The 72,089-nt window shown below is 33.9% G+C and overlaps 1 protein-coding gene and 1 long non-coding RNA gene across 2 annotated transcripts; one reads left to right on the plus strand and one right to left on the minus strand.

Annotated features, from left to right (window-relative positions):
- The first annotated feature begins 20,892 nt into the window (after positions 1-20,892).
- LOC112746897 (uncharacterized) lies at positions 20,893-24,001 on the plus strand. The gene is made up of 3 exons (XR_011869472.1): positions 20,893-20,974; positions 21,784-21,987; positions 22,468-24,001. It is a non-coding gene; the product is annotated as an uncharacterized lncRNA (long non-coding RNA).
- A 16,807-nt stretch (positions 24,002-40,808) lies between these two features.
- LOC112726517 (uncharacterized) lies at positions 40,809-41,627 on the minus strand. Its single transcript, XM_025775933.1, has one exon. It carries the CDS (start codon positions 41,625-41,627, stop codon positions 40,809-40,811), a length of 819 nt encoding a protein of 272 aa, XP_025631718.1.
- Between the last annotated feature and the right edge of the window lie 30,462 nt (positions 41,628-72,089).

Genomic DNA, 72,089 nt, shown 5'->3' on the forward strand with positions numbered 1-72,089 from the left:
TGTTAAGGGCGATTCTGGACTATTTTTGGCCTAATTCTAAACCCGAAAACACAGATTAAAGGCTGCAAAGTGGGGGAATCAGGGTGTCACTTCTCATTCACATAATTTTAGGTTTTAGATGTAGTTTCTAGAAAGAGAGGCTCTCTCCTCTCTCTAGGTTTTAGGATTCTCTTTTCAATTTCTTCTCAAATTCAGGTTCAATGTTCTTTTAATTTAGTTTCTCTTCTACTTTTATGTGTTCTAACATTCTAGTTTATTTGTAAAACCCGGTTAATTAATGGCTAATTAACCCATAAATGAGAATTTATTCTAGAAAGCCTAAAATGTGATTTTTATGGCTAAATGTGATAGAGGAGACTGAGACGAGAATTTTGGTACCAATTTTATAGAATTCGGACCAAGATTGGACCGAACGGGCCAAACCGGGCTAATTGGACCCAAAGTGGGCCCTTGGCCCAACATAACTTAACCAAAACCCTAGTTTTCAGCACTCTCTCTCCTCATTTGTTACACACACAAGCTGAAATTAGAGAGAAAGGGAGGAAGAACACTCTCTCAAGTTCTCTCCCTTGCTTGATCTTCAAACCACCATAACTTTTGATCTAGAGCTCCGATTGCCGCTCCGTTTGCGACCACGCATTCACCGCGGAGAGCTCTACAAAACCCATACAACCAATCTTGAGGTAAGCCACGTGTTTCTATTCGAAATCTCAGCCCTTATTTTCGAGTTTCATGGGTGAAATGTTGAGATTTTGGGTTCTTTGATGTTATAGGACCCAACTCTCTTTAAGGAGAAGGTTAATCTTGTCTCCTTGGACCTTGGGTGCGGTAAGATTCTCAACCCTAGTGTATTTTGTTGTTTTATGATGTTTGGGTTTTGAGATGTTGTGTATGGGTATGATGGTTGTGGCTTAGGTTGTGTATATGTGAATATTGGAGCTTGATTGGTGACTTTGAAAAGCTTGGAAAGGGTTTGGTGGTGAAAAATCTGTTCTTGGAGGTGTTGAGGCCTTGAGAGCTTGTGGATAAGTGGTTTGGAAGTGCTCCGGTGGAGCTTGGGAAAGTCGGCTAAGGTATGGTTTCGGTTTTCCGTATCTAATATGTAATGTGGTAGGAAATACCTAGGCTAGAGGCCCTAAGATAGGCATTGAATGGTTGATGTTGTTGAATTATTGAGATATATGATGTGGTCATATATGTGATGATGTTTAATGATGCCTTGATGGTATGATGTATGAGAAATATGCATGTTGTAATATATGCTTGATGATTGGTTATGGTTGAATTGTGGGTTGAACCATGTTGATGGTGAGTATGATGTTGATTGTGTACAATAATGATTTATTGGAATTGGTGTTGTTGAGGATTATCATGAGGAATAGTATATGATATGTCAATATGTTTGAGTTTGAGCCACTTGGGTGAAGTGGGTTAAAATGATGAGATAGTGATTTTGGTAATTTGTGGTAATGTGTCAATGTGTGAGTTGAGGAGGCTTGATGTTGAATTTGATATATCTTGATTGATTTCAAAGAAAAGGGATGAACTTGGCATGTTTTGATTGGTTTTGAAAAAGAGTTGGAAATGGCTTGTTTTGAAAATGGCACTTTGTGGTTTTTATGAAAAACATAGTTTTTGGGCATACTTTGGTGGGACATAACTTGGACTACGGATCTCTGTTTTGTGCCAAATTTGTTTAGAAATGAAATTGGATCCGGGATGTCTATGCCGTTCGAAGAACGGGTGAAAAACGATTTAAAATGAGAAAGTTATGTCCGTTGGAAGATTGGGGTCTAAATTGGTGAATTCTGCAGCTTTTAACTTAGAAAATTTTTAGCAGAATGACCCCTTGCGCGTGAGCGCACTTGGCGCGTGCGCGCCGTTCTTCCCGAAAATGCCATCCACGCGTGAGCGTGATGTGCGCGGGCGCGCCGATGGTGCTGCACCCAATGCCCAGCCATTTTCCAGAGAGTCATGCCAGAACTGTGCCAGTGTTGTGCCTGGGGCACGAGAACACCCACGCGTACGCGTGGTTAACGCTTACGCGTCGATTGGCAAATGTTTAATCCACGCGTTAGCATGCATGACGCTTGCGCGTAGATGAAGTTTTGAGGCCATTCACGCGTGCGCGTGGAGTGCGCGTACGCGTGGACCTGTTTTCATCCCAAAGTTGATTTTTGAGTTTTAAAAGCCAAATTTCATACTTCTAAGCCTCCGATCTCACCACTTATATCTTAAATCATTATGATATGCCTAGCTATGGGAGAAGGAGCTAGTGGATGTGGTAACTTGCGAGTGAAGCAAGGGAAAATGAATAATCAATGAGGATCATTGGTGATTATGTGAGATGCGGAGGATGGTGGTGGAAGTGCTGGTTATGCCATTGGCCGAAGGGCCGTAATTATTTATATATTGGCTGGTTCTGGATTGAACCGTGAGCCGGAATAGCTGTGTATGCTATGAATATTGGCTGGTTATGGATTTAACCGTGAGCCGGAATGGCTGATATGGATGTTGATCCATGGATGAGAATTCATGCATGTTTATGCTGAATTATTGATAATTGTGATTTGCACTTCCACTATCGGAGTTACGAGTTTCCCTGGGTAGTAGCAGTGGCTAGCCACCACGTGCTCCAGGTTGAGACTTGATACTCTTTTGACCCTATGTCATAAGTGTGGCCGGGCACTGTGAAAGACCCGGATGAGCTCGCCCCCGTATATATTCACCAGTGAGGGTGATGGATATAGATCATGATTATGATCAAGTTTATGACGAGTATAACTCGAGTTGGGGATGCATGACAGAGGGACAGTCCAATGGTTAGCTACCAGGACTTGTCGGGTTGGCTCTATAACCGACAGATGATATCATCGGCCACTAGGGACAGGCATTCATCATATGCATACTATGTGAATTGTTTGAGATTGCCTATTTGACTGCATATTACTTGCTAATTGTCTAAATGCCTTAACTGCTCCTATCTGTATATTCCTTGCTTGATATAACTGTGTTTGCTATATTATACTCCTGCTGGTGGTTGGGAGGTCTGAAGGAATTGGAAAGGGAAGTATTAGTTAGACTGAAGAATCTTTAGTCAGATACCCTTATATGGTTTAGCTTGTTTATAAGCTTTGATTTATCTGGAGGAAGCTCTAGGATTGCCTTCGGCTTTCCTCTATTATTATGTATTATATATGTGGAAGCTGTTACCATGCTGGGGACTTCTGGTTCTCACCCATGCGGATTTTGTGGTTTTCAGATGCAGGACGTGAGGTTTCCCGCTGAGGCAAGCTGGAGACTTCTATACTTGCGAAGATCCTTTGTTCTCGGGGCTATGTTTTGGTTTATATGTTTTGCTTAGATACTTTTATCTCCATTAAATAGTACAAACTGTGATAACTCCTCTTAAGGGAGATTTTTGGAGAATAGGTTTTATGTATTTGTGTCCCTTTGGGTTTCCTTTGGGGTTTTCCTTATTTTATCATATGTATATATTGTTATGCTCGGACCGGTTATCTTCGCAGCCGGATCTTGAGTCTTGATATTCCTGTTTTTGACACTCCTTTGTATATATATAATCTCGCGTTGGTTATCCTTGTTCGTTACGTTATCGATCGGAGTGTTGCGCTTTAAGGTTGCGGTTTTTGTTTACCCCTTTTTCTACAAAGGCTCCTAGTTATAATCAAATATTCATACTACTATACGTACTAAATTTTTATTTTAGAGGTCGTAATACCTTGCCATCTCTGAATTATGACTTAAGCATAAGACTCTGTATGGTAGGGTGTTACATTATGGTATCAGAGCAGTTCGTTCCTGTAGAGCCTGAGGGATGGACTGATTATGCTTCTGTGCATTCTCTGTGTGTGTGTTATGTGCTATTAGTATATCTGCTTGATATAATTAGCATAAACGTTCATGAGCATGCATTTGGGACTTTGAAGCACTAGACTTCCGATATTGAGACTGATCAACTTAATATCGATTATGTGGTGTGTATAGGAACCAGATGGCGCCTCGTGGACGCGGTAGAGGTAGTGCGAGAGGTCGTACGAATACTCGTGCACCGGAGAATAACCCTCATGACCCGGTGAACTTTATGACTGCGTTGGAGAACATGGCTGCTGCTATGCAAGCCACTGCTGAGGCTCTTGGCCAACAGATGAACAACCATGGTAATGATGGTGGTGGAGTTCAGGGCCCGATGACACTGGCAAACTTTTTGAAGGTTAATCCACCTAAGTTCAAGGGAACTACTAGTCCGACTGAGGCTGATACATGGTTTCAGGCTATAGAGCGAGCACTGCAAGCACAAGTGGTACCTGAAGGGCAGCGTGTCGAGTTTGCTACCTATATGCTTGTCGGTGAAGCGTCGCATTGGTGGCAAAGTATCCGACATCTTCTGCAGCAGGGTGATGATTATATCACTTGGAATGTCTTCCAAGAGGAGTTCTATAAGAAGTACTTTCCGACTTCTGCTAGGACGGCTAAGGAACTTGAATTGTTACAGCTGAAGCAGGGTACTATGTCCATATCAGAGTATACTGACAAGTTTGAGGAGCTGTTCAGGTTCTCTCGTATGTGCCAAGGGACTCCGGTGGAATAGGAGGAATGGAAGTGTGTTAAGTATGAAGGAGGACTCCGGAGTGATATCTTCAGTTCAGTGGGACCAATGGAGATTAGGACTTTCTCCGAGTTGGTAAACAAGTGTAGGGTTGCTGAAGAGTGTGTGAAGAGGGCAACCGCTGAGAAAGGGAGTCAAAAGGTATCATTCCCACAAAACCGAGGGAAGAGCTTTGCACCTAGAGGTCCGTCTTTCAAGAGGGGAAGCTCTTTTAGGAGGCCCAACAACAATAACAACTCCCAAGGGAAGAAGTTTGGGAAGCAGCCTCAGAATGATCAAGCTTGTACTAGATGTAGGAGTCACCATCCGGGAGCTCCATGCAAGGCCGGATGGGGTTTGTGCTACACTAGTGGAAAGGCAGGGCATAAAGCTGTAAATTGTCCTGAGAAGCAGAAACAAGGTGCTGGAAAGGCACAACAGACTAGTCGGGTGTTCACCACTTCAGCTGTAGGAGTTGAGGGATCCGAGACACTTATTCGAGGTAACTGTGAATTAGCTGGTCAAACTTTAAATGCTTTATTTGATTCGGGAGCATCACATTCATTCATTGCATTTGAGAAAGCCCATGAGTTAGGGTTGAAGATTGTAACTTTAGGTTATGATCTAAGAGTGTACAATGCTACCCATGAAGCCATGGTAACTAGGCTAGGATGCCCGGAAGTTTCCTTTAGGTTCAAGCAGCGTGATTTTGTTCATAATTTAATCTGCTTACCGATGATCGGTCTTGATCTTATCTTGGGATTGGACTGGTTATCTAAGAACCATGTTCTGCTTGATTGTTCTACAAAGTCGGTGTACTTTATGCCGGAAGATACAAAAGGACCGGTCGTGGTAAATAATTATTACTTGAATTCGATGATGGTGAATTGTTCTGGAACCGAATGTCAGGGTATCATGTTGTTAACAGCGGGTGTTTCGGGAGATGATCAAAGGTTGGAACAGATTCCGGTTGTGTGTGAGTTTCCAGAAGTGTTTCCCGATGATATTGATGAGTTTCCACCTAACCGAGAGGTTGAGTTTGATATTGAGTTGGTGCCCGGGGCGGGACCAATCTCAAGTGCTCCTTATAGGATGTCACCGTTAGAGATGAACGAGCTAAAGTCTCAGTTAGAGGATTTGTTGGGAAAGAATTTTATACGACCAAGTGTTTCTCCATGGGGTGCTCCAGTGTTACTGGTGAAGAAGAAAGATGGGAGTATGCGACTCTGTGTGGATTACAGGCAGTTGAACAAGGTTACAATAAAGAATAAGTACCCATTGCCGAGAATTGATGATCTCATGGATCAGTTACAAGGAGCTGGAGTTTTCTCTAAGATTGATTTGCGATCCGGGTATCACCAGATAAGGGTGAGGGGTGAGGATATCCCTAAGACCGCTTTCAGAACTCGTTATGGTCATTACGAGTACACTGTGATGTCCTTTGGGTTGACGAACGCTCCTGCGGTATTCATGGATTACATGAATAGAGTCTTCCGTCCGTTTCTGGATAAATTCGTTGTTGTCTTCATTGATGACATATTGATTTATTCCAAGACTGAAGAAGAGCATGCGGAACACTTGAGGACCGTGTTGCAGATTCTAAAGGAGAAGAAACTCTATGCAAAACTGTCTAAGTGTGAGTTTTGGAAGAGTGAGGTGAAGTTTTTGGGCCATGTGGTGAGTAAGAAGGGAATAGCCGTAGATCCAACTAAGGTGGAGGCTGTGATGGATTGGAAGCAACCAACCACCGTGACGGAGATAAGGAGTTTTCTGGGTTTAGCTGGCTATTACCGAAGGTTTATCAAGGGCTTTTCACAGCTAGCTTTGCCAATGACAAAGTTAACCCGCAAAGACACTCCATTTGTTTGGACTCCTGAATGCGAGGAGAGCTTTCAGACATTGAAGAAAAAGTTGACTACTGCACCTGTGTTAGTGTTACCCGAGCCGAATGAGCCATTTGAGGTGTATTGTGATGCCTCATTGAAGGGTCTAGGGTGCGTGCTGATGCAGCATCGTAATGTGGTGGCGTATGCCTCACGACAGTTGAGACCTCATGAAGTTAGTTACCCTACGCACGATTTGGAACTCGCTGCGGTTGTGTTTGCCTTGAAGGTGTGGAGGCATTATCTCTATGGGGTTAAGTTCCAAGTTTTCTCTGATCATAAGAGCTTGAAGTATCTCTTTGATCAGAAAGAGCTTAATATGAGGCAGAGAAGGTGGATGGAATTGTTGAAGGACTACGACTTTGAGTTGCATTACCATCCGGGAAAGGCGAACGAAGTGGCGGATGCGTTAAGTCGGAAGTCGTTATATGCGGCTTGGATGATGCTTCAAGAGGAGAAGTTGCTCAAGGGATTCGAGAGTCTGAAAATTGGTGCTCGAGAAGTATCCGGAACCTTGTGCTTGAGCCGATTAGAGATCTCAAGTGATTTTAAGTTCGAACTCCTAAAGGCTCATCAAAATGATGAAGCGTTATGGAAGGTGTTACCGGCTATTGAGCAAGGAAAACGGTGGAGAGTGTCGGAAGAAAAAGATGGGTTATGGAGATTCAAGGGTAGGATCATTGTGCCGGATGTTGGCACTTTGAGGCAAGATATTTTAAAGGAGGCACACAAAGGCGGATTCTCCATTCACCCGGGAAGTACTAAGATGTACCATGATTTAAAGGCGATGTTTTGGTGGCCGGGTATGAAGAATGATGTGGCGGAATATGTTTCAAAGTGCTTAACTTGTCAGAAGGTAAAGATTGAACATCAAAGACCTTCTGGGATGTTGCAACCTTTAGAGATTCCACAATGGAAGTGGGAAAGTATTGCAATGGACTTTGTGTCGGGATTGCCAAGGACTAGGGCTGGTTTTGATGCTATCTGGGTGATTGTGGACCGACTGACGAAGTCAGCTCACTTTTTGCCCATTCGGATGACTTACACCCTTGAGGAGCTAGCACGGTTATATATAAAGGAAATTGTGAGACTTCATGGTGTACCTGCTACTATAATCTCTGATAGAGATCCTCGTTTCACTTCAAGGTTTTGGGGTGCATTTCAGAAAGCTTTTGGAACCCGATTAAGCTTGAGCACGGCTTACCATCCTCAAACAGATGGTCAATCTGAGAGGACGATCCAAACACTAGAAGACATGTTGAGAGCTTGTGTTTTGGACCAACCGGTGAGTTGGGATCGGTATATGCCATTAGTGGAGTTTGCATACAATAATAGTTATCATGCGAGCATCGGAATGGCTCCGTATGAGGCCCTGTATGGGAGAAAATGTCAATCTCCGCTATGTTGGTATGAAGCTGGAGAGAAAAGCTTGTTGGGACCGGAAATGATAGCTGAGACTACTGAACAAGTCAAGAAAATCCGTGATAGGATGCTTACGGCGCAGAGTCGTCAAAAGAGTTACGCCGATCAGAGGCGAAAGCCCTTAGAATTTGAGGAGGGAGAACATGTTTTCCTTAAGGTTACTCCGACCACGGGAGTAGGTAGGGCGATTAAAGCAAAGAAGTTGAATCTTCGATACATTGGTCCATTTCAAATCCTAGAGAGGGTTGGACCGGTGGCGTATCGGATGGCTCTACCACCTCATCTTTCGAACCTGCACGACGTGTTTCACGTGTCGCAGCTTCGGAAGTACACTCCTGATGCTAGTCATGTGTTGGAACCTGAGTCGGTTCAGTTGAGGGAAGATTTGACGCTTCCAGTGGCTCCGGTCAGAATTGAAGACACTAGTATCAAACGGTTGCGTGGAAAAGAGGTTTCATTGGTCAAAGTGGCATGGAGTCGAGGCGGTGTTGAGGAACACACTTGGGAACTTGAGTCGGAGATGCGAATGGACTATCCGCATTTATTCTCAGGTAATTGCATTTGAATTTTGTGGGCAAAATTCCCAATTAGGTGGGTAGAATGTAAAACCCGGTTAATTAATGGCTAATTAACCCATAAATGAGAATTTATTCTAGAAAGCCTAAAATGTGATTTTTATGGCTAAATGTGATAGAGGAGACTGAGACGAGAATTTTGGTACCAATTTTATAGAATTCGGACCAAGATTGGACCGAACGGGCCAAACCGGGCCAATTGGACCCAAAGTGGGCCCTTGGCCCAATATAACTTAACCAAAACCCTAGTTTTCAGCACTCTCTCTCCTCATTTGTTACACACACAAGCTGAAATTAGAGAGAAAGGGAGGAAGAACACTCTCTCAAGTTCTCTCCCTTGCTTGATCTTCAAACCACCATAACTTTTGATCTAGAGCTCCGATTGCCGCTCCGTTTGCGGCCACGCGTTTACCGCGGAGAGCTCTACAAAACCCATACAACCAATCTTGAGGTAAGCCACGTGTTGCTGTTCGAAATCTCAGCCCTTATTTTCGAGTTTCATGGGTGAAATGTTGAGATTTTGGGTTCTTTGATGTTATAGGACCCAACTCTCTTGAAGGAGAAGGTTAATCTTGTCTCCTTGGACCTTTGGTGTGGTAAGATTCTCAACCCTAGTGTATTTTGTTGTTTTATGATGTTTGGGTTTTGAGATGTTGTGTATGGGTATGATGGTTGTGGCTTAGGTTGTGTATATGTGAATATTGGAGCTTGATTGGTGACTTTGAAAAGCTTGGAAAGGGTTTGGTGGTGAAAAATCTGTTCTTGGAGGTGTTGAGGCCTTGAGAGCTTGTGGATAAGTGGTTTGGAAGTGCTCCGGTGGAGCTTGGGAAAGTCGGCTAAGGTATGGTTTCGGTTTCCCGTATCTAATATGTAATGTGGTAGGAAATACCTAGGCTAGAGGCCCTAAGATAGGCATTGAATGGTTGATGTTGTTGAATGATTGAGATATATGATGTGGTCATATATGTGATGATGTTTAATGATGCCTTGATGGTATGATGTATGAGAAATATGCATGTTGTAATATATGCTTGATGATTGGTTATGGTTGAATTGTGGGTTGAACCATGTTGATGGTGAGTATGATGTTGATTGTGTACAATAATGATTTATTGGAATTGGTGTTGTTGAGGATTATCATGAGGAATAGTATATGATATGTCAATATGTTTGAGTTTGAGCCACTTGGGTGAAGTGGGTTAAAATGATGAGATAGTGATTTTGGTAATTTGTGGTAATGTGTCAATGTGTGAGTTGAGGAGGCTTGATGTTGAATTTGATATATCTTGATTGATTTCAAAGAAAAGGGATGAACTTGGCATGTTTTGATTGGTTTTGAAAAAGAGTTGGAAATGGCTTGTTTTGAAAATGGCACTTTGTGGTTTTTATGAAAAACATGGTTTTTGGGTATACTTTGGTGGGACATAACTTGGACTACGGATCTCTGTTTTGTGCCAAATTTGTTTAGAAATGAAATTGGATCTGGGATGTCTATGCCGTTCGAAGAACGGGTGAAAAACGATTTAAAATGAGAAAGTTATGTCCGTTGGAAGATTGGGGTCTAAATTGGTGAATTCTGCAGCTTTTAACTTAGAAAATTTTTAGCAGAATGACCCCTTGCGCGTGAGCGCACTTGGCGCGTACGCGCCGTTCTTCCCGAAAATGCCATCCACGCGTGAGCGTGATGTGCGCGGGCGCGCCGATGGTGCTGCACCCAATGCCCAGCCATTTTCCAGAGAGTCATGCCAGAACTGTGCCAGTGTTGTGCCTGGGGCACGAGAACACCCATGCGTACGCGTGGTTGACGCTTACGCGTCGATTGGCAAATGTTTAATCCACGCGTTAGCGTGCATGACGCTTGCGCGTAGATGACGTTTTGAGGCCATTCACGCGTGCGCGTGGAGTGCGCGTACGCGTGGACCTGTTTTCATCCCAAAGTTGATTTTTGAGTTTTAAAAGCCAAATTTCATACTTCTAAGCCTCCGATCTCACCACTTATATCTTAAATCATTATGATATGCCTAGCTATGGGAGAAGGAGCTAGTGGATGTGGTAACTTGCGAGTGAAGCAAGGGAAAATGAATAATCAATGAGGATCATTGGTGATTATGTGAGATGCGGAGGATGGTGGTGGAAGTGCTGGTTATGCCATTGGTCGAAGGGCCGTAATTATTTATATATTGGCTGGTTCTGGATTGAACCGTGAGCCGGAATAGCTGTGTATGCTATGAATATTGGCTGGTTATGGATTTAACCGTGAGCCGGAATGGCTGATATGGATGTTGATCCATGGATGAGAATTTATGCATGTTTATGCTGAATTATTGATAATTGTGATTTGCACTTCCACTATCGGAGTTACGAGTTTCCCTGGGTAGTAGCAGTGGCTAGCCACCACGTGCTCCAGGTTGAGACTTGATACTCTTTTGATCCTATGTCATAAGTGTGGCCGGGCACTGTGAAAGACCCGGATGAGCTCGCCCCCGTATATATTCACCAGTGAGGGTGATGGATATAGATCATGATTATGATCAAGTTTATGACGAGTATAACTCGAGTTGGGGATGCATGACAGAGGGACAGTCCAATGGTTAGCTACCAGGACTTGTCGGGTTGGCTCTATAACCGACAGATGATATCATCGGCCACTAGGGACAGGCATTCATCATATGCATACTATGTGAATTGTTTGAGATTGCCTATTTAACTGCATATTACTTGCTAATTGTCTAAATGCCTTAACTGCTCCTATCTGTATATTCCTTGCTTGATATAGCTGTGTTTGCTATATTATACTCCTGCTGGTGGTTGGGAGGTCTGAAGGAATTGGAAAGGGAAGTATTAGTTAGACTGAAGAATCTTTAGTCAGATACCCTTATATGGTTTAACTTGTTTATAAGCTTTGATTTATCTGGAGGAAGCTCTAGGATTGCCTTCGGCTTTCCTCTATTATTATGTATTATATATGTGGAAGCTGTTACCATGCTGGGGACCTCTGGTTCTCACCCATGCGGATTTTGTGGTTTTCAGATGCAGGACGTGAGGTTTCCCGCTGAGGCAAGCTGGAGACTTCTATACTTGCGAAGATCCTTTGTTCTCGGGGCTATGTTTTGGTTTATATGTTTTGCTTAGATACTTTTATCTCCATTAAATAGTACAAACTGTGATAACTCATCTTAAGGGAGATTTTTGGAGAATAGGTTTTATGTATTTGTGTCCCTTTGGGTTTCCTTTGGGGTTTTCCTTATTTTATCATATGTATATATTGTTATGCTCGGACCGGTTATCTTCGCAGCCGGATCTTGAGTCTTGATATTCCTGTTTTTGACACTCCTTTGTATATATATAATCTCGCGTTGGTTATCCTTGTTCGTTACGTTATCGATCGAAGTGTTGCGCTTTAAGGTTGCGGTTTTTGTTTACCCCTTTTTCTACAAAGGCTCCTAGTTATAATCAAATATTCATACTACTAGACGTACTAAATTTTTATTTTAGAGGTCGTAATACCTTGCCATCTCTGAATTATGACTTAAGCATAAGACTCTGTATGGTAGGGTGTTACATTATTTATTTTCCTTGTTGATTACTTTGCGTTGCCAATTTAGTTTATGAATGTTTCATGTTAGATTCAATTTCCATATTAATGCAATTTATGTTTTCTATGGTTATTGTTGCTTTCTTTAATTTGTGTTATTGATGCTTGCAATTGGTTGTTTAAATTTAATATTCCTTGTTACTCTTTTATGTTTTTATGTTATGCCTTCCAAGTGTTTGATAAAATATTTGGTTGGATTTTAAATTAGCTTTTTATATTCTTGACTTGGATTGATTAGTTGAGACTATAGAGTTATCAAATTCTCTTATTGAAGGATAATTGAAAATAGCTGATTGGTTTAGACTTCACTAAATCTAATCTTTGATTAAGAAACTAATTCTTAATCTAATCTTATCTTTAGGAATGATAAGATAACTACCTACTTGAATTTAAATTAAATCTCAAAACAATAATTCAAATCTAATCTAGAAATAAATCCTAACAACCAAATCTTAGCTATCTAGAAGGAGTTAATGCTAACTAATCAATTGAATCTTGAATCTTGAATCTTGAGTTGAGATTAGAGCTTCTGAGGAGTGCATATTAGAATTGAGCCTTAACAAATATGTATTCTGGGAGTTGGAGATTGGGGGGCGCTGGGCACTGCTCCTTGGTTTTAGGCATTGGCCTAAATTGGCTCCAGGGGTAGCAAGGGAGCTGGGCACAGGTGGTTGGATGCGGGCACCTAACTTGATGTTTTGGGCACCATTCTTGGTGTTTTGGATTTTGGTTGGGTCTTTTTTGGATTGTACTTATATTTCTTTGTTAAAATACTTTAATTCTTGATTACTTTGAGAAAAAAAATTCCTGAAAATATAATGATATTAAAACGACTCCAAATACTTTATTAGTTTTAAAACTCCACTAGAAAATATAAGAATTTTGATTAAAATATAAGAAAATTAATTAAAAAGAAACCTAAAAACTATTAAAGATGTCTAGGCATCAACAGTAATTCAACAAACTATCACATTCATAAATTTATTCCTTGAATAATTACCTAAATCAGTTTATGAGATTTTTGAAATTAACACTTTAGTCCTCGAGGTTTTGAAATACAGAAAATGGTCTTCAATATTTATCTCTATTAAACAATATAGTTTTTTTCTAATTTTATCTATTAGTCACTAACAATATGAAACATTAATTCTTACACCTAATCGTTAAGTGTCTATATATATGTGAACTAGAGACTAGACAAATCAGCTAGTTTTAGAATGAAATACAAATCAGTCTCCAAAAAGTTTAAAAATTTTAAATAGTTCTTTAAATTTTAAAAAATTTCAAATCAAACACTCATTTCAATGAATAACACAATCCCTCACAGATTAAAATAGTTTATTTTTTTCAAAATGTTGATGCTTGCTTCTTGTTTTATTTAGATAGGAAAAAAAAAAGAAAAGAATAAGACCCTACATATTCGAATAGCCACCCACTTAGTGAATATAATATACCATGTTTATCATGGTTTAGGTTAGTTCATATTTTGTTTTGTGTTTAGGGTTCAGAGCAATTTGCAACATGAAATTTATCATTTTTTGGTCTTGTTTAGAATGAACACACGCACTTCATATGACTCTCGTTATTATAAGAACAACATCATTTGACTTAGAAATTAGAATACTACTAACTTACATTTATGTCAAACTTACATTTTGTTGTGTTTGCAATAGAGCACAATGTGGATATTTGGAATGAGAAAGTATAGGAAAACAACGTTTTCTTTTTTAACAACGTAAATAATAAATAAAAAAAGTTATTTTTAATTTTAAAAATCAAATTTTGAATTAATCAAATATAACTAGTAGAATTATTTGATATTAAAACTTGTCAAAATTGGTGATTGTGACAATTGTTCACTATATCAGCATTTGTGATGACTAATTTAAAGTTGGAATCAAATTGGCAATGTTAAGGTGTGATTATTGTTCGCTGATTTACTAATTAAAAATTGACAATGCAAATAAAAAAAATTAAATACTTAGTGCTTGTTTGGACGTCATTATTTTGTTAAAAAAAATTTTTTCAATGAAAAAAGATCTTTTTTTTATTTTTTAGCGTGTTTGACAAATTTCTAGTAATAAAAGTAAAAGCACTAGAAAAATAAAAAAAGATCTTTTTTTAGAAGCTGTAATTTACATCTTTTTTTAGAAGATCTTTTTCTTTTAAAAAAAATATTTTTTATGTAATAAATAAACAAAAAAAGTACTTTTATATTATTATACCCAAACATAATTGATAGATAAAAAGATCTTTTTGCATGAGATATCTAAACATAAAATTACTTTTACTTCTTCATAAGATCTTTTAAAAAAATATAACTCAAAAAAGATCTTTTTTTAGAAGTTCACACAAACAAACTCTTAATCAAATGTTTAGAACTTTCAATCAATCGGCTCCCCAACCATAGATATAACTTTCACACTTTGGATATTTTGTTCATAAAAACACTGTTTTAAGATATTTTAAATTTTTTAGGATTGTTTTGTATTTCATTTTGAAGACTGATTCGACTATTTTGTATATCTTACACTTAATAATTATATGTGCGAGTTAATATTTTATATAGTAGTCAATGTTAATGACAAACCGAGTAAATTAAAAGAAATTGTACTATCTAACCAAATAAAAATTAAAAATTATTTTGTATATTTTAAAATTTAAAAAATAAAGTATATAATTTTAAAAATTTTAGAGATTAATTTAAATAATTACTCTAATTCGCTTATTTATAGATTTGCAATGGTGGTATCCCAAAACTGATTCTGCCCAAGTACCTACATTAATTATTCCTCAATTCATCACAAACCGTAACTAATTAATTTCCATCTGTATTCTAGACCAAGTTGACTTGCTTTAAGATGAGGACCCATTTGGGAAACAAACTCAAGTTACAATTATATTCTTGGTGTCCCCAGCGCAAAAGAAAATTAGAGAACTGGGATATCGAAGTTAGTTGGCTAATTGGCTTTTCAAAGTTTTGGCCAAGGGCAATGATGAGTGGATTTTTGACGGTTTAGAATTTTACAAATAAAATTTTGTTGCAAGTATAGTTTTTAGACCAACAACAATCCTTTTATATAAAAGATTGTTTGTCATAAGTAACAAACCCCTAAAATTATAAACCGAAGTATTTAAACTTCGGGTCATTCTCCTTAGGAATTACAATAAAGTGTCTTGTTATTGGTTATGGAGTATGTTTTGGGGTTTTGATAAGAGACATGAAAGATAAATGGCAAGAAAGTAAACTAATAGTTAAAAAGGTCTTGACAAGGTTTGGTGGTCAAGGATCTCTATCCCTATCACTAACCACAACTTGAGAATTGGTAAGGATCAATCCCATTAAGTTATCCTCTAACTAGTAGTAAAGGAAAGTCAAATGAGCTATATCAATCTAAGTCCATAAGTCTTAACTCTGCACTAATTCAATTAGTGAGAACTAGAGTCAATGGATCCCAATCATCAATTACTTGGACATTAGTAACTCAAGAGTTCCTAAGTTACCTTCCCAAGCCAAGAACATAAAATTCTACTCTAAAATTCTACCAAGCATTTTAGCAAACACTTGGAAGGCACAAAACATAAACAACATGAATTGCAAGAATTAAAGAGAACTACAACTACAAAAGTAAGAGATCAATAATAGGAAATCAAAACAATTATGAAACAACAAAGAACTTACCAATTGCATTGAAGAAGAAATGTAGATCTACAAAAGAAAGTTCATAAACTACAACTAACAATACAAAGGAATTACAAGAGAAGAAGAATTCTACAACTACAAGAGAACAATTAAGAAAGAAAGAGAAAAATTAAGAGAGAAGAAGAAGAAGTAGATCTAGATCTAAACCTAATCCTAATTCTAGAGAGAAGAGAGAGCTTCTCTCTCTAGAAAACTAACTATAACTACTTCTAAAACTAAACTAAAGCTAATGATGAAAAGTCTCTAAGTTGGTTCATTCCCTCTTCAATCCTTGGCTTAAATAGCATTAGAAATGAGTTGGATTGGGCCCACAAAGCTTCTAAAATCGCTGGCCACGAGTTGCATTAAGTGAATCATGTGCAACCATCGGCACGTACACGTACAGTGCACATACGCGCTCCTATACGAGATGAAACTATGGCAAATCTTATATTATTTCGAAATCTCGGATATTAGCTTTCCAACTCAACTAGAACCGCCTCATTTGGACCTCTGTAGCTCAAGTTATGGTCGATTAAGTGCGAAGAGGTCGGGCTTGACAGCTTTTGCGATTCCTTCATTTCTTCATGAGTTCTCCATTTTTACATGCTTTTTCTTCATTCCCTTGATCCAATCATTGCCTCCTAAACCTGAAATCACTTAGCAAACACATCAAGGCATCTAATGGAATCAAGGTGAATTAAAGTTAGCTATTTTAAGTCCTAAAAAGTATGTTTTCACTCTTAAGTATAATTAAAGGAAAATTTACAAAACTATGTTATTTTATTGGATAAATAGGAGAAAAGTTGACAAAACCCTCTAATTCCAACACGAGATAAACCCTAAAAATGGGGTTTATCAGGCATTGCAACCGGTTGATAAAGCTGTTACAATATCTGTTCATGAGAAAAAAACAACTTGAAATATTTCATGTGCTTACCTTAATACATTTGTTTTTATTTTCTAGAGTAAAAGAATGATCAAGAAATTTCTTCTATATGAGCAACTCAAAAGAATGGTGCTATTACCATTTTAGTACAAATTTGAAAAATATTATTAGCGTTATTTAAATATTTAAAAGTGACTGTCCTAAATAAGATTTAAAGAGAAAAAAGAAGACAGTATAGTTATTAATTATAGTGAGACTATCAAATTTCAAGAATAATGAAGTCAATTGCAACACAAAATATTACGATGGTTTACATATTTTAAAAGAAAATAATTTTTTTAGGATTGAATACTTCTTTAAAATTCTATCATCTTATAATTTTATTTTGCTATTATTCCATATATTTTCTTTTCAAATATACTATAACAAATTTTAGATCTATAATTTCATTCATATCAGTCACTACTAGAAAATAGTAGATTACAGACAAATTTTTTCAATAGAATTTTATTGTCGAAAATACCAACAAATTTTCCATCGGTAAAAAATCACTACAATATTTTTGAGCTATTGCAACATGTGTGATAAATAACCCTTAAAAAGTGTTGTCTAAAGTGGTTAAAATTATCACTTAAAATTTATTGCAAAAAATAAAGCTAATACAACACCTTGTTAATAAGTGTTATTTTTTATCAATTTAAAAAATATATAAAAAACGTTGCTTTAATAAATTAAACAAACAACATTTATAATATTTATATATTACACGTATCAATGTTGCTATATTAAATATATAAAACAACTATTATAAAAATAATATATTACTTTTTTTAAAAGTTGCCTTTAGATTTATTTTAAACTTCACGTTTCAAGTGTTGCTTAAAATTTTTTAATATTTTTTAAAAAACAAAAATAAACTATATTGTGCAGAAAAAGAGAAAAAGAGGAAGAAGAAAACCCCAATTCATTCCAAAATGTTTCGTTCCTAAAATCACAACCCTAGCAAAATTCCTAAAATATTTCAATTAATAAAATCATAAAATCCTCAATCCATTCCAAATGTTTCATTTCTCTATTGTTCTTCAGTCCATTCGATGATGACGCGCATTTCTTTATTGAGCTTCGATCTCAATCTCTGCTCACTAATGAGCTTCAATTTTTTCTTCTCGTGAATGTGCTTCGATCTTCTCTGCTTGTCAATGTGCTTCGATCCTCTGCTCCTCTCCTCGTTGAGCTTTGATTCTCTACTCATTGAGATTCGATCATCTGCTTGTTGAGCTTCGATCCTCTACTTCTCTTTTCGTCGAGCTTCGATCCTCTCTACTTGCGTTCGTCACCGCCAGTCACTGTTTGATTATCACCGCTCGTGTTTTTGGTGAGATTCTCATTTTTGGCATTCTTCTGCAGGTATTGATGATTCTACCATTCTTTTTTCTGCTCTATTTTAGCACCTGTTTACATATCCTTCCCATTGACAAGTTTAGGTCATGCAAATAGCATTCCTGTTGTTACTTTGGAGGGTTTGGGTGGTGATGGTGTTTTTGAAGGGTTTGGGTGATGGTTGTTGCGGGTAGCAGGCAAAGGAGCTTGAGAAGTTGGTGATGGAACAAATGGAGGATTAGGTGATGGTTGTTATGAGCAGGGGAAGGAGCCTGTGGTGGAGTTGGAGTATGATAAGGTGGTTGAGAAATTGGTGTTGGTACATATGGAGAAGGTGATGATCTTGGTGTTCCTGGTGGAACAATTGGAGTGTATGGAGGGTTAGGATGATGATTGTTATGGCCAGGGGAAGGAGCAGTTTTTGGTGGAACTATTGGAGTGTATGGAGGGTTTTGGCCAGGGGAAGGAGTAACTTGCAGTGGAGTTGGAGTAACATATGGTGGAATAATTGGAGTGTGGCCAGGGGAAGGAGCTTGTGGTAGTGTGGGAGTAACATACGGTGGTGATGGAATTTTTGGTGGGACTATTGGAGTATATGGAGGGTTATGGCTAGGGGAGGGAGCTTGTGAAGGGGGGATAATGATTAACTTAAATAACATTTACTACTTTTCTGCCAGTATTGAATTGCCTATGTGCTTCACAAAATAATTTCTTTTGAATCTCTATTTTACTGTGTAACGTGTCTTATTCAAATTTGCAGGCTGCTTTTCTGTTAGCTTTGGTTGGATCAGAGGTTGCATATTTTGCTGCACAAGCTACAGTGGCAACTCTCTCGGAGGCTTACAAAACAACTAAAAATCATCTATCATTCCCAAGAAACACATCACTACAAGGTGAGAATGGTGAATATCTTTGGCTTAAGATTACGAGCTTCTGAATCAATTAAGGTAATGGTCATAATGGAGGTTATCTTGAAATGGATGGATCAATCTTCATCATGTACTTATTGGACTAGTTTTTGAAACATGTTTTTCTAAATTATGTGAATCTATACACTGTGCTGCAATTTTTTCCGTTTGTTTTTCTTCCTCCCCTCTTCTTCTGGAGCTGATATAGTATGTTCATGTGATTCTCAACAGAAAGTGAAGAATTTAACTTATTAACTCATTTTTCTCAGTATAATGCTGGCTTTGTTTCTGATGCAGAAGCTGGTATTAAACCTTAACTTGTTAATAAACATTTCTGCAACTGATATTTTCTTGAAAATAACAAGACCCGCCGCTTTGATGCTTGTGAAGATCCAGAACATGAAATTTTAAATTTTAATGATGTCACTTAATTTGAATTTGTGAGTTTTAATCAACTATATATACATCTAATAAACAATGTAATCGGTAAAGGGAAAGTAATCAATGATTATATAAAACAACTAAGATCTCGTATAGTATAGTAAAAGATTTAGATTCGTTCAATGCTGAGAGCTTAAGATAACAAGATCAAGTATATTTTATGATCTTGCTTCCAAATGAACAAGCAGCTATATTGATTAAAATTTTTAGTGCAATTTGGTTTTCTTTGTTTCCAATTTCGGTAAAACAATTAACAGTGATGCATGTATATATATCTGATTTGATTTATGCGAAGAGGAGGAGTAATAAAATGAATGATAGGAATAAGTAGGTTGAAATTGAGTAAGTGATGGGATAATTAGGTAGGTGCCTTCTTCAAGCCATTAATAGTGGTCGCTGTCTTCTTTTTCTCTTAGCCATGATACAGACATGAGATATAATTTTAAAATTACTCTAATGTTTATTAACAAGCTAAGGTTTAATATAATTTTGAAAAGATATGAATGAATGAATGCTATCTTCAAATCTCATCCATGTGACATGAAATTAAACCCTCTGGCAAGTATAAAGTGTTTGACACATATATGCTTCTAATAATTTCCTCAATCATCAAAGAGAGAATATATATATATAAAAGTCGTTGTGGTCATTTTATTGTGTGTTTTTTTATTTAGTTTTGTTACACCAATCTCTGGTTTTTTTTTCTTGAAGGAGATTGATAAAAAAATATTTACGGATCTTTGGTGAACACTAAGTGCAAATTTTACATATATAGCAAATTGTTGTGGCATGACCTCGTAAGATATTTCTATCTTATACTTATTTGCTTTTATAAGTTTATGTTATTCTTTTGCACTTTTTTATGTAACAAAATACTGATTGTTTAATTAAAAAATTAAAATATAAAAACATTTTTATTTTAAAATATATCTTTTCAAAAGTAATTATTAATATTTCTTTTAGAATAATAAAAGAATTATGATTAGTTTGTATTTAGTTAGCTTTTTAAAATAATAAAAGAATTATTAATATTTCTTTTAAAATATAAAAGCATTTTTTTAATATTTCTTTTTATATATTTTATATTGAGCAATCGTGCATATATAGCAAGTTTCAGATTTCATTTTGATAAAAGAAAATTATTTTAGCTGGTGTTTAAGACCATAACCGTTTTTAGTTTAATAGTAATATCACTATAAACAATTAGGTTTTTCCATGACTCATCCAAGAACTGGATGAGTTTACCAAGACATAGCCAAGAGTTTAGGGACGGCGTCAATAGATTCTTGGACTATGCTTACTCCGTTGGAAATCCTCAAAGAGAGGAAATTATATGTCCTTGTGCAAAATGTTGCAACTTTAAGAAGAGTGAAGGACTTAACTTACTTTATTGGAACAATGGGAAGGAATAGTGATTTCATAACATTGATATATACTAATTAGAAAGTTGTGCCCCTCAAAGTCAAAAAGCGCATATGGAAATATATTAACGTAAGTGTTTTATTTCTCATATATTTTTTATGATCTGAAATTTTCCTTTTTTAATGCCTTCATATTTTCCGTCTTTCTTCCCTCTCTCTCAGATCTAATAAGGTACCTTGTTTTTCTCTCTCTTCATTTCTTTTTTCTTCCCTTTTTGTTTTCACTGTGCTTCGAATGCAGCTTCATTCAATACATTCTCATTCTTCTATTTGTTAATTTATGGGTAAAGACTGTTATTGTCTTTACTGGGGATGCATGTTCTATTTTGTGATTCCGACAATTTCTTTCGGGTAATGTAATATCAGGTTCAAGGGAATTTCTTTGTTTCTTGTATTGTATTATTGTCTTTATAATTTAAGAAGATATCACATTAACCCTGCTTGTGAACTGCATTTCACTTAATATGGTTGCTACTATGCCTGGTATTTTATTGAGTCAACGCGATAATTTAAGGTTCATAGATTACATACTTTAGTCCAATTAGGGGGATATCACCAATCAGGGTTCATGTGTAGAAGTTGTTTAGTGAATTAGCTTATGAAAATATTTAGTTATAGGTTATTTACTTATAGATCTTATAGCACTAGGCAATAGCAGATAAATATTGTCAATTGATGAAGACTTTCTTTTGTTTAGTGGTTATCAAATAAAATTCAACATTGTACAAAGCAATTTAACCAGGATGTGTTAATTGCATGCATTGATGGATGATGAAACCTGATTGGAGAGTCTGTTTTCTTAAAATGCTATTTAGTCATGTCACCTTTGAAGTAAATAAAAAGGTTTGATTGTTCAATATTAAAAAAGGAATGAACTAGTTTTTTGAAAATATATAGCTACTATTTTATGCTGCAGTTTTGTCTTTGTTTTTAGTATTCTTGAATTATCATTTACAATTTTTGTTTTATACTTTTTCGTAGTCAAAGTTCATTCTTCCAAAAGAGGGAAAAGAGTGGGTGATGACTGGTGTTCAAGAAGCTTGGAAAGGTTACAAAACAAGAATCAAGGGAAAGCATTTTGAGATATATAATAACATTGAAGTTATATTGAAAAATCGCCCTTTAGATATTCCAGAAGTTCAATTTCGAAAATTAATTACATATTGGAGTATTCCTTCTGTTAAGGTGAGTTGTAGAATAAATAATTTTGTTTCTTTGTCTTTTTTATACTTTTGGTTTATTACATATAACTCCCTTTAATTTTGTTGGGTATAGGCTCTATCTCGTTTAAATTCTGAAAATCGTAAAAAGCAACAACATCAACATCGAATGGGACCTAAAAGTTTTGCAAGAACACGTAATGAAATGATAATAATTTTAATTTTTATAAGTTTTTTCTTGTTGTATAATGACCATCTTAAAACTAGATAAATATTATTTTTGGCCATTTTTAATACTCTTTCCCCTTACTTGCAACATGAAATGAATGAGAACAAAGAAGACCCATCACAAGTTGATGTGTTTGTTGCAACTTGAACTGGATGAAAAGGAAAAGAGCTTGATTCAGGAACACAAGTTGTTATTGAAAGTCATAATAAGTTGAAGTAGAACTGCCTTAATTTACAAATTGATCTGAAGTAGAACTGCCTTAATTTTTTTTAATAGGATAAACTTAAGAGCCGCCAAGAAGCTAGAGACACTACCGAGAAAGCATTTACTATAGTATTTAGCAAAAAACAACCAGGAAGAGTTCGATGTTATGGGAGGACAATCACAAAAACATCTCTGCAGAAAGAACGGGAGATTGCTAAAATTAAGCAATAACATGCAGAGACTATAAGTTCAATAAAAACTGAACTTCATGAGACAAAAGACAGAGTCCAAAGTTTGGAGGATCTTGTGAAGCTTCTCTTGCAACAGAGTTCTCTTGGCACAAATATTGATGAAGCAGTGTCTTTATTACGAGCCAAGGAATCAACACATGATATAAATAGTAAGCAATGTCCGAATGGCAACGATCGTCCTTCCTCATCAACTCGTGATCCAAAATGATGACCAGGTATATAACCAAAAAATTTACAATAATTTTTGTGATTTATCATTTATTGGGAATGGACTATCAACATTTTTGGCCTTTTCTTTGTCTTCTGCCATCTTTTTTTCTTTTTCCTTTTTAATTACTTATTTTTGTAGAGTTGTGCTACTGTGAGGAAGAACATTTTTTTCTCATTACTGAAATAATGTGGATATGTTGGGGAGTGATGCATGTTGTCACTGCAACAGACTCTAGTAACTGCTGTTTCATTCGCAGGAATGGCAGAAATTGTCAAGGGAGTTGTTTCATATCTTTATCTTTTCATTTTTTTTCCCTTTAAATTTATGTTTCAGTCATTTATTTCTCTATTGCTTTCTTGCAAACATAAATTAATTAATTTTATATGATAGTGATAATAAAAGAATAATCATTAAAAAAAAGAGAAAAATCTAATATAGTAGCAACGCTATTTCCTTCCACACCAACAGTTATGTGAGTGAAGTCTCTTCCTGTGAGCTTGTTCCTTCCGATTCTATGATTCTAAATAAGAACTAGTAAGCTAATACCTTTTTGGAGCAATCATCATTCTCTGAATTGCATTTCTCTTTCTCAGTTTACTTAGGTACTTCATCAAACACATACCATGCATCATTTTCTGTTATTGCACCTTTTATGTTTCAATTTTTTTTAATGCAACTTTAACTAAACCCCAATTCATTTATGTGTTTGTTTTTCATTTGGGAACGTCTGCTTTTATATGCTGTAACTTTATAAGTTGTTTCAATAGATTCTACACTAAAAAATTGAAGTATATGGATCCTGAATTATTTTGTTCCTTTGATTTTATTCTATTAGCGTTTTTTTTTTTTTTGCTATTTTATGGATAATCATATGGTTAGAACTTAGAACAATTTGGGAGTTTTCTGACACCTGTATTTTCAGCTGACACAGGTTAAGAATTATTGACTTAATAGGGAAGTTTGATGTTACTCGCACATAGTTATTAGGGGAGTACAACAATGGCTACTGGAGCAGTTATTGGACTCAGTGGAGGCAAGAGGATTTTGAGTTTATCATACCATTACTCTGATGTTACCGAAAAGCTTTCATTTGGCACTGATTTTGTTACGACAATTATTGTTAGACAAGAATTTTATTATTTTGTTGAGAATTATTGATGAACATGTATTTGAAATACTAATTGAACTTCGTAATATCTATTTTAATTAGAATTTTATTATTAGTTATTTTGTCTCTTTTATATTTTTTCTATTGTGCACAAATTTATTTATTAATTAAAATAATTACACATGTTTGAACAAAAAATTTATTTTTTTGTATTTCTATTACAAAAGTAATTTTTATTTTTATCAAAAAGGCAACTCTTGTATGGTTGCATATCCAAAAGAAAAAGCAACACTTGTATAGGTTGCATAAAAGAAAAGGCAATGCTTTAAAAGGTTGCATATTCAAAACTAATAGGCAACACTTTGAAGTATTACAAATTCCAACTTATAAGTAACACGTAAAAGAGTTGCATTTTATTGCAAATAGGCAATACTTTTTAGTAGTGACCGAAATACGAGAGAAGAGACAACACTGCAAAAGTGTTGTTTCAAACACACCTTTGAAGTGTTGTTGTTTTTCAATCAAAGGCAACACTTACCAAATGTTGTTTTCAAAAGCGTTGCTTTTGAAACAAAAAAGTGTTGCCTTGATCTAAGGCAATGGCTGCATATGCAATGCCACCCAAAAACGTTGCCTTAGGTCCAAAAGTGTTGCCATAGATTAAAAGCAACTTTTTGTCAGCCTTTAGGGAACACTTTTTAAATGTTGCCTCAACCTGAAAATGTTGTAGTGAATGAAAAATTTTTCACAAAATTTACCGACAGATTTTAATATCCCTCGGTAACTTTGTCGATAAAATTGAAATTGAAATTTGAAACTATCACCGATAACAAAATCCCTTTGTAACATCTAATAAATCCCTCGCAAATTTAAAATAAGTTAAACCCTGATGAAACACACCATGATGAAACTTCATTCAACACAAATCACCGTTCATCTTCTCCTAACCTTCCTTTAAGCTTGCTCTTCTCCTCTCTCTTTGATTCGAGTTGAAAATAGGGCAAGTGTGACTTTTCCATCGGTTCTGCTTTGTCGCCACACGCGTCACATGAGCTCCATCTGTCACTGCTCGCTTGCACGAGCTCCCTCCTCTGCTGCTCGCGTTGCACGAGCTCCCTCTGCCGCCTCTCAGCTTATGTCTCTCTCTGTCTCGCAGCATCCATCCTCGCTGTTCATAGCCTCGTCGAGTCATTGTGTCACCAGATCTGAAACCTACATGTACGTCTTTATCTATTTTAGATTCTGGAATTGCTATTAATCTATATTTTTTGTTGAATTCAAATGTTCATACGTTATTGTTTCATCTAAAACTCGATCTGTTCCACTTTTGTTTTATGGTTTAGATTTTTGTTCTTGAATCTTCTTCAAGGTTCAAATTTGGTTTTGAAAGTAGCTCCATTAATTGTTATGGCTAAAAGTTTTGCGTTGAAGATAATGTTATGTGTTGTAAGTGGAGTCATTGCCCACGATTCAAAGCGTGAACATCAAAGACCAAAGTAACTTTTAGGCGGGAAATAGACTACATGACAGAGGTTAGTGTTTTTGTTCTGTGTATGTTAATATCCAACACGATCGTAATTTTCTAATAACATGTTGCAGTTTGTCTAGCGACCGTATGAAGGACGGATCATACTCGACGAGCGACATGGACACCTTGAAGTATGTTACACATCGGCGTCATTATTTTTGTTTGAGTGTGTCGAATGGGTTCCTGTGCACCGACTAATGCACCAATTCGGGTAAGCACAACCCAACACTGAGCCTGCAAAAGTCATTAGAATGGAAGACCATTGCATCACTCTTCGCGAAGTGCAACTTCATGACTGGAGAGTGGTACATGCGGGATGGATAAAGGATTGGGGCAACTGTTGTGACATTCAGTTGCAGGAATAACACCTCCTTCCAATTTGGGACTTTAGACCGTCTGCTGATTACCATAATTAGTACTTGCATTTATTTGGAGTATGGTTGCGATTGTAAGAGCAAGTTTCTCAGCAACCCCCTCAGCCACCACCACCTTAGCAACAATAATTTCCTCAATATGTTGTATTTCAAACATTTTCTTATTACCACCCATAGTCACCACAGCCAATACAACCACCATAGCCAGCACAACTATCATAGTCACCACAATCACCACAGCCAACACAGTCAAAATAATCACATTCACCACAGCCACCACAAGCCACCATTACCACCACCTACTACATTAGACAAGAGGTTGATCTACAGTCCACTATACGCAGGCTTTTTGTCAATCCCACCGAGATGCCTTTTAATGGGAAAGATTATATCCAGCAATGGGTTGCCGCAAATGTAGGTAGTTTTCAGATTGGAACACATTTGAGTCGCAGTAAGAGTTGTCTCCACCACATCAGGTGTCGGTAGATGTGGCCTCTTGTCAAAGGGAGGATACTTCTGACTGCACTTCAGATCATATGTCAGTTGATATCCGAGGGAGTAGTAGCATTGCTTTGTATATTTTACTCAATACAGCCCGTGTCGATCTACAACTAATTATGTCGAGCGGTCTTGACTTGAACGTGGCACAACAGGAGGTTGTTGACGAGTACGATCCTAGTGCATATGCTCCGGGAGAGGAAGGTGGGTCAGCCATGCCCAACGTCGGTGTTTCAGATAGGGTCATCCATATAATCTAGGGATGAAGAGAAATCCACCTGATATGTTTACTCTATTGGGGTTTGGTAAGGACTTGATGGGCAAGGGGATGAAGTGGATGCTTAGAAGAAGTAAGCAGGTATTTAGTAAAAAGTTTTGTAAGTTTATTTGATTAGATTTCTGTGTAAGTTATTTGTATTTTTAAGTTAATTTTTGTAAGTTTATTATATCATATTTTAGTTTATTGTATCAGATTTTTGTATTAATTTACGATTTACTAATATCCGGATTGACTTATGTTGATGAGAGATTATATCTACGTTGTCTCTTCTAACAACATGCCTTCTTATATTATCGAGAAAAAGTACCACGCATAAGCAGTCTTCCTCTCCACGATAGCAAAAGTAATTGGCACAATATTTTAGTTCTCATCTTGTGCAACTTAACCAAAAGGGCACATATGTATCTTTCGTAAAGGTGTGTGTCATCAACTTGAACCAAAGGCTTGCAATGTTGGAATTCTCTAATGCGTGGATTGAAACTCCAGAATATGTGGTGAAGTATCTTGACATCGTCCACCTCTTCACTCCCCTTATACAAAGCCAGGCATCTTATGAACCATTATCGAGAAGTACAATTGCAAAGTTTGGTAAAACTCTTCACAAGCACTGAAAACTGTAGCTATCAACTTTTGCTTTGGTAGCCAAGCCTTTTGATAATTGATAGTGTAGTTGAACTTTGACTGAACTTCCACAATTATAGATTTTACCTTCATAGATGGGTCGGTCTCAACTATAGCCTCAGCTACTGTTTCTAAATCTAACTTGGAATGATCCTGTGAAATCGTTCCCATGGTGCTGGGGTGTTATCAGTTTAGTTTGGTTCGATTTTGGACCAAAAATCAACCGAACCGATTGGATAAGTTCTGTTCTAACATCAACCAATCAGTTTGTTTTTTTACACCAACCAAACGAAAGATAGCTTAGTTTGGTCAATTTTTTTCAGTTTTTAAATCCTAATTAAATAGGTCATTAATCACATTAAAATAAAGATCAAAATAGTTAATAAACTTGAAATAACAAGAGTACATCACATTGAAAATCAATAGAATTTCAATCCATCTCAATAATTAAACATAAAACAAGCACACATAACTAAACATAAAACAAATTATTGACAAACCACACCATAGACTCAACATTTTCACCTCCAATTTCAGGTGTGAGTTCATTGCTTGCTGGCTGCATACATATAAACCTAACAAATGAACAAGAACATACATCAAATTATTATCAAATTACAACAAATCTGGTCTCAAACAGTAATAACAAATTATAGTAACAACGTTTTACAGCACCGGCCACCAAAAATAAGGACCAACAACAAATTATTATCTACTCAAAAGTTAGGACCAACAAATCAGCAACAGCAGCAACATATTTAACTTAAGTGAAGTTTAGAACTAGCAACAACAACAAATTATTATCTAATTAAAAATTAGGACCAGCAAATTAGTAATAAATATAACTCAAGTGAAGTTCAGAACCAGCAACAACAAATTTTATTCTATTTAAAAATTAAGACCAGCAAATTAGCAACAACAGTAACAAATTTAACTCAAGTGAAGTTTAGAACAAGCAACAACATCAAATTTCATTCTAATTTAAAATTCGGACCAACAATCAGCAACAACAACAATAAATTTCACTCAAGTGAAGTTCAAAACAAGAAACAACAACAAATTATTATCTAATTAAAAGTTAAGACCAGCAAATCAACATCAACTAGGAAAAGTAAAGTTCAGAACTAGTAACAACAACAAATTTTATTCTAAAAATTGGTGAATATATTGACCTCCGAAGAAGACATTGTTGAGTTGCAGGAGAGGGTTTGATGACAGCGCGGGGCTCTCAGTGACGGAGAGGGCTGCTTAGTGATGACGCAGGCTTCTTGGGAACAAAGAGGTGCTTGGTGCCATACGTCTTACATTTTACATAGAATGTTTGTGGCTCAGACTCATAAACATTGTAGTCGACTCCTCTAAAGATAGTATAACTCCTAATTGTCGTGACGACCGACTTTCTAGAACTGTATTCTATTCTGATCATGAACTCTCCATTCTCAGGATCAGCAACACCTACCCAAAAAAGAAATTGTCACTCATTGATCTATCTAAAATATAAATTAAGAAAAACATATTACTCACTCCACGTACCTAGGCTTGCATATTTGGAGAATTTCGGTGCATGCATAGCATCAAGAACCAAGCTACGTATAAAAGGTGGAACATCCATCGATTGACTAACTACAGGTAAAACTACTAAATTTTCTGCTAATGCTTCACCTCCCACATTACCATTCTCGTCCTCCTTATCAGCTTCATAGGTAGCTTCGAAGTCCTCTTTACCATCACTGTTCATTCCTTTATACACTTCAACTCTATCACCTTCCATGTCTGAATCATGTTAAATTCCATTTGCATCTACATTTTCAAACTCATCATATAACTCAACCTTTAGCTATTGCACTTGAGTCTGTCAGTGAATATGGAACACACGCTGCATACTTGGTTTGTCAATGATCGGCATAATATCAAACTGTATTAGGTTACCTAATATGATAATAGGATTCCAGTATAGAATATTGCTTACCCTCTTTAAGATATCGCTTTCTATGTTTTGATAGAGACTGTACTATAGCTACACGAACGTCATGGTGCATGGAATCACAAACAAAAACGAATTCTTACACGCAAAGCTCATCCCTTCATGAGTATTTTGTATAATCCCATCGTTGTGATACACCACCATATTTGTGGTACCCTTGATCACACCACCAACACACTCAAACAACTCTCCTTTTCGTAATGAAATGGGAACGAGCTTTGGCTTATATAGGTAGAGCAACCAACACGCAGGTCACATGTTAAAATAGCAACGAATCAACACTTGACACATGTGTAGCACGACCCATGTGTTAGCCAGGATGTCGCCATGTGGCCAACACGCCCCCACGTGTTGCATCAAATTTCGCCACGTAGCCAACATGTGTCCTGCATGCTAAGTCATTACGCTCCTATATATTGTTCCTGCCTTACCTGTAACATCCATCCATCTGTAATTACACCAAATGTTTTCATTTTCAACAAAAATATCAATATTATATTATATAAAAAAACAACCATTTTTGTTTATGTATTTTTAAAATTTACATTAAGATATTTTTATATTTTAATTATTTATTTAAAATTTTATATATTATTTTATTATAATTTAATTAAACCACCATTGAATCGAATAAATTTCGATAAATCAAAAAATAAAACTGTTCAATAAATGGTTCGATTTCCAGAAACTTGACAAGGGGGCCAGTTGTCATTGTCTAGATCAAATTCCATTTAGTACTTCTGCTCTTTATGTGTAGAGAAAATTACAAAATTGGCCCAGCACTGAGTAAATGTTACTAAATCAACAGCCAACTCAGACTCACGGTACTTTCACAGAAAGTAGCTTCGTTCGGCTATAGGATTCTACTCTCTACTACTAGTGGTGGTACCACTCCCCTCTGGAATTGTACACATGCAGTAAATTTGTAATTTATATGCGCTACTACTACTACATGCAATAAGCTGCAGCCCAGTACAAATTCGGGACCAGTTAAAGCAATTCAAAGCTCTGATCTGATATATTTGTTAGCTCTTCATGCTTTGGATTTAATGCTCATGGCCTATGTCCCTACCATATTAAATTGATGTACTGTCAACATTAGTATATTTTAATATAAAAATATATAAAAAATAAAAAATCAGTTTAGAACAATTGAAAATGATTTCATTTCATATTTTTAATTATTTTATTTTATTTTATATTTATTAATTATTGTTAGAATATTAAATAATATTAAATACAAAAATATATAACTATAAATATTGTATAAATAAAGTTATGAATATTAAATTAAATAAAATAATTTTATACTATTTTTTACTAATATTAGAATTTGTGTTATTATTAAATCAGTTTTTTTATTATTCTCTCATTATTAAATATATAATAAATTATTTTTTGAATTTTTTCATGTTCTAAAATAAAATTATATTTAAATTTTTTACTTTCTTTTGACAGAAATTTTTTTACTTAACCGTTATAAGTATAATAAAAATTTAAATTAAAATTTCTATTCATTACTCTTATTTTCGTATTTATTAAACTTCAATTTTATTCTCAATAAATCAATTGTAGCTCTTACTCAGTTTCTATCCATCTACTTTTTCTTCCTGTCAATTGAAAGATGTTTTTTTTTTTTTTTTGTCGACAATTAAAAGTGTTTAAATAAATAGACACTATTTTAAGGGCAAATCACGTAAAAAAAATGACATGAAATTAAATTCACGTAAATCTCTTAAATAAAAAATTGTTATGTGAGGAGCCTATTTTTATGTAAATCAAATTCAACGAAACCGATTTATAGTTTTAGATTTAAATCGAATTAATTTCATTCGATTTAAGGGATTTTTCGGTAAATCGAATTAAGATCATTCGATTTATAGGCATTTCTAGTAAATCGATCTTACTAGGTTTAATTTACATAGACGAATGGTGCAATAAGATAAATCGAATTATATGAATTCGATTTACCTAGAAACATGATTATAGGGTAAATTGTAACAAATAAATTTGATTTACGTATTAGTAACACCCTTATTAGATCGAATTAATATAATTCGATTTATTGAACGTACGTGCCCAACCTATATAAATGCCAACAATGTTGAATCCTCATTAGAGTAACACTTAATATAGCTACGGAAAATAGTTTTCTAGTTCTTGTGCACTACAAAGGCACGAATAAGAAGAAAACGCGATCAGGAATAAAGTTTACTAATAAGGATCCGTTGAGCGTCTTTATTAGACTTTAGTTTCTATGAGCCTTATTGATTTTCACAATACCGTATTGCAGAAATTGGGACTGCATGGAATGAAACGGATCGAGAAGTTATATTATCGAATTCTGATTTCTGTTGTCTTTGGTGGGATAAAGTATGACTTGTTTGTAATAGTCAGTGATGAAGATTTGCAAGTTTTATTTCACTATCATCGCTATTTTCTGGAAAACTTTGCTGGTCGCAATAGCTCGGGATGAAATTTCTAACACCGTTCCTATTGCTTTTGCCTTAGTGGACATGGTCCTTTTTCTTGTCTCACTTACAGCAGTACGTGACTCCTTAGTCGGACATCCTCAAGATCTCCAATAGATACAATGAGATCAAGGTCGCCTTGGAAGCACTTAATGGTGGATGGTGAGCTCCACCTGCTGTTTATCATGCATTCTGTATTAAGCACGTTGCAGCGAATTTCGTGTTGAATTTCAAAGAAAAGGATGCCAGAGACTCTAGTCAATGCTGCTTATGCGAAGATTGAGGTCGAGTTTGATTATTGGTCACCTAAAACCGTCACTTCTTATAAAAACATACTTTAATGCAACGTATATTACAGACCTGAACATCGATAATGTAATCTACTCAATTTAAATTAAATTAAATTAAACCTAATTAACCTTAATTAACTTAAATTCTAATATAACATACTTAATCTAATATTTAAGATTACAATTAAAAACTTAAACTATAACCTGTCTCGTATTGTCTCGTGAATCTAATTTTTACAAATTAAATTAAACTTAAATAAATTAAATTAAATTGATTTTTTCATAACCTTTTAATGCCTAATTAATCTAACATTTGAAACTTAAACTAAATTAATCAAACATTTGAAACATAAATCTAATATTTCAAAATCTAACTGATTTAATATTACTAACAATTCTTTACTTTCTAACGAAATGAATTTCATTCATTAACCTCTTCATCGACACTACCAATAATGTGGGCAACTCCATCCAACCAATAAATACGATTCGGGTCATCTTTCATTTTTGCAATTGAAATGTTGTAGTTTTTTTTTCTTAAGTTTTCTTTAGGACTGGCGTTTTGGGGGTGAAGTTTGGTTAAATGTAATTGGAAATAAGTAAATTCGAATTCTTTGTATAACCATATATATACGTACTAAATCGAACCCATATAATTCGATTTACCACAAACCAATCTTCCTACTAAATCGAAGCCAATAAATTTAAATTACTAAGAACATAAACCACGGTTGTAATTCGAAGCATATATTGTTTCGATTTACTATGGATAAAAAAAATATAATGTATAACCCATAATAAATCTAATCTACTATAATCAATTTAAATAAAATCTTAGTAATTCGAATCCTATTAATTCGATTTACTATTACTATATGTAAATCGAATTGAATCAATTTGATTCATATATAAATGTGATCGAAGACATAAACATTACGTATTTTAGTTTAGAAAATTCATGTAAATTTTATTATGTGATCCAATTGATTTTATTATGTGATTTGTTCTTATTTTAATATAAGAATATTTTGTCACAATTCTTGATTTAAGAAAATTCCTTAAATGTAAAGAGTTATTAAAAGAACTTTGAACGTATACTAATCAAATTAATCATATAATATGTATATTAAAAATTAATTATTGTGTAAGAATATATATTTAATATCTATGAAAAGTTTGCTAATATTACAATAAAAATAATTTAGCTATTCTACTAAAAAAATTAATTATTTATTATGTATAAATATATACTAATATATAATAATTTAATGACCATTTTATTTAATTTGTAAAACACAAACCATACATATTCATATCTTATGTTTGTTTTGAAAATGAAGATTTTTTTAATTGTTTTTTAAGTGTAATTTTTTATTATTTAATATCTTTTTTAACGTATTTTTTTTTAGTTTCATTAAAAATATATATGATAAAAGATCATACTTAATAAAATAATTAATAAAAAAAGTTTAGTTAATGTGTGTTTTTAGATCATGTTTATTTTTGAAGACAAGATATAAAAACATAGACACAGATATACATATTCATTGTTTCGTTGTTAAGACACAAAATTAAGAAAGACGTACACATAAGTACCCATAAAATATATGTAATATGTGTCTCTTCAAAATGACAAAACACAAATTTTTTAGTTAAAACACAAATAAAATTATATTTTTAAATTATTTTATTCTTGACATTTTTTTTTAAATCTTCCTAATGCCATTAGCCTCATCTTTTTCTCTTTTTCTTAGCACATCTTCTTCCTCCAAAAACAAAGACTCCCTTCTCTCTTCTTCTTTATCTTTGTTACTGGTCACCTTCATCCTTCAAGAATAAAGTAGTTCTTTTCTTTCTTCCCTCCCTCTTCCTCTCTTTCAGTTTGATACACTATCAACACTATAGGTATGAAGAAAGTTGTGTATGTATACTTGTTTTAGTATTTATATCTTTGTGTTTATGTCTTAATCTTTGTGAAATAGGATTTTTGTCAAAAATAAAAAAATTCATATTTTCTCAAAAATTATTTTTGAACTTTAATTCTTTAAATACGATTTTTTTAGAGTAAGTTCGTCGCACCCTCGGCGAATTATAATTTTTATAGAGTTCGCACGGAGTGCGGCGAACTTGCTCTAAACAAAAAAAATCGTATTTAAAGAATTAAAGTTTGAAAATGGTTTTTAAAAAATATAATTTTTTTATTTTTGAAAAAAATCCTTGTGAAATATGAACCAAACAGAATTTTAGGATACATGTTAAAATTATCATTTTTAAAAAGTTTTAAATATTTTTGTTTTAATGAATGTACAATAATTACATAGAAAAATAAATTTTACACATTTTTTTATAATAAATTCTTTTACTAATAATTCTATGTATTCTTAAAGCACATGTTAGTTAAACCTATATAATTTGCTTGGTTAAAGCAATTAACCTCATATACCTAATCAAACCCCTCAAAGACTCAAACATACAGTGTGTAATAAACTACCTTTAATGTTATTATTCAATTTGGCTAATTTAACCAAAGTTAGTGTTATCTTGTCCCAAGCGGGCAAAATTTTTTTTGACACAATTGGAAATTGGAGTCAACCCCAAAAACAATTTAGTAACGAAACCGGTCAAAAACCAAAAACTAATCAATCAAATTGGTGTAGTTTTTTCAATGGTTAATTGATTTAAAATATTAAATCACAAAAAGAATTTATTTAAAATATATTATATATTTTATTTTATTTTATTTTATTTTAATTAAATTTTTAAATTTTTAACTCTATTAATTGTTTGACCACATTGATTTTTAGAACTTTACTTATTAGTAAAGTTGTGAGAATCAGACCGATTATAGAATCGGGCCGATTATTAAATCGGTCGAGTAACTAATTTAATGGTTTAATAATCTAATCGGGATTGAATTGTGGTTGAACTGGTTTAATTAAATATACACTAAAATTATAAAAAAATTAATATATAATTTTAAATATTTAAATTCAATAATTTCTATGCTAATAAAATTTAAAATTTGATAATTTTACGCAATAAATTATCCATAATTTATCATTAAAAGTTTATAAAAAATTTCAAATATCAAAGTTTATAACTAAAGAAAATCAAAACACACATAAATGACAAACACAAAATATTTTACCATCAAAAGAAATAACATTGAACAAACAAATTTTTTAAACAAATTGATTTACACAAATTCAAACAAATCAACCTCCATAATCAATTAGTCTCAATTCTCACAACAGCATGAAACACAAAATTACCCAAACTCTTTGCTAACGCTGTTGGCGACAGCATTAGCACCGGCCTTATCGGAGGCACCGTATTTGAAAACAAAATCATCCTTCACTTGCTCCAAAAACGCAATAGGAATCTGCCTTCCAGCAGATTCATCCGCAACAACATAGTAAGCTGAAAAATAACAATGCAGCATTTCAAATTACTCAAACACAATGAGAATTCTCTTTAACAATCATCTGAGCAAAACTGCATACATATATACACAAAATTGAATCAGAGAAAAAAGTTCTAGAGAAAAAAAGAGAGGAACCGACTGAAGCCATTGTCGACGAGGAAGTTGAAGGTGTGGTTGTCGTAGTTGTAGGTGAACTTGTTGGAGGAAGGAAATTTATGGAGGCACTGGAAAGGCAATGGTGTTGAAGTTTGAATTCATATATTTCTAGCCCATTTTCCTTCTTCTTTCTTCAGATTCAAGATCATATCTGAGTAGTAATACAAAGAAACCAGTGGTTTTGCTTCTTCTGATTTTGTCTAATCGAATTGCTTATTAACTAACGAACATTTCTTTTTACTTTTTCTTTTGAAAGGGAAGATGATAGAGACAATAAAAAAGCAAATAGCAAATTCATATTTAAGATGACCAGACGATGCCAATAGAAGATTTGAACCGTGAGGGTGGCAAAGGAGAGGGACTGAGGGAGGTGGAGTTCCTTCTGCTCGTTGGAGGAAAATAGGAAATTAGGGTTGGAAGGAAAAGGAATTGAGGGAAGTGTTTGTAGGGGACTGGGTTAGTGGGTTTCATGTTTCTTTTTTTTCTAGTGTCAAAATGATGTCATTTCTGGGGCAGATGACAAAATTGGAACTTGAAAAAATCTGGTCAGTTTGCCAGTTAACTGTCGATTCAACTAGTTTTTTAACTGATTTTTGCAAAATAGTTTTAAAAGTCAACTAGACCAGCTAGATGACCAATTTTTGGTTAACTCGGTCAAACTAGCCGATTCGGTCTAATTTTCAAAATCTTGCATATTAGACAATTTAAAATTTTTTTATAATAAAATAAAAAAATATTTATTTTCAAATAAAAATTATTATAACTTTAATTTCACCAATATTATTATTTCACTTTAATCGAAATAATTCATATATTCACTAATATTATATGTGGTAGTATACATATACAAATGAGAGAAATATTTAGTTGTTGTTGCTTTATCTTATTTTTCATATCAAACTTCTTTATATATGGACATACAAAAATTAAAATTTCAAATATAATTAACTTTAATTTTATCTTAATAAACTGAACTTTTCTCTTAAAAAAATTAACCACCTAAATATTAATGGATTTGTCACAACAATATGTTACATTTGTTTACACTTTTTTAATTTTAATATGAGGGTAGCTTTGGTGTATTCCATCGATATTGGGATGTGGCGTGCATTACAGGAGTGTGGGGGCTGCAAAGGTGAAATCGGACGGTACGATTTGGGGGTATGAAATCGGACGGATCCGATTTCTGGCGTGGATGGTGAACAAATCGGACCGTCCGATTTGCGCACCATGGCCACGCGTCGAGCATGCACGAACCCAGGGAGTGGACCCCTTCTCACATTGGAGTAAAACCCCAGCCTTCCATCCAGTGCCCCACTTCGTTCCTCTCTCACTCTCAGACCGTTCTATCTCTTTCAAAACCCATTTTCTTTCTTCTACTGAAGAAGCTTCAGCAGCAAAAAAATTCAAGGAGGGGGAGTTGAAAAATGCTAAGGAGACGAAGAACAAAAGATGTGAATTGTCCAGAATTACACATTGTTAATTATCTTAATCAACCTAATTATGTAAGTTTATTTTATTAAATTAATTTTTTTTAATTTAAATAATAATAATAATTAGATTACATGCAATTTTTATAATTAGTAAATGTATGCTGTTAGTTAGTTATTTCAAGTGTTAGAGTCGTGTAAGTATAATTAGTGAACTAAGTGACATTAATTTATTTATCCTGCACGAGGTATTATTATTATTATTATTATTATTATTATTATTATTATTATTATTATTATTATTATTCTAGTGACCGTTAGTTTAGGTTTAGTTTAGTAAGTTAAACTAGTTTAGATAGTTAATTACTGTAAGAATAATAATAATGTGGTTAGTTAGTAGAATAATGTAATGTATGGTTGTTAATTTAATTTCCATATGTGCCCGTACAATAATAATAATAATAATAATAATAATAATAATAATAATAATAATAATAATAATAATAATAATAATAATAATAATAATATACAAGAAAATAGTGGGGAATCAGTTATATAAATATAAATTAGATATTATTAATAGTTATTACTATAAACCAAATAGGATTTAGTTTAGATATTGGAGTTAGAATTAACAAATATAATTTTATATTGCTGTCGAGTAATAATAATAATTAGATTTAATTTTAAATTTATTTGAGTTTAACATTCATTCTATCTATTTATATTAAACAAATGGAAATCGTTAGTAAGAAAAGATTAGGATGTAGATATCAGAAAATATAGCTTTCATGGAAATAATAGTAATAAATAGATGTTAATTTTAGTTTCATTTAAGGTTTATTAATTATGTTATGTTGCTTATATGATAATGAGAATGCAAGAATGTTAAATATGGTATGTTAATTAAGCATGGTTATATTTGATTAATGTGATATATGGCTATGTTTTGTAGGCTTCACGAATGTTAATATGCGATCATTATATGCCACCGGATCCATATAATCCAATTGTGGAGGGGCATTTGCGGGAGACTGGATTTTATTACGTTTCGCAGATTGGAGTTGTCCAATGTCAATCGGCATTGGTTAATGCTCTGATCGAGAGATGGCGGCCCGAGACGCATACTTTTCATTTTCCAATTGGCGAGTGTTCCGTGACGTTGGAGGATGTGGCAGTAATTTTTGGGCTTCCGACAAATGGTCTTCCAGTTACAGGACCGACTATGAGTAGTTATGAGGCGTTAGAGGTCGAATGCCTCCATCATTTTGGTGTTGCACCCAGGAAGACAGAATGTAGAGGAAGTTTTGTAAAGTTAACTTGGTTTCGGAGACTAAAAGAACATATAGTCTTAGATAATGATATTCAGGTTCAGAGGTATGTAAAGTGTCACATAATGTTATTATTTGGGACCATTATGTTTGGGGACAAGTCTGCGGCAGGAGTGCACTGAAAATTTCTGCCGTTGCTCCGTAACTTCGGCGGGATTAGAGAATTTAGTTGGGGTTCGGCATGTTTGGCTCACTTGTATAGAGCATTGTGTAGGGCTACTCGTGTCAACTGCAAGGAGATTGATGGACCGCTGACCCTTCTGCTTACCTGGGCTTGGATTCGTTTACCCTTTCCGCTTGCTAATAGGTAAGTTCAAACATCATCTGCTTTGAATAAGTGCATCACCTTTTAATTGAGAGTTTTATCATAAGTTGTTTATAATGGACTGTTTGATGTCAGATGGCGTAATTGGGACCGTGATGAACGGGCTTATAGATATCATTCTCTGGCGCACTATAAGAGGGTATTGGACGATCTGCAGGAAGGACAAGTATGTGATATTCAGTTGTCTTTATATTTTTCATTAGAAGTATTATTATCTGGTGTGTAATACTCTATTATCTTCAATGTATTCAGTTTGTTTGGGAGGCTTATGCAGTTGAGCGCATTAAGGCGGGTCTGATTCCGGTTGAACCGGTCATAATTAAATCAAATTATTAAATTATAAGAATAAAATTAATCTGAACAAAAAAATAAATAATAACAAAATCAATATCAATATACCAATGTCGGAATCGGTTTCGTTTGAGCCGGACCGGTTTGATCGAACCGGTCCGGTTTGGTTTGCTCCGGTCCGGTTTGAACCGATCCGATTTGAACCAAACCTACCATGTTCGTCATGCTAACTAATAAATTTGTCATATTATTCTATCATACATTGTATCAAAACTGCATACCTGCATTCATATACTCAGGAAATTCTGGTGTATGCATGGCCTCCAAGTCCAGTGAGCGCATAAAAGTAGGCTCCACAAACGGATGCTGGTTTACTAGTGCATTTGCCACATCGGCCACATCTGCCTGCATTGTGTCCTCGGCCTGATCTCCATCTCCACCCGGATCAAGGCATTCATAATTACTTTCGAACTCCTCCTCACTATCATTATTATAATTTTCCATCTCAATATTCCGGTCTGCTTCTGACTGCTCAAACTCAATATACAGCTCGATGAATGATATCTGTGAGCGAGTTTCCATGTACACTGAAAACATATCTTGCATGCTCGCTTCATCGGTTACATATTTGATTTGAAACTGAACGAACCCACCAAATACAGATACTGGGTTCCTGTACAAAATGCACGATATTCTCCTACATATTTGAGAATCCATCTTCTCACAAATTACACCTTTTAATTCTTCAAACGACAATGTAAATGGAATAATAATATCCAATGAATTTTCACACACAAATTTTACACCTTCAGCTGTTTGTAATAAAATCTGCCCATGATAATAAATCTTTAACAATACTCTATCATCCATTATGATGTACTCACAGAAAATACTCTCAAACTTGCTGCAAATAGGATCTTCAAACAATAAACATGAAAGCTGCTGCCGAAACAATGAAGAAGAAGAAGAAAGAACTAAAGGGGTTTCAGGAGAGAAATTTCACAGACTAACAAAAAATGGAGACTTCGGGTAATGTCGAGGTATATATAAAACCATAAATCGGACGGTCCGACCGCATGCCAATTTTACTACGCCCTGAAATCGGACCGTCCGATTTTCATCACTTTCAAATTCAGAATTTCTATCATTCAGCAAATCGGACCATCCGATTTCAGTTAACTTAACCAAAAATATCGCAGCCCCATGTAATCAGATGGTCCGATTACTATGCTCGAAATTTTCTCTGAACCACAAATCGGACCGTCCGATTTGTGCACCCCCTTCTCCAACAAAGAAATCAGACGGTCCGATTACTAGCCCCTGCTCAGCTAACTAACGCCGTCACATTACTGTATTATCTCCTCAAACCATCATAACGTTGAGTAACACACGTTACTTTCTCATATGAAAATTAATGAGCCCATTTGTTTACTTGAAGCAATCAATCAACCTCTTATACCTAATCAAACTCCTCAAAGGCTCAAACATACATTCTGTAATAAACTACATTTAATGTTATTATTCCATTTGGATAGTTTAACTAAAGTTAATGCTATCTTTATCCAAAATTCCAAATAAGAGCAAAATGTTCTTAAACACAATTGGAACAACACAATCAAACTTGGTGAGAGTGAGACTCGTAACCTTCAGAAAGATTTCAGCTCCGATTCATGAAAAGATCATATGTACAAGTAAGATCATCCACACTCTTAATCACACATCATAAAAGAGGAGGGAATAAAAAAAAATAACCCATTTATCTTTTCTAAAAATTTAGAACAGAAATAAAAGCAAACTGAAAAAATAAAAATAAAAATAAAAATGAGAACTATAACGATGATCAGAAAATATCAAGAATTTCCAAAATGAAATTATTGCAGAGAGGGCAGTTCCCTCTGTTGACCCAAACCTCCCTGGAGCACAGCCTGCAGAACGTGTGCCCGCAGGGTATAAAAGCCGCACCTCTATGCCTCACCATGCACACGCAGCAGTTACGTTCCACGATACTCGCCCCTTCTTCTTCGCACTTTTCTTCTACACATTCAATCACATCTTCAAAATCAGCATTGCTCATTCTGTAACTCGAAACTTCGAATCCCGTTTCCATGTCCGTTTCCTCCAACAAATCCATTAGCGACACGCCAACCGGTCCCACCACCGCGACTTCCGCCGGGATTTCAGTGTCTGCGGCGGCGGCAGTAGCAATGGCGACGTTTTGCTGTCGGTGAGTCGTGGCGTCTTGCTGAGTCAACTCGTCCGGATCGATGCGCGCTTGCAACTCGGACAGGTTGGTATCAATATGATTGTTGCTGCTGCTGCTGTTGTTGTTGTTGTCGTTGTTACTGGAATTGTTTTCATTACTGTAATTTGATCTTGAATTGAGTGCGAGCTTGAATCTAAGCTTGTCCATGAAACTGAAGGATTTTCTAGATTTGCGGTCCGCTGTGGTGATGTTGTTGTGTTTATCTTCGCGGAGGATATCTACGAGGGTTCGGCTTTGGCTCAACTCGCAGCTTTCAGAATCGGCAGTGGCGGCGGTGGTGTCTGCGGCGGCGGCAGAGACGGCGGTGACACTGTCGTGAAGGATCAAATCTGCTAGGGAGGTGGTTTTGCCAGCGGTTATTTGATCATAAAGTGTTATCCTCCGGCGACCTTCCATTTTCCCAGGAAAATTGGTTGTTAGTTTCCCGGGAAAATCAAAGAATGAATTTTCACGAAAAATGAACAGATTATGCCAATAGCGGATATTTTTGATGTTTTTTTTTAAAAAAAAAATTAACGAGTGAGAATGGGTTTCTGAGAATGGAATGGGGATTATTTTCTTCAATGAAGAGAAACTTATGGGCTGAAATTTTTGTCAGGAAAGTTCGGAAGGTTTGCAAATTTTGGAGTAATTGAAGAATTGAGAGGAGCGATGAGTCAACGTTAATGTTGGGAGAAGTTTCTTTTTCTGAGTAGACAGGAAAAGAGAAAGAGAACTAATCAAATAAAGGAAAACGATGCAGGGAGGAAAGGGAAATTAACAACTGGTGTAGTAGAAAACGTTTCTGAAAAGAAAATTAAAGGTAAATAAATAAATAAATGAATGAAATAATGAATAAAGGAAACTTACTATTAAATTTTTTATTTGGTGTGGGACCATTCAATCATAAAGAGAAGCAAAGCAAAGACAAAAATAAAAGCGAGATTAGCATTTTCTTGGATACCTAGGGTCAGGAATGGATAGAGAGATCACAAAGATGCCATACCCCATGTTTTATATAATTTAATTAAGAATAAACAATCATTCCGACAGAAATTAATTTATTAATGGATGAAAAAATAGTGATATGCAGTTTTATTGGTGTATGGTGTGTAATTTACATATGTGAATCTATTATAGTCAGTCTAAAAAATGTAGGTTACGTTTTGGCTAAAATAGAAAAAACAAAAGTTGCAATAGCTAAAAACTCAGGTTACCTATGATGCATGGACACTAACACCAATACGGGACACGATACGGGACACGCTGACACGCGAATTTTAAAATTTTAGATGATACGGGGACACGCATACATATAAAATATAAAGTATTTTTTAGATAAATCAAAATGATATTTTGATATTTTATTGATATTAAAATATAAATTAAAATTTTTAATTATTTTTAATGTCTTATTTTAATTATATTAAGTATTTAAAATATTTTTTATTTTAATAATTAATAATATATACTATATCTAAATTTATTTTAAGAGTATATGTTAAGAATAAGACTAGACACGCTGACACGTGATGATATTTAGATGTGTCTAGACGTGTCCGGAGAAAATTTTTTTGTTTTTTATTAAGACACAATTGGATACGGCAGACACTCGTGTCGGACGAGTGTCCGTGAGTGTCGTGTCTGAAATGTGTCCGACACGCGGACACGATAACTCAGCAAAGTGTCCGTACTTTATAGCAGGTTACGTTTGTCATGGAGGGATATCTAAGTCTCGAAATGTGTCGTAACTCTCTACATGCAGACATGACCTGTTGTGTTGACCGCCTTAAAACTCAACAAACACAGGTTGCGTTTGTCAACCAGCAGACATAAATCGCAGGTTGCGATTGTCAGGTGTCCTAGCTACATAGACAACACGTATTGGAGAAGGGTTCAAAACAAATTTTTATAATGAAAATGCAGGTGAAATAGCAACAAAGAAGATAAAAGAAAGGTGAGGATGGATTCCAGTGGAACATTGCATTGCAAGAAAGGAGGGTTATGCACTGAGGAGTTGGAAAAAGCGTAGGAGAAAGAAGAAGAATAGAAGGTTTAGAATTTAAGATAGTTTATAAGAAAAAATAGTTCGTGATTTTATGTTACCTGAAAAATACATTATTGAATATTTATATCATTCTTAATAAATATTTTTTTTTTAATTTTATAATAAATAAATATATTTATTTATATTTTATTTATTTGTGTTTGAACTAGTAATTTTATTATTATTATTATTATTATTATTATTATTATTATTATTATTATTATTATTAAACTGTTATTATTATTATAATATTATTGTTATTATTATTAGTCACGTTGTTATTAATAATAATAATAATAATTTATTTGTTTTTAATATTTTATTATTATCTTTTAATAATTTATTATTATTTTTCATAATAATAATATTGTTTAATAAATTGTCATTATTTTGTTTTTATTAATAAAATATGTTAATAATTGTTATTATTATTTATTAATATTTTATTAACAAAGTATTTTTTTAAAAAACAAAAAATGATACGGACCATATCATTATTGTTGTTGTTGTTTTCGGTTTATCGGAGTAGTTATTATGATTAGTATAGTGTTAAATGTTTATAACAATGTCTATAATAACATTTTATCACCACTAGAAAATTGCTTAATATAGATAGATTTACAGATAGAATTAGTTTTTTTTATAGACGAATTTTTGGTTATCGACGAAATTATCGACGGATTTTATTCCTCTGTAAAAGCCTCGTCGAAAATTATTTACTGACGGATTTTTACTAGTTACCGACAGATTTTTTTTCGGTAAATTCTCCCCTCCATTTCCCTGAAACGTCAAACTTTCTGACCGATTTTTCGTCGGTAATTAGAGATGGATTTTGCGACAGATTTTTCGTCGGTAATTACAGACAGATTTTTCGACAGATTTTCTGTCGGTAATTACAGACAGATTTTTCGAGGAATTTTCGTCGGTAATTGGCAACAGATTTTTAACAGATTTTCCGTCTATAATTTGAACCTTGGAAAATCATCTCACGCTCTGAATACAGACAGAAAATTCATCTGTAAATCCGTCAATAAGGTAAAATAGATTTTTTTTTTAGATTTTTCCATTGCAAAATAAACTTATTTTCATACAAAATAAATATAAATTTAATACAAATTTTTATCTAATTTGTATTCAAATATGTATAACATTTCAAAAAATAAACAAATTCATCGTATTATCAAACTAAAAGAAAAGTACTATAAACAAGCAAGTCAATATAATTCAAAACATAAACAAAGTGTTTTGATATATCAACTATAATAATAAGTAACAAACATACATCAACAACGTGTATTGAGTAAATTAAAAGTTGTTAATGGGTATCAAAGGGCTCTAAATGATTTTCTTCATACTAGTAAATTAAAAGACCTATGTTGCAAGCAACTTCTATTCAATTTCCTAATTCATTTGAACAATTTTTGCTGCTCTAATAATTAATAGATAAAGTTGGTGAAGGAGGTCCTGTGTTAATTTCACTTATCTCATTTGCAAAATTCACTTTACTTACTCTTTCTGTTGCTTCTTCTTCTTCATCATTACTGCTTTCCTCAAAAGAAAACTTTGCCTTCTTGTTCCTTCACTTATCCTTCTTCAGATATATTTTGTAGCCAGCCCATGATGACACTATTTGTTTCAAAAACCACATGTTATAAAACACCATATAATAATTTAATGAAATATACACAAAAATAATTATTCAGATAAGATAATGTGGCACACAAAAGTATTCAAAAAAAGAAAAGATTTGATTATTATTCGTATATGGCAACATGATCTTTCATTTTGCATTTAGATTCTATCTTTTAAATAATGAACACAAAAGTTTTGTATCTTATTCCTATAACTAAATGAATTGTTATTATGTCTACTATTTCTACATTTCTGACATCGTAGTGGTAATATAAATTGTGATCATTATTCTGAGATAAGGAACAGAATTACCTGAGAGAGGTTGAAAGTTGTGGTGGGGACAACCAACATAATTTTGAGATAAAGAACAGAATTTCCACACCATTTGAAGATCCCTGAATCAATGACACAAATCAAGTGTATGGCTTATAGCTAGTTATGCACAATAAGGTATGTGTGTCATATGGTATGGAATGGGAGTCTAAGTTTTCTTACCTCTACATCTGCCATTTTTTCATCATTATCTTTTTGAACTGAGCTTTTTCTCACTGCCTTTCAGACCAAGCTTTTTTCCTTCCTCATCTCTTAGGAGCTAAAGTAAAATGCCTAGAGTGAGAACATAGATCACACATTTTCGTAAAGCAAATATTAGAACAACCAGAATTTTCATCGTTATCTTTTTGAACTGAGCTTTTTGGTATAAGTCTCATAATGAATGAGATAACCATTAGAATCAATTCAGTGAAAAAGTGAATTAAAAGAACCACCTTCTGATATGAAGAATGAATGTCTTAGCATTAATACACGCAGCAAGTAACAAAATCAAAATAATTGTATCCCTTTACCTGAGCCATGGTCAATCATTATGTGCATGCATCTTCTGATGGCAGAACAAGACTCGGTCAATATAGTTGGGTATTTCATGCGGGAAACAATAAATATTAGACTTGGTCAATTTGTCATCTAAATCTGCCTGACTCCTGGGTCCATCTAAAATTAAATTTGGTTAGCTATGAAGGATAATTAAGAACACAACCAACCTAGCATAAATTTTGAGACCGATTCATACATAATCATAGTTTATTAGATGACCAGTTTGAGAGTTAGAACCTGTTTGGTATGCATATATAATAATGATTTATAGAATTACAGTTAAACAATCAATCTGATTGAAACTATGGTGCTCAGAACTTAATCTCAAGAACTACTACAGTGTAATTGTTTTTACACTCCTCCATTATATTATCTACCAAAAAACTTTAGAGATAGCACAAATAATAAAAAATCAAATCAGAAAATCAATTTAGAGATAGCACAAATAATAAAAAATCCAATTAGGAAATCAAAGTTCCTAGAGGACACCCCAAATCGAAGGAACTGCATTTTGTACCATTTTGATCAATTTATCAGATGAGAAACAGTACTATATTCACATCATTCCTCAAATCAGATATTTGAATGTTAATACTTACGATTTTTGACTTTAAGTCCAAGCCCCAGAGACTATCATGTGAAGTCTTACTCTTAAGGCTGGTCTTAAGCTGTATTTGTTGACAACTTTTGAAAACTAATCTTAGTACTGTCTTTTGCCTTACCTATATACTTCTCTGCTCAAAACCTTGAAAGAAGTGCAAACCTAGAGTATCAGAATAAGAGAAGGCAACACTCATCAGAAAAAACAACATCTTTCACTTTTATCACTCAGACATGCTATTCTATAACAATTAAGACTCTCCACGTTTTTTGTCTTAAAACCTGATGATTGCAAGGTACAGAAAACAGAGAAACAAACAAATAAATCCAAGGTCTTAGTAATTTTGAATATGTTAAACATACCGAATCCAATTTTATATTCATAAATGATAAATTTTGTTTAACAAAAATAACAATTGTTTACAGATCCAATTACTTCAGGTTTGAAGGTTTTCTTAAAAACTTCAAAACCAATTTACGCATTTCAACATTCAACTAAAACCGAATAGTTTAACGTTATTGTATGGCCTTGGTTAGCTCGAATAAGTAGCACCCCCCATTTTCTTCTATAAGGCTGAAGTGATGTTTATTATCCTTTCGAATAGCCTGACAATAAACATAAGATCATTTAGAATAAAAGGTCTTCAGTTAATACTTAATACATATGAAAATGGAAGACATCAAAATCTTTATTTCAGTGACTAAACAAAAGCAAATAAATAGCACATAAAAGTTTATGGAAAAAAGAGGTTATGGATACAATAACAATACATAAAGAAAGATAAGCCATAGATATTATGTGGCAGTAAGTAAAGAAAGAGTGGGTTAGACATGACCAGCTACAATCAGCATGTCAATCCTATCCAATTCATTCAACTATAGATTTATAATAGTGTTAGTTGCAAAGGGATGGATCAAGAAATTCTCTAAACTATATTGTGACTGCTTTTACAATATCAAACTAGTATCACTCTGCAACAAAAGATATATAAAAGGAAACTCTATAAAGCTGATATAGGATAACAGAAATAGAAGGCTAAATCGAATTACAAGAAAACTCCATAATTGAGGAATGCCTGGTGAACAGCTGGTTTTAGGGCAAAAATCTGGAAAGACAATAATACAAAGAAAGTAAAGAGTCAATTGAAAAGCCAGTTGATTTAAGTTTGACTGGAAAAGCCAGTTGATTGATAAAGGGAAGAGCTATATGAAGCATGCCTGATATTTTATCTCTGGTGTCAATTGAAATTTAACCTGGTTTATTTGCAAAATAAATTCACTGATCATTGACAGATGTAAGCTCTAAAAGAGGAAACATATTGACAAGTTCCAAAGACAGCAAAAATGAAAAAAAAAATATAAATAGTAAAAGGATTAGAAAATTCATCAATAAAATATTATAAAGTAGAACCATGCACACAAAATAAAGAGTCTGCCATAATAAAACAAGATCACTGATAAATAACACTTTCCAGCAAAAGAATCAAAGTGCATTTTTGTAAAATAAATACCTATCTTCTTGTAATAGCTTAATTCTTTGTCCCATTTCAGCAGCAATCAATTGTTCCTCCGAAACGACTTTTGCAGCTTCTCCATGCTTGCTAAGGGCAATACCTGCTCAAACAAAGCAGACAACACATTGGAAGGCTATAGAAAACAAATAAATGAAATTGATAACTCCAAATTTGCTTCATATGATCAGATACTTTCATATTGAAAATAAAACTGGATGATGAAAATTGAGAAAAAGGGGGAAAGACACTGCAATGTTTGGAAATGTGAAATTGGTAACTGCATGATGCATCATTTTTTTATCTAGCAAATGTTACAAAAGTAATAAATATATAATGCAATCAATGTGAAGGCATAGAAATAGAATGATTTATAAATGTAGAACTTAAGGTGAATGGCAGTGTGCCACAATCCAATTGTACAAAATATAGTCAATAAAGCCCTCAGATGGACAGTTAAAAGCTAAATAAAAGAGAAAAGACCTATATTGTCATTCCATGACAGAGAAACTTACCCATTAGTTCTCGGCAAACATGAAGATCTGAAAAGGTTTCTAATTTGAATATATAACTTCCCTAGAACAACATTTTTAATTAAAGTTCATTCAGCATGAGAAGACATTAAAAATTTCAAAACAATTTAATACTAAGTGAACTATAGTATACAAAACAAAATGGAACAACAGCAGAAAGGAGTAGCAATAGGTTAAAATAAACCAATGAAACACCGGTGAATGGGTGAGGTTAAGCCATGGTGGTTTGTTTGATCCCTCTTTAGTGTGTTTATGACCTAAATCACCAGTCATAACAAGAACAGGAAGAAACAAGAACATGCATGCAAATTCCAGATAAAAAATCTCAATAATTAAGATATATAGTTCATAAACGAATTTCATTCTATGTCATAATCATAGAAATTGTTATGTTTTAGATTTCACAAATTACAGAAATATAGAAAATTCATACGTTAGAATTTAGAAACTCGGTTCTTTGCAGCAGCAACAGGGAATGGACAGGGATAGGGCTAGGGATAATGAAATCAGAACAGAATCACAATGGAAGGGGTTAGGGATATGGACGAGAAGGAGGCGGAGGCCTTCCTGAACTAACGGCGACGAGAAGAGATGATGACAAACCTCCAGCGAGGAGAGAAGAAGCAGCGACGAGAGCGACGCCGGAAGGAGCTCGTAAGACAAGAGCACGGCGGAAAGAGCTCGTGTGACGGTGGCAATGAAGGGAGCAAACGCGATGAGGGCGATGGAGGGAGCTTGTGCGACACGAGTGGTGGCGGCGACAGCAGAGGACGTCACATCTTCAATAGAGAGAGAGTAGGTAAGGAGAATTCAAGGAAAACATGAGAAAGTGAAATGAAGCATTGGGAGTTTCGGTAATCTAACTCCTTATTTTAACATTTTCGACGGAATATTTTAAATTACAGATAGATTTTCTGTCTATAAATTTAATAAAATGCAGTGTTTTTAACTTTTTATTTATTTAATTACAGATGAATTTTTTGTCGGTAACCATTTTTCACGAAAAAAAATTATTTTTCTGACAAAATAATCGAAAACAAAAAAAATCCCTCGTAAATATCTGTAATAATTAGTTTTCTAATAGTATATGATACTGTTAGTTATGCTATTATTATTATTATTATTATTATTATTATTATTATTATTATTATTATTATTATTATTATTATTATTATTAGGGCAAATCGCCAAAATAAAATATTTGGGTTCTAAAATTATTGAAATACAACTTTTGCAATTTGGATACGAAAATACAACTTTCTACAAAATTATGTAAACCGCAGGAGGGGTCCCACAGTTTCAAAATACACATAAACTGCTGATGGGTCCCGCAATTTATGTTGATAACGAATTTGTATAATACCCTCACTATCATAATGTAATGCTTCCGGCTGTGCCACTCTGATAGCCTGAACAATACGTCGGCTCTTTAAGATTATTTAGTACTAAAATATAAACCTGTTTTAAAACTTAAAACCGTATAACCTTTCAAAAGACTTTTTGTTGAAAACATAAATACATACTCCAATAACCATATATAACACTTAACAAGAACATATATATAAACTTATATAATATTGACTTACAAGCATTACCTAATACAATTCTTATCCCTCTTACAAAATGTATAAAGATAAAGGCGATAAAAAAAACATAATATCTAAAATAATACAGTACATCATATAAACAGAAAACAGAATGAACTCTTTGTGGCTTCTTCGTCCATATCCTGAAAAAAAAAAAACACCTGTAGGGGAGTAAAAACATCGTCCTCGAAAGGGTTCTTACTATAGGGTTACAAAATAACTATAATAGGATAAGTGAAAATGAAATCATTTTAAAGAATAGTGATTAATAACCACCTTATGTATCTTTACAAAACCGAAAATTTATATTCAAGCAAAATCCAGAATCCTTTTTAAAATAGAAAACTGTTAATTCTAAAAATAAAATCCAAGGGCCTTTTTAAAGTTTTTCCTAGACAGCATGAATGACCAAACTGTTCCAAGCATAGGTTAATTAAGTCTATGCTGAACCAGTTTAGTTTTTCATACTTTTCTAAACCAAAAACACAAACCAAGTACGGCCTTCAGCCCATATCATAACCAACCACGGCCCTAGGCCTAAACTATTCAAACAATAGCCAATCCAACCAATTTTCAGTCACAAACATAAGTAGGAATGTTCAAACACAAACAGGCAGTTACATCAAGTAGAGCAATTAGCAATTAAATATAATTATACACATAGGCAATTCAATTACAATATGCACACCCAATCAATGTCACATAGATACATATGATGAATGCCTGTCCTATGGCTGATGAGTCTCATCTCTCGGTTATCAAGTCAACCCGACAAGTCCGGTTTGCTAAACTTTTGGACTTTCTTCTCGCCCATCCCCATGAGTCTATGCATAGCTTTTTCTCATATATATATCAAATCGCTCAATGGGGGTACCATTCCAGGGAATTTATACGTGCTCGGTCACCCTTACGTCGTAGGGTCAACAGAGTATCGAGTCTCAATCTGGAACACGTGGTGGCAAGCCACAGTACTTTACCCAGAGAAACTCGTATCTCAGATAAAAGAAGTGCAAAAGCCACATATTCATTTATTCATAATCATTTCCGCACTTCATTAATAATTCATATCAAATCAATCATCATTCAAGGCATAAGTCACTTTTTCTCAAATTTCTTTACTTTGAAACCAAAATCAATCCATCTCAGTCTTAATTCTAAAATCCTCGTGTCTCAAATTATTCCAAGTTCATAATCCACTTTTTCTTAAAAAAAATCATATCAAATGGGAATTCTTTTTGAAAAGACTCGAATCCTTTACTTTTAAAATCACCCGTTAACTATTTTAAATTAGAGTTATTAATTAACAACCTTGGCAAAGACTCAAGACTCTAGGGAAGAATAACCTACCTCATTTCTTAAATTCTTTAGAAATCCCCGAAATCATAGTTACTTAATTTGAAGTCAATTGAGATAGAGACTTAAAACAAAACCAAAGCATGTTTAAAACACTAAGTTTCAAATAAATTCCATTTCATTCTTAAATCGGTAACCTTCCCAAAGGCCAGGAATGGTTTAATCTTGCTAAATCAAAATTTAAAGAGTACTTTAAAAGCAAAACGAACTTTATTAATCAAAGTTAAATTTCTTTTAAAATCCATTAAAAATTCTTCCAAAAGTACTTCTTTAATCAAACTTCAAAACATAGGTTCTTTCATATTTAAATCAATCTTAAACATAAACTTCCCGTAAACAAATTAAACTGGAAATATCTATTTCTTCACAAATCAAGAACCAAGCAATGGAACCTCTCAAATTCATTTTTTTTCTAAATCACATTTTAAAACAGAATCTTAATTTTCACGAAAATTCGGTAGCATCTCCCCTAAAACCTGAACTTTGCCACCCTTTTTGGGTCCCAACCAAACCATTTCGTAGCCCTTTTCGTAGCCCTTTCCACGGCTCAAAGCCAAATCAGTTCAAAATCAGGCTGAATTCAAAAGTGTATACCATTTTCATATTTCAAAAAATCAACTCAAACTCAAATTAATCTCCAACATATTAAACTCAATTTCAAAACTTTAGAAGAGATAACTTCAAAGGAACACTTTAGAACAGTCCGTTTCACAAAACCAAACAATCATCCAAACAAATAAGCATTCACATCCATTCAAGACAACCAAACAACACATAAGACTTATACAATCACCAAAGATACATTTTCTCACATCAATATCTATATATAATAATTCCAATTTATAAAGTATAGTTTCTGAAAAAGGCCTCTACCTCAACAAGCCAAACCCAAAACCCAAACATTGTCAATGAAACCCTTTTCTCTTGGCGCGCAATCCGCGACAGCTGCAACCACAGCAACTCTAATCTCGACACACAAGAATCAAAACTCAATCCTAAAGCATTAACGTTGCAAGGACCTTAGAAACATATAACAGAATAGCAACTATAGAGGTTCGGGACGAGGAACAAATTACTGTACTTTCAAATAAGCAAGAGAACAGAGTAGTGGCAGCTCCGGTGACAATGCAGCAGCTTGATGTCGTATGTCACAGTCATAGAACTCAGCATGCAAGACCCAAAACTCGATCCTATGACACCAAAACCTCAGATCCTTAACAACTTAAAACAGAAAATACTAATTTCAAGGGTTTCGGAGCGAGACACTTACCCTGACAAGGAAGAACGACTGTACTGAATAGCGATAACTCCGATGGTGGTTTCGGTGATCACGGCCATGTTCCCGGTAACCCAAACGGTGGTGGATCAGCTTTTCATGGCGACAAGAGCTTCTACGACAGCGACGTTTTTTCACGGTGGCTCTGCTCGACGGTGACGGACCCAGAAGGGGCGGCGATCACACGCGTAGCAGCAGCCCGCGATGATGACGATGGCAGCGGATTTGCACAGTGACGACAGAAGCTTCGAGGACAGTGTCCCGCCGCCTCCTCTCCTTCGCATCTCTGTTCTCGATGGTGACGTAGCATGGTGGCGGCGCGACGGACGGTGGCAACAGAGGAGGTGACACGACGGTGGCGGTGAGCGTAGCTCCTCCTCCCCTGGCGCTCTCCCTCTTCTATCGCAACCCTCACTTTCTTGTTCCATTTCTTTCCTTCCTTTTTTCCTTTCTTTCTTTTGTTTTTCTGAAGCTACTAGTTATTGAGTTTTGGGGAATGAGGGTTAGTGGCGGCGGGTAAAAAGAAACAAGGAAAAGAAAAGATAATAATGAAGTCAAAGAAGAAAATTGATATTCAAAAGAAGCATGCATAGTGAATTATGATTTAATAGTTTATTAATCTTTACTTTCTCTTTAATAGTTTAAAGGTTAGTAGTCTTCTTGTTTAATACACATAGCATGTATTTATATTAGATATTTGTTTAGTTAAAATTTATATAAATATATAGAAGAAAACAAATTTGGTATCCATCATCTTATTAAGATAGAAAAATTAGGATTTTGTTTAGTTAGGATTTTGATTTGAGAATTTTGGACTAAATTGGAGTTTGATAATTTTAATAAAATTAGAGTATATCGTATTAATTTAAAATTTAATTTAATCTCTTAAAAATATTATTTAATTATTAATTTACTATTGACTTTTTAATAAAGTACTCTAATTTAAAATTCTAGATAATATAATTAATGCTCTTTGTCTATAAAAATTAAAGTATTAAATTTCAAAATCTCAATTATTTAAACTAAGTCATATAAAATTTTTATTCTTTTATAACTATTAAGTTTTATAGTTTAAATATAGAAAATTATTCAATAATTATAAAATTAAGTAAAAATTCTATTTAAATTATTAAAACTTGGTTTAATTACTTTTAATAAAATAATTTTTAAAAATAAAGTCTTTAATAAATAATAAATTGAAATTAGCTCATAATAATATTTTTTTAAAAATTTTGAGTTTTACAATTTGACTAAAAATCGTGGCAGGAATTCCACAATTTCTGTGTGAACGGAAAATAAACATAAATCGTAGAAGAGATCCACGCTCGGTACCAAATTCCACCATATATAATTAACCCAAATTTAGAAGTTATTCGCCATCATTTGGATATATTATTTGTTGCATTGCATATATTGATTGGCTTCAATTCTTTTTTTTCATCAAGTATTAATGGATTTATAAACATTCAATAACATGAATAACATGAATGCAATACATGCCACATTATCCCTCATCAGTCACCATGATTTATATGCAAATTTTTCAAAAGAATGCAAACATTCTCATTTCTCTATGCTATGCTCTCATTTCAAATAATTTTTGTATATTATCTTATCATTTTAATTTAAATATTTAAATAGATCTTACTAATTAATTTTATAATAAAATTAATATTTATATATTAAAATAAAAATAACATATAAAAATTGGTAAAATATATTTTTAATTAAAACTAACAAAATATAAATTTTAGAGAGTACTAAAAATAATAAAAAAATTAAATATTTATGTTGGTAGTGATTAAAATAAATAAATAAATTTTTGATGATATTTTTTATATAGTATATTTTTAATATTCTTAGTAGTCTTTTTTAGTATGCTATAACTTATTATTATTATTATTATTATTATTATTATTATTATTATTATTATTATTATTATTATTATTATTATTATTATTATTATTATTATTATTATTATTATTATTATTAAGAAATTATTAGTATTAGTATATAATAGTTATGAAGTAATATGAATAAATATTATTTTTCTTTTTGCAGGCGATCAGAAATTTATTGCCTAGAAAATTTGATTCGCGGGAGACCTTTAACGAGAGAGCTACGGCGACACTAGCATTAACTCGGTTTCAACACGTTTCGTGAGTAGGCAAAATCAAATAAATAATTAACAAAAAATAAAAATAATAAATAATTGAAAAAGAGAATTCATATAAACAATAATAATAATAATTCCATAAAACATAAATAATACAATAATATGCATAAAGGATAAAGTTGGCAAAAGGTAAATAAAAATTGAGTATTGATAACTAAAAGCCCGTTGGTGAAATGCAAAAGCTCAAAATTGTTGCTTCTTGTAAACGTGATTTTGAATGCAAAATCACTTCTGCGTTCATGAATAAAAATTTTAGCCAAACCAAAAATTGAAATTTTCAAGAAGTTTAAACGTGCTTCTTCTCCTTCAACGGGTTTGCCAAACACATCTTATATTGCCATCAAAGATGAAAGGTATGTCTCTGATCTTTCCTACATCCAAGTTTGTTCATGTAAAAGAGTTAGTTAGAGTGTACTTATTCACACAGAAACCGTGGAACCCCTAGCACGGTTTCTAGCCAAATTCGTTATCAACGTAAACCGCAGGACCTATCAGCGATTTATGTGTATTTTGAAATTGTGGGACCTTTTCTGCGGTTTACATAGTTTTGTAGAAAGTTGCATTTTCGTATCTAAACTGCAAACATTATATTTCTGTAATTTTAAAGAATAAAAAATTTTATTTTAGTAATTTGCCCTTATTATTATTATTATTATTATTATTATTATTATTATTATTATTATTATTATTATTATTATTATTATTATTATTAAGAAATTATTAGTATTAGTATATAATAGTTATGAAGTAATATGAATAAATATTATTTTTCTTTTTGCAGGCGATCAGAAATTTGTTGCCTAGAAAATTTGATCCGCGGGAGGCCTTTAACGAGAGAGCTGCAGCGACACTAGCATTAACTCGATTTCAACACGTTTCGCGAGTAGGCAAAATGAGAGGCCATTCTGCACTCCTGAGTACCTTGGTGGAACGATGGAGGCCAGAAACCCACACGTTTCACCTTCCAGTGGGCGAAGTGACGGTGATGCTGGAAGACGTGAGACATATACTTGGCCTCCAGGTTAATGGGGAGCCCGTCGCAGGTAGATCGGATAGCAGTCACCAATTTTTGGTGGAGAACTGCATCGCTTGTTTTGGTCGGTAGCCGGGTTTGGACAATCACGTCTTGGGTAAGGTAAATTTTGCATTGGTCCGACGGTGCAGAGACACTGAATCGTGTGACACGCAGGAGTCCATTAAATGGTATGTTCGGGCTTATATTTTCTGCAGGCTTGGTATAGTGGTGTTTCCAGATAAGTCTACCACGTCTTTGAACTCGAAGTTTTTGCCTCTACTTCGAGATTTTCCCCGGGTTCCAATATATAGTTGGGGGGCAGCTAGTCTAGCACAACTACGCGCCTAGTTGTTCGATTTGAATGAATATCTACAGTCGGAAGAGGGATTTCTAAGACATGACCTTCAGCACGAGTCTCATTATGGTGGAGATAGTGCTCCGAGCATGAGTGGTTCTGGTTTGTACGACACTGGCATTGCGAGCATGCCAAATGTCGGGGCTGGTGACATCGGTATTTCTCAAGGTCGTCCGTATAATTTACGGACACATATTGCGTCCCTGGATAAATACAACCCATCTCAGTATTCGAAGAAGGCGCCGAGGAAGTAGGTTGTTGCATTTCATTTTATACTGTTTGAGTTTAGCTTTGTATTCAGTGTTGTATCTCGTACAGTATATTTAGATATTTATATTAGTTCTCGTAGTTATTATTGTATATTTAGCTTTGTATCGTATTTTTCTATTTGATTTCTGCCTGTTGCACCTTTTATCTAAGTTCATAGTTGTTATTTAGTGTTTAATGCATACATAAATAAACTGTGCAAAGACATAAAAAGCTTACACACTAGTTTGAACTAGGTAATGAAGGTACATAAATAGTTACATAATAAGTTACATAAAAAGTTAAATGGGACATAAAAAGTTACATAAAAAGTTACCGACTAGTTTAAAATGCGTTAACATACAAAATGCTTAATCACTATTGACTCTCGGTGGAGCTTGGACCTACGCACTGCGGACATCGACTCTGGCTATGTCCCTCCCGTTCACATATAGTACACCGGCAAGGACCACACATATCCCGTGAATCCATCTCATTCAAGTAGTGGGTTAACTTTGGTCTTCCTTTTGTTACGTGCCTCAATGTCTAGTTCGCGGTCACCTTCACTCCTTCATACGGAGCCCACGTAGATGGGTCATCCATCGGGACAAACTCGCCTCTGTAGGCCTTGCAAATTTTAGACATCTTATACACATCATGCACGTATACTTGCCAATCAAGATGCTAGTTAGCGCAACATGCAAGGACGTGGCGACATGGGAGTCGCTTGACCTGGAAATGACCATAATCGCATGTCGTTGCGAAAGATTAACAGTGTAAATGAAACCATCTTGCATTTCGCGAACCTCAAACATCTTATTGCGCCTATCAAACCGATTGACCACAATGTTTCTTGCACATCGAAAACTTTCTTCAACTCTTTTGGTGGCAAATTCTGAATACGTGAATTCATTGCAGACACACTCATGAGCCTTGGCGCTCTTCCAAACAAACAATTTGTTTAGCCGACAGAAAGTAGACCTAACAATGACAGTCACAGGAAGGTTGCGTGCACCCTTCAGAACAGAATTAATGCACTCTACCAAGTTTGTCGTCATATGTCCCCAACAATAACTTCCATCGAATGCCAACACCCATCTCTGAACACCGATGTCATTGCACCATTGTACTCTTGTTTCGTCCTAGAATAGCCTATTGAACAAACCATGTAATCATAAGCAAATGCCACAAAATTACTATGAAAATGGCTAGAATAATGAATGCAGTTACCTGTGTTAACCATGAGTTTATGCAAATACGGACCCTTGAACCTCCTTAAGAAATTGGACCCGATGTGCCTGATGCAGAACATGTGCCACGCTCTTGGTGATGACCATGCACCGTTACTACGAGCTATTGCTGCGTTGATGGAGTTATAGCAGTTAAAAATGATGCCGACGCCATCAATGGTAACAACATATCTCTGCAAATTGGTTAGGAAAAACTCCCACGTGTCTGCCGTCTCACCCTCGACTATCGCAAATGCAATAGACACAATGTTTTGATTCCCATCTTGTGCAACCACAACTAGAAGTGTAGCTTTATATTTTCTGTACAGGTGTGTGCCATCAACCAGTACCAATGGCTTGTAGTGTCTGAATGCTACAATACACGGATATAAGCTCCAAAAAATGCGAAGGGAAACTCTTACACCTTGAACCTTCTCAGTCTCACGTTAAACGGGAAGTGTTTTTATTTGAACACGAGATCTTGGAATTTTCGCAGTCATTACTTGTAACCATACTAGCAGGATCTGGTAAGAAACTTCCTAATCACCGAAAAATTTTGCGACAGATTTTTGCTTTGCCAACCAAACGTTGCGGTAACTTTCAGTGAAGTTAAACCTGAATTGAACTTCTGCAATAATAGACTTCACCTTTATCGACGGGTCTGCTTCGACCAACGACCTAATAGCATATGCAATTATGTTTGAGTCCAACTTGGCATGATCTTGTGAAATCCTATCCATGGTCCACGTGTATTTGCCATTGTATCTCCTAATCTCCCCACAAGATTTCTTTCGAATCAAGCTAGTTCAGATAAGCCAATCGTACCCTGCACTATAACCCTTGCATTTTGCATAGAATGTTTGTGGCTCAGACTCATACACAGTATAATCAACTCATCTAGAGATAGTGTAGCTTTTGATTGCAGATATCATCGATTCTCTAGAACCAAATTTCATTCTGACACTAAACTCACCATCTTTCGCTGCAACATTGCCTTCACCTACAACATGCGCACCACCATAAGTGAAACAAGGCAAACAAAATACACACTATTGGTAACTTGAATTAATAATAATAATATACCCATATTCGCATACTGAGAAAATTCTGGGGCATGCATGGCTTCGAGATCTAGAGTTTGCATAAAAGACGGAACACCAAAGGGGTGCCGGCTTACAATCGCATCCTCTTCCTTTTGTACCGCCGGATTGCCTGCCAAGCCTCCGTTGTCATTTTTGTCATCGACTTCATATTTGGCTTTGAACTCCTCTTCACTGTCGTTGTTATCTTCTATCCAATCTATATCCCCAAGCTCATCAACATTGACCTGCTCGCTAACCACGTCCAGCCCCGAATGCTGTTCGAACTCAACGTACAACTCTATCATCGGCACGTGAAATCGGGTTTATTGATAAATATAGAACATTTGCTGCAAACTTGCGTCGTCAGTGATGGGAATTATTTAAAACTATATCAGCCTACCAAATACTTGTACATGATTCCTGTATAAAATGTTGTTCACCTCTTTTTGAAATATGACTTTGCATGTTATCACAAAGACTATTTTGCAACTCTACAAAACTCATGGTGCATGGAATTGCAAATGAAAACGGGCATTCACAAATAAAAGTCACTCTTTCGGGTTTTTTGGTATAATCTCATCGTTATAATACACTCGCAAATTTACAATACCTTCCATAACTTCAACCTCACCTATCCCAACTTTATAGGCAAGACTCTTGATTAAAATAGTTTTTTCTACACAAAAAGCAACCTGCATTTTCTGCTTTCAAAAAAAAATTCTGACACTTTAAAAACGTAACATGCATTTAGAGCATTCAAAAAAAAATTAACACAAAATAAAATGCAAGCTACGTTTTATTGTTTTCAAAAAAAATTAAAATATTCCATCCTCAATAAATGCAGGTTGCATTCTGGGCCAAAAGGAAATAAAAAAATTTGAAAACTGTCAAAAAAATAAAATGTAGGCTACGTTTGTTTAGTTTCATAAACAAAAAAAATGAAAAAGGGTAAAACGTGGTTACGTTTTTGTCTGACATTATAGTAGTAAAAATTTTTTACATATGTCCATTTCATTGCACTACACCAAAATTTGTTTCAAAGGGAAAAAAGGAGCCTCATTCAGATTTCAACGCTAATAAAATTAAGTATAAAAAAATAAATGAATTTTATATCCATAAAAAATATGTTTTGTTTGATAAAAATAACTAATTGTTAAATAATTTTTATTTTGTTAAAACATCATATTAAATTTTCAAATTACTCTTTATTCTAATCTTTAACCTCTTGATTTTATTAAATGAAAAAAGAGAGACAGAATGCCGAAAAAAATCAAAATTATTGCCAAACTCTTTTTCTTTCAATCAAAAAATAAAAATTAACAAGAAGAACGAAAAAAATTCAATGAAAACATACAATATAGAATACAATTTGAATAAAAGGTGTTTAACATGATTTGGCTTAGTTTGGTAGTTAGTACTTTTTTATATTTTTTATTTTTTTCTTTTGTCTTAGTCTTTTGAAATCTAACAAACATAAAGATCAAGAAGAAGAAAAACAAAGAAAATGGAAGAAAAAGGAAAGAAGAGGAGGGAAAAAGGGTGACACCGACAAAATTGGGAGCTGCCATCAACTGTGAGCGCGACAAGGAGGGGAGAGAAAGGGACAAAAGGACGAGAAACAAAGTGAAGAAGAGACAGACGAGTAGAAGAAAGGAATGGGCAAAAGAAGGAGAAGAAGGGGAAGATGATAAGGCGCGACAAAGAGAATCATGGTTGCCACTGTCAAACGAGGTATCTCTCTCCCTCTCTCTCTCTCTCTCTCCCTCCCCTTCCCTCCCTCTCTCTCTCTCTCTGTGTTGCCGATGTATCTATCTCTCTCTATTTCCGATCTTCTTACATTGTGCCGCCGTTGGTCTTTGACAAAGAAGGGGGCTTCTTCCTCTCCTGGTGGCGAGGCGCAGAATCCAATGTAGGTGGTAATGGATGAAATCGACGCGAATGAAATACATACTCCTCGTTTATTCAATCTGATAAATTAGGTTGTTGATTTGGAGAATGAAATGTGGGATAAGTTTTATGGATCTACGAAGAGAATGTTTATAAGATTTTTAGGCTGTTTGTTAAGGTACAATTTCACCTTTTATGGTTTAGGATTAATTCTAGTTTTGATTTATATTTTAGTACAATTTCATGGATTAAGGTTGATTTTAGTATCACTGATGAAAAAGATTGAAAAGTTGAAATGAAGAATATGATAAAGGGTAAGTTAGTCATTTTAAAGCAAAAATTATTAAAGTTAACTTTAAATTTAACAATGGGATAATCTTGTCAAACGAAATATATCTTTTATGGATACAAAATTAGATTAATTTTTTCGTATTTAGTTTTGTCAGTGCTCAAATCTTTCATGGTTAGAAATGATTATTTACTCTTTAATTAAAGAGTAAAAATGCTACATGGTTAGCAAATATTATCATTTTTGGCTAGGCTAGTAATAATTTTTACTCATATTTATAGGAATTTTACACATAAGAAGCATATAGTTTGTACTAATATTTACATGAGTTTGCACACATGAATCAATAAAATTTACACCCACATTTTTCAGAGTTTACACACATGAATTGGTAAAATTTATTTATTACAGACAATTTAGTATTTGTGCTAGCCCTAAAAGTTTCTCTTAATTAAATTTGTTTGGTTATTTTATATGTTAATTGAATGATTGAATAAAGATGAAAAGTACTTTTATATGAAAAAGTTAGTGGCATTTTTGTAGAATATTAGCATTTGAGGTGTTTTACAGTATTATTTTGTACAGTTTTAAGTTAGGAATTATTATTCTGCAACACATGTGTTCCTTTTTAATAAGGCACCTTACTTGTAGAAACTCATAAAAAATATGGGTAAAACATGTTCTTCATATAGAGTTGATCTTTGTTGAATTTGAATTTGCTATATACTTTTTGAATTAATGAGGAATGGTATTATCTCGATGAATTTTTTGTAGGGTATTCTAAGACTGAACAACAATACAACGTGCAGTACCAGCGGTTGTGGGATCAAGGAGAGGCATATACTCAATAGTGTGACATTATCCATCATTGGTAGTGGGTTATGGCTTTTGATGAAGCATCACTGGGGTCATATGACAACTAATCTGGTTGAGTGCATAAACTCTGTTTTAAAAGTGCATGTAACCTCCCTGTCACGGCATTGGTAAGGACAACCTTTTACCGCTTGAATGAACTATTTACCCAAAAGAGTGCGGAGGCTCAAGAGTGCTTCAATATGCCAACCAGCGTCTCGATTGGTAGGTTTATGTTCACGCTGTGTACAAGATGGACAAAATTCACAGAGTTTATCTGACTGAGTTTGTACTAATTGGAGATCCAAGCAAATGGCCAGTTGACACTGGGCCACAGTTGATTCCTAATCCTACATAAAGGCGAGACGGTAAAAGTCGGCCCAAATCGACCTGATATTTGAATGAAATGGATGATCTCTAGATGCATGATCCGTGGCGATACAAGCTTTGCAGGGGCAAGGGACATAACCGCAGTCGATATCTTCATCGTGTCGGATTGAGTCCAGCTGGCGCAGGTCTTGTTGCATCATTAGTTATGTATTGGTTGTGACTAAAGTATTATTTTTGTAACATGTTGACATTATATTATTGCTTTTTTCTTTTGTTTTCATCTACTTTTTTAGCATATATTGTATTGTAGTGACATGTCATGCGATGAAATAAAACACATGACCTAATGAAATTAATTGCATAGTTTTCAAATTTAGCTTAGTTATATTTCAGAGTACACATTAGATAGTTCATTATGAAAAATTAAATCACGAAATACATATTGTAGTTGGTACCAAAAAAGTTTAGAATACATAAAAACATTACATCACAATATACACATGCATATCATAGTTACTACCTAAGAGTATGCTATACTAAAATATTACATGAAGTTCATTTTTTCTTCCTTTTCCCTAGCCAACTAGGTCCGTCAGTTACAAACTTCTTTTCCTTCTTAAGCATTTTCATGAAAGGCAATGGGCTGAGTTTACGTGGCAGTGCTACATGAGTTCGAAGAAAATATGCCCCTCATGTCCACTATCGCATTGGCGGTTGTTGCTTACACTACCATGTGGGGAGTTATCATCATTATCATCATCAACATCGCTGCTTTCACCCATGATTGCATCCTCAGATTCCTCATCATCCTCTTTGTTGAAGTCGCTACATGTGTGTTTTCCGCGTATTTGCCAGGCTTGTTCACTTAGGCGTGTATCAGGCCTTTCATGTGTGTAGCCAAATCCACCAACAAGAAAACTACCCCTGGAATTCTTAGACGTTCATGCAACAGAATGGCCAACATTGCTAGTAACACGATGAGCACGAGCACCTAGTGACATACAACCAGAAACTGGTTGATTGTTAACAGAACGTGCACATGATTCCCTATTATTCTATGGTTCCTGTTGCAAAGCATTGCTTGGTGTGGTAGGATTCCAAATTGAAACCAAAACTGGTCTCATCCCAACTCCGTCAACCGAGATAATGAAAAACTTCTGACATTCCCTTCTTGTTGTACCCATTGTTATTGTTGCGAATGAGGTGGTGTAGATGGTCCCTGTGGTGAATAGTATGATAGATGAGGTGGGTGAAGATAATAGGGTGACAATGCTGGATAGTGCGGTGGTAGAGGTGAATAATGTAGTGGGTAGTACGGTGAATCCTAAGGTGGTGGTGGGGGCGGATAGTATGGCTGTAGTGGTGGTCGTTGTCGTGGCAGGGGTAGTTGTTGATGTGGCAGGTGTGGTTGTTGTGCATCAAACAGATCGACCCAAACTTTGTTACAATGGTCAAATGATCACCAAACTCTCTTCTATAGCGACTAATGTATTCAACCGTAGGCGAATAAGGATCTACCTGAAAGTTATCAATGGTATAATGACGTCGATCCACCTTCAATGTTGCGATCTAGTTCCTATGATATAATCTCCGATTGGTGTTTTGTTCACCACGCAATGTGACATTGTGTGCCCCTTCCAAATCCTTTCGCAAGCCAAGTTCAGGCTGTGGATAACCAAATTACCAATGAACTCAAACAGCTAGATGCTATTTTATAATCTCAAAGTTGATCAATGGGCCCACAACAGTCTATATCTCATGATGACCATATCATCTTGTGGCACTTCATGCTGGATGTGTACATACGATCACCACAGAAACTGCATTAAAATATTCTATCACTCAAACAGAAGTTAACAAAAGTAGAGATACTATCTTTTATAATATCTCACAGTTTCTAGTTATTATCCGTTCAGGCTGTATATTGTTCAGTAGTTGCCTAACTTGTGCTACTTTTATTTTTCTATGATTCTGGTGTTCCCTCTAGTTATTCCACCTGAAAATATTGAACTTTCTAATTACAAATATAATAATAATGACTTAATATAGTCATGTACAATTCATCATGTAATAATAGTATTTTTAAAGTGACAAAACAATTTTACCTTCGTGTCAACAAAAAGATTCTACCTGCAAGACGGGTGCAAGAATCGAAGCTAGCTCATGTATAGTCATGCAACAACACTAATGAACCATCCATATCCTTGGTATTATAATGCAAGGCCTGGCACAAGGACTTATACATATATGCCAAATACGCCGATCTGCAACTGTAAGAACTAATTTATGCAAAATTCCTCATCATGGGAAAGTACTTGCAGCTCACCATTGATGCCAACTTGTCAAAAAATAAAGTGGTTCCAATCAAGTAGAATATGTAACATTTGGCATAGCATTGTACAAACTCTGGAGCGTCGAACATTTTTGCATCACGGATTTGTCTTATCCATGACAGTTTGATCGCACTGGATACATGATCGTTTTGGTCTGGCGGTATCCCAAAGTTGGCCATGCTTTCGTTGACCATGTGGGCAAAATTATTGTCCGTTCTTCCACTTACAACACAAACGTTAGTCTTGAGACCATAAATATGTGTCACATCCTCCAGAGTGATTGTACATTCACCCTTTAGAAGATAGAACGTATGTGCTCCGACCGCCATCTGTCTATTAATACCATCATTAGGGTATAATTTATAGGTTACTCTTTCTATTTGAGATACGTGACAAAAACCGATTTTTCGTAATGCATCAATCACCAATTGACTATACTATCTGGAGGAACCAATTTCCTCGATCTTAAAACTTTCATCACCTGAATATAAATAAAGATGAATAAATTATACTAACATGCAACAAAAATAACAAAAACTATACTCATAACATAACATATATTATATATATTTTAATATTAATGATATATATTATTATAATACTATATTTATTAATAATATATTTATGTATGTTGCATACAGCAACACATTTAGAATAAATATATTAATATAAATATATTTTAGTAACATAAATATAGAAAATACTTAAATGTTAATACATATTCATAATTAAATCAATATAAAAATGAATAAATAAAATCTAACTGACGTATATATTTTTTATAACACGACTTACATAGTATATATATTAACATATATATTTTAATACTAATAATATATATTACTATATTACTATAATACTATATTTACTACTAATATATTTATGTATGATGTATAATTTATTTACAATATATTTAGAATAAATATATAAATATAAATATATTTTACTAACATGAATATAAAAAATACTTTAGTATTAATACATATAATATATTTTATCTTCAGTAATAATTTACTATAATTAGAAATATGATTATTAATATATAATATTAATTTAAAGTTAACAATAACATATTATTTTTAAAGTATCACACATTATTAAGATTTTAAAATTAATAATATATAATATATAATTTTCATATTATTAGACAAAATAATGTTAATATATAACAATAATAAACAAAAGAAAAATTAAAAATTCTACTTGCATATTACAAAAAAGAAAAATTTTTGAATTATGTATTTTTTCTTCTAATATTAACATTTAGATACTGATTCTAATAAACTTAATAGTAATATTAATATTAATAATTAATTTGTCTGAATATTCAAAATAACAATAATATTAACATATTAAAAAAAATAACACTAACAATTTAACACGTACAATGATATAAATAATTTTGACAAAATAATAATTTACATATTGAGGATGGTTTAGATGTGTAATAATATATTCTTTTGGTACAGTTAAATTTTTCACCATTTTTATTTATATCACACTTTACACACTAATAACCACACTTTTATAGAGATATAATACTTTTTTTATCCCTTATTTTTTCACTTCTCCCTCGCTTTTAGTTTCACTTCAAAGTGTACTACCATTACAAATTTTTTGTTTTTGAAAAAATGAGAAGGGACGAAATGCAGTTATAGAAGCGTAGGAGGTGGGGAACAACTACCTTTCATGAATGACTTTTTCACTCATCACGGGGAACAAATTCAATGCTGAGCAGAGCTTGCAAGGTCTATGTGTACGTGTCGTGTCCCCAGCTTCTTGCCATCTGCGAGATGGCAGTGACGTCCTCTCGCCACCTGCGAAATGGTAGCGGCAGTTTTTTGCCACCTGTGAGATACACGCGTCACCACATTTGTGTCCAACGTTCTTAAACCCACTCACCTGCATAACACCGAAAAATGACTAATATAAAAAATAATTTCTAGAATAACTACACGAAGGATAAATTAAATACCAATAATTTATTGAGTCAAGTGTACACATAAATTATATGATGGTATAATTATTTTGTTAGTTATTATAATTTTACTAAATTTATTAGGTCTCTATATTTTTTTAGAGTAAAGTACTTTTGGCCTTAACGTTTGGGGGTGAATCCTATTTTGGACTCTAATGTTTTAATCATTTTATTGTTATCCCAAAATATTTAAAATGACATCAATATTATCCCACCATCAAATTCCTCACTAACAATTAACAAAATTGATATATTGTTAATAATATTTTTGTTGAAACTACATTTGCTCAACCCTCTTCTCCTACATTCACTCTCTCAACAAGCCCAAATCTGATTTTTCTACTCCCTTCTTCCTCTTTGTTTTACACTTTAATTCTCCAAGAGGGATTTAAGGAGGAAGAAAAAGAGAGAGTAAAAAAATTGAATTTGGACTTGTTGAGGGGGAGGTGAAGAAAGAGGTTGAGTAAACGTAGCTTTAATAAAAGCATTATTAATAGTACATTAATTTCATTAAGTATTAGTGAAGGATTTGATGGTGGGATAAAATTGATGCCATTAAATATTTTGGGATAAAAATAGGACGATTAAAATATTAGGGACCAAAAGAGAATTCACCTAAAACGTTGGGAACCAAAATAGTACTTTACCCTTTTTTGAATTGAATCCTTTCACTTTCTTTTAATTTTATAATTAATTTTTTTCTAATGTAAAAAATGTTTGAACTAACAAAATATTTTACTACAAATTGAAGGTATTCTCTTAGATCTTTGGTCACATATTTTTTAGAGAAATATTCTATTAATTTTAACACTTTTTACACGATAAGAATCAAATTACAAAATTAAAAACAGTATAAAGATTCAATTGAAAAAAATATAAGGGACTAATTATAAATTTAAAAAAGTTATAGAGAATAATAGAGTAATTATTGTTGGTCACATTTACCCTTCTATCATTTCATTAATATTTCCATTAATTAGGGTTAACAGGCCAGGTGGCACATTCTATGTCATAGTGTTATTGTGCAGTATGTAATATGGCTAAATATAAAACACTATGAAAATTAAATTCTAAAATAATAATTTTGTCAAAAAGAAAAAAATTCTTGAGCCATTTTTTTTATTCTCATTACTTTGTATACGAGAGTCCCATTAGAGAGTGAATAATGAGAGAAGATTGCCAAAAAGTATAAATAAACAACAATAAAATACAGATTTTCATTCCAAAGCAAATTTACAAGAATTATTTTCAATTATGTATTTTACATTTTCATTCTTTGAACCCAAAATCAGCTCTTTTATCTTGTTTTGACAACCATTTTTTTGTGGATTTTCTTTCTTTTTTCTCAAATCCCCTAATTTCTTCCAACATTACGAATTTTATTAGTATAGATGAAATAATTGCACATAACATCAACCTTTTGTGTTGATTCATCTAAGAACAAACTAAATAATTTTCACAAAGTTGCATAACAAATTTTACATCAAAAATAAAAATGCAAGTGGCAACATGCATACCTCCCATAACAGACTTCGAAAAAACAATCTTTTTAGGTTCTACTTCGTCCAGATTTGAGCATCATTACATTAAAATTGTGCAAACACTTACTGTTATTGTAATCGAACTTCTTATTATTATTATTCGACATAAAAGAGGAGCTACTACAAGTATTGGCACAAATTTAGAATATGTTGTTCCCTTGCTGAGATGTGGACATTTTTATTCGTTAGGGTTTACAACTTTCCTGATTCCTAATATAAACTTATTTGAAGAGAAAAAGGATGTTATTTTATATTTTATTTTTTAAATTTTGAGGCCATGTGTTGTACAATGCCACCACGATATAAAGCGTGTCACTTGTTAATCTCAATTAATGGAAACATTCGTAAAATACCAGAAAGATAAATGTGATTAGGAGAGTATATGATTTTTGTACACACTTCTCTCATTAAATTATTAGTGTGTAATTTTGTTCTGAGTGTAATTATTTATGAGTATTTTTATCTATTTTTTATTATTTTAAAATTTTGGAATTGAATTAACTCACCCAACCAATTTCAGAAAAAAACATTACCTCATAAGTTATTAATATACAATTTTAAATATATTCTTATGATATAATTGAAATATTTAATTATTAATATGCAAATACTTAAAGAAAAAGTATTGAGAGTTAATATTTTTCAACTAATAAAGTAGCCAATAATTGATCCTTAAAAATAAATATATAAAACTAAAACATCAAAAATTAAAGTAAGAATATTTGAAAGTGAAACAAAGTAAACCAAATTTAGTGTATAGAATTTAAGATATAAAATTTAGAGTTTTTAATTTAGAATTTATGGTTTAAATTTAGGATTTAGGGTGATTTACAGTGGGTGACAATGGATGGCGGTGATAAATGGTATATAGATGAAATTGTTGTGTTGGAAGAAAGGCAAAAAGTGGAAATAGATAAAATAATAATTTTAAAAGAAAATGACGAATTAGAAGGAAGAGCTGCACTTGAACTAGATAGATAAGAAAAAGATAAAGAACTTGAGGTAGGAGGGTATGGCCGCAATCATGTATATTCAAATTGTAACGAAAGCTGCTATGTTGTTAGGGATGGCAACGGGTCCCATGAAGCAGGGACATGTCCCCGACCCCCTACCCCTGCCTCCATTATCTGTCCCCGTCCTCACCCCATATCCGAGATGGGTAATAGGGACTCCGTATCTGCCGGAGATCTAGGTCTTCCCAGATATTTACAGATTTTTGTAAAAAATAATAAAAATAAAAAAAGAAAAAATAGAAAAATAAAAAATAAAGATAATCCTCAATTGTCATTACAAACATAATTTTTATAGTCTTTAAAGACTTAAATAGCAACAACCAACAAATATTTGATACTAAGCATATTCATAAACAACCAAAGATGTTCATAAACAACCAAACATCGTACATATCCATCACATTGTAAAAATACAATTCTCAATCCTTTCATCATGTAATGGTAGTGATGGTAGATTCCGATTTACTTGAATCCTACATCGAAAAGAAAACAATTTAAAGTTAAAAAAGTATAATAACTCAACAATAAGTGAATAATATGAAAAAAATAGTGTATTGTATATAATATTCTAGTTTACTTACATCAACATCTCCTTCAATGTTATGAATTGTGTAGCACTCAAATCCTATGTTAGTTGTGGTTTCAAGTTCATTCAAAGCCAATCTTGATTACACATTAAAGTCTCTAATGTATCTAGGTGTAACCTACTACGATGTGGTGTACCGTACTAAATGAAGACTTAGAAACAACTATAGAGATAGGAATCGCCAAAAAATCCCTAGCAATATCTTGCAAAGTAGGAAACTTCACTCCATTTGATTTTCACCAATTTAAGATGTCAAAATTATTTTTAGTTTGTGGCACTGGTCTCTCTTCAAGATAATAATCCAACTCGCTTTTTGAATCAATAAATGCAGATTTCTCACTTACATGCATAGCAAAATAAGTTTTGCAAAGATTCATGACAAAACTTCCTCCTCCTTGAACCTGAAGGAATTGATGGTGGTGGCGGCATATTGATGAGCGGATATTTTATACACTTTTTGGGGGTAATTTCATGTAGATTTTAGTATGTTTTAATTAGTTTTTAATAGAATTTTATTAGTTTTTAGGCAAAAATCATATTTCTGGACTTTACTATGAGTTTGTGTATTTTTCTGTGATTTCAGGTATTTTCTAGCTGAAATTGAGGGAGCTGAGCAAAAATCTGAGTTAGGCTGAAAAAGGACTGCTGATGTTGTTGGATCCTGACCTCCCTGCACTCGGAATGGATTTTTTGGAGCTACAGGAGTCTAATTGACGCGCTCTCAATTGAGTTGGAAAGTAGACATCCAGGGCTTTCCAGCAATATATAATAGTCCATACTTTGCGCAAAGATAGACGACGTAAACTGGCATTCAACGCCAGTTCCATGTTGCAATCTGGCGTCCAGCGCCAGAAACAGGTTACAAGTTGGAGTTCAACGCCCAAAACACGTTACAACCTGACGTTCAACTCCAAAAACAGCCCAAGCACGTGAGAGGCTTAAGTCTCATCCTCAGCAAACACCAAGTGGGCCCCAGAAGTGGATTTCTGCACCAATTATATTAGTTTACTCATTTTCTGTAAACCTAGGTTACTAGTTTACTATTTAAACAACTTTTAGAGACTTATTTTGTACCTGATGACATTTTCAGATCTGAACTACATACTCTTTGACGGCATGAGTCTCTAAACTCCATTGTTGGGGGTGAGGAGCTCTGCAGCGTCTCGATGAATTAATGCAATTACTTATATTTTTCCATTCACATATGTGTGTTCCTATCTAAGATGTTCATTCGCGCTTAATTATGGAGAAGGTGATGATCCATGACACTCATCACCTTCCTCAACCCATGAACGTGTGTCTGACAACCACCTTCATTCTACATCAGATTGAATGAATATCTCTTAGATTCCTTAATCAGAATCTTCGTGGTATAAGCCGGAGTGATGGCGGCATTCATGAGAATCCGGAAAGTCTAACCTTGTCTGTGGTATTCCGAGTAGGATTCCGGGATTAAATGACTGTGACGAGCTTCAAACTCCTGAAGGCTAGGCGTTAGTGACAGACGCAAAAGAATCATTGGATTCCATTTCAACCTGATTGAGAACCGACAGATGATTAGCCGTGCTGTGACAGAGCATCTGGACCATTTTCACTGAGAGGATGGGAAGTAGCCATTGACAATGGTGGCACCTTACATAGAGCTTGCCATGGAAGGAACTTTGCAATTATGTTATTGAGTTGAATATTATATTGCAGGGATTCAGAGGACAAAGCATCTCCAAAATCCCAACATATTCTCCATTACTGCATTACAAGTAATTAATTCACGCTCTTTTATTTTTCTAATAATTCAAACTGATAATTTTAATTGAAATCCTGACTAAGAATAATAAAATAAACATAGCTTGCTTCAAACCAATAATCTCCGTGGGATCGACCCTTACTCACGTAAGGTATTACTTGGACGACCCAGTGCACTTGCTGGTTAGTTGTGCGGATTGCAAAAGTGTGATTGCAATTTCGTGCACCAAGTTTTTTGTGCCGTTGCCGGGGATTGTTCGAGTTTGAACAACTAAAGGTTTATTTTATTGCTCAGATTAGGAATAATTTATTTTTATAGAGTTATTAAATTCTGAGTCCTTTATTCCCTTTTCAAAAAAAAAAATTCAAAAAAATGATTTTCCTTTATCACGATTTTAATTTTTCGTGAGTTTAGTGTTTTGTTATAAGTTTGGTGTCAATTACATATTTTATATTTTCCCTTTAAATTTTTCGAATTTGTGCTCGTTGAGCTTCAAGTTGTTCTTGTTGATTTTTCTTGTTGATCTTTAATTTTTCTTGTTCTGTGTCTTTTCTTGTTTCACTTGTGTTTTTCCAAAACATTAGTCTTCCAAAAGGAATATACCTATTCAGAACAAGTGTTACATTTACTGCCCAATTGGCTAGAGCATTGGTCTATGTTCTTGGTAATTGGGTATCTTTTTTTTAAAATCTTTTTCAAAAATAATTTTTCTTGATTTAATCTTGTGCCAAACTTTAAGTTTGGTGTTTTCTTGTTAATTTTAATATAATTTTCAAAAATTACTTTGATTTTCTAAAATTTTTAAGTTTGGT

This window comes from Arachis hypogaea, chromosome 2 (assembly GCF_003086295.3).
Source record: "Arachis hypogaea cultivar Tifrunner chromosome 2, arahy.Tifrunner.gnm2.J5K5, whole genome shotgun sequence".
NCBI classification, from domain to species: domain Eukaryota; kingdom Viridiplantae; phylum Streptophyta; class Magnoliopsida; order Fabales; family Fabaceae; genus Arachis; species Arachis hypogaea.

What these genes read in the sequence shown, in the direction of transcription:
- LOC112726517 (XM_025775933.1), bottom strand. Translation starts at nt 41,627, where the DNA reads ATGGAAGGTCGCCGGAGGATAACACTTTATGATCAAATAACCGCTGGC.